General features: G+C 41.5%; 1 protein-coding gene across 6 annotated transcripts; it reads left to right on the top strand.

The window, feature by feature from the left end:
• Nucleotides 1-32,897: 32,897 nt before the first annotated feature.
• LOC105007348 (regulator of G-protein signaling 3) lies at nt 32,898-67,418 on the top strand. 6 transcript variants are annotated; one of them, XM_010866246.5, is made up of 17 exons: nt 32,898-32,977; nt 34,236-34,315; nt 41,668-41,749; nt 43,225-43,330; nt 43,448-43,847; nt 44,733-44,772; nt 45,091-45,359; nt 47,307-47,387; nt 49,493-49,604; nt 50,481-50,524; nt 57,091-57,213; nt 57,732-58,508; nt 59,852-59,919; nt 60,653-60,754; nt 61,157-61,218; nt 64,602-64,768; nt 65,243-67,418. In XM_010866246.5, the coding sequence occupies exons 2-17, from the start codon at nt 34,301-34,303 to the stop codon at nt 65,438-65,440; spliced, it is 2,646 nt and encodes an 881-aa protein (XP_010864548.2). In that variant the 5' UTR covers nt 32,898-32,977; nt 34,236-34,300; the 3' UTR covers nt 65,441-67,418. The 6 variants fall into 6 exon arrangements, with proteins under 6 accessions (XP_010864548.2, XP_019900155.2, XP_019900153.2 ...); XM_020044595.3 differs by lacking the exon at nt 32,898-32,977 and adding an exon at nt 33,848-33,963; XM_020044594.3 differs by lacking the exon at nt 32,898-32,977 and having other exon boundaries at nt 33,846-34,315; nt 57,091-57,201.
• Nucleotides 67,419-72,089: the final 4,671 nt, after the last annotated feature.

Here is a 72,089-nt window from a genome sequence, read left to right as displayed (position 1 = left end):
CATTGAATACACAGAAGCAGAAGATCGCTGTCTTAAAAATCTTTGGATAGCGTAGCCTACGATACCGCGACTACAGAAAGAATACAAACAACCCCATTTCCGTTTCCGGCGGCGGAGTAATACCGTACCTCACAGCACATCCAATACAAGTCAATGGAGTTGGACAAAAACTACGATAAAACCTGTTGGAAAGCATCTTTTGCAGCGATTTTTGTGTGAGCATATCAGTGACCAACCCTGACCACTTGGTGAGTTTCACGTCTTTGTAAACGAAGGTTTAATGCGTTTTAGGAAGGATTGTTTTAGTGCACCTATGCAACCATTGTGGTGGTGTGTGTGTGTGTGTGTGTGGGTGTGTGTGTGTGTGTGTGTGTGTGGTGGTGGTGGTGGTGGGGGGGGGGTTATCCACAGAAACCTAAAATTCTCGGGCCAGCAGCATGTGTCCAAATTTTAATCTTAACCGTTCTATTTCATCAGAAGCGATTTGAAAACAGGGCTTTAAGTGTAAAATACCGAACTTTAACGCACGCTCGGTTCTCTCTAGGACCTTCTCCCTCCACACATTAGCCATTTACAGTGACCATTCCCTATTATTCTCACACTCATTGGCCTGCCATACATTCAGGATTCATTGACGCGTGTTTAACGTGTAAAAAAAAAGAGGGGTATATTTACTAGTTGCAGAAGTGCGACTGTAAAATTCAGTCGCACACTCTCAAATATTTTTTGCTCGCAGTCTGGAGCCCTGATGAGTGATCTGAGAAATGCACTAAAGCATGGTATCACTTACCTTTTCATTACATTTTTCACGCAGTCCTCAAGATCTACACCCCCAATCCTGACTAACCGGGAGACCTGAAAAGATTTTGAAAATTAAAAAATGTTCACCATCAGAAACACCTAAAAAACTGTATTAGTATTGGCCTGGCATAGTTATACTGACCATCACATTCCTCTTTTCTTCATCTGCCAGTTGCCCTTCCAGATTTTTTAGCTCACGCCTGCTGTTCATCTTTTCAAGGTGGAACTGAGACTCTGGGGGCTGATGGTTTTGGCCCAACTCTGACAGCTTTGCACGATATCTGATTGTAGATAGAGAACCCACCTTTGGAATTCTGAAAGTCAAATTGGAATTAAAATTATTTGTCCAATTTGCAAAAAATACCACTTTATGTAAGAATATGAGGTGGTATACTTACTTCCATTATCTAATGGGAATACCTCTCCACCCTCTCTGTGCTGGTAAGAAGAGTCTCTGTGGTGTGGAGTGCGGGACCGCTGGCATGGGGTGCTGTGGGGCGGAGAATGGGATCTCTGGCGTGAAGTGGTCTGGTGTGGAGTGCGGGACCGCTGGCGTGGGGTGCTGTGGGTCGGAGATTGGGACCACTGGCACGAAGTGGTGTGGTGTGGGGCACATTGCATGGAGTGCGGAACCTCTCGCGTGAAGTGCTATGGTGCAGAGTGTGGGACTGTTGGTGTACAGTGCTGTGGCTGGGAGTGTTGGACTGCTGGCGTGGAGAGCGAGAACTTTGGAGAAGAAAATGAGAGTCATGGAGTGGACTCCTGGACCTGGATTTATAATTATTTTCTTCTGATCCTAATGCCTGGCTAGACATTTCTCGAATCCTTGGTGGTTTTGGAAAGGACAGACCTGAGGGATGAAAGACAACCAAATGTAACAATAAGATGAAGTATTGGCAGCAAATATATACAATGTTTTGGATCTGGATATATACACTCACCTAAAGGATTATTAGGAACACCTGTTCAATTTCTCATTAATGCAATTATCTAATCAACTAGGGGTGTAATGATTCATTTTAACAACGATTCGATTCGTATCATGATTCATGGTTGTCGATACGATTCAAGGCCGATATTGGTTCATTTAGAACGATACGATCCGAAACGATTCCGCGACTTGAAATCGATTCAGTAACTTTTTAGCCAAAAATTCAACCAGTGTGACTGAAATAAATACCTGGATACTGGACAGTGCAGGTGAAGTTTCCTAGATTCCTGTTGTTTCTTGTAAGGGAATCAGGTATCAATTAATTATGGATATAAACAAACAAGTAAACAACAATTAATGGCAAATGCATTCACATTTTATTTGAATAAAGTGCAACCAACCGGTGTTGTGTGAAATCCCATGGCGCCTTAGTAGGTGGTTGGAGAGATTTGTTGTGATTTGTACTTTACTTGACCTTTACATATCCTACAAACAGCGAGCGACTTATTTAGAACATCCCCGTCTTTGCAAAAGCCCAAATGTTTCCACAAACTGGAACGCACTGGTGGCTTGATAATTTCTCGCTCGTCGGCTTCTCCTCTGCCATCTGCCATGCTATGTTTTGTTGTCTTTGCGCTGCTGCTGGCGCGGGGCGATGACGTCACGGATAGGCAGACTGAATCGAGTAACGTTTATCGCCTTTATCATTAAAAGTGCTAAGAAAAAACATTCATATAAAGTCTGACGTGCTTAAATCCAATGGGTTATTTCCTAGTATCGATACAATCGATTGATTACATTTTAAAACAATGTTAGATCGATATATGTCGTCCGGAAGGCCAACTTGCTGAGCACATATCGATGTAGTTGGATCATACGAATATAAATCGATACATCGATGTAGTAGATGGATCGTTACACTCCTATAATCAACCAATCACATGGCAGTTGCTTCAATGCATTTAGGGGTGTGGTCCTGGTCAAGACAATCTCCTGAACTCCAAACTGAATGTCAGAATGGGAAAGAAAGGTGATTTAAGCAATTTTGAGCATGGCATGGTTTTTGGTGCCAGTCTGAGTATTTCACAATCTGCTCAGTTACTGGGATTTTCACGCACAACCATTTCTAGGGTTTACAAAGAATGGTGTGAAAAGGGAAAAACATCCAGTATGCGGCAGTCCTGTGGGCGAAAATGCCTTGTTGATGCTAGAGGTCAGAGGAGAATGGGCCGACTGATTCAAGCTGATAGAAGAGCAACTTTGACTGAAATAACCACTCGTTGCAACCGAGGTATGCAGCAAAGCATTTGTGAAGCCACAACACGCACAACCTTGAGGCGGATGGGCTACAACAGCAGAAGACCCCACCGGGTACCACTCATCTCCACTACAAATAGGAAAAAGAGGCAGTGTTTTCAGAGAGGCAAGGAATATCCAGGTATTTTAGTGAAATTAATATTTTAGTGAAATTGGATCTACAGCATTGGTTAATGTTGCATTAATGTTACATACATTAATTACTAACTGTAATTGGTTATCATTAGCTTTAGCAGACTTTAGCAGACAGATTGAATATAGACTATACTGTATTCAGATAATATATTCAGCCCATTGAAACCTATATAAATTACTTTTTTTAATAGAATTGAAAAAATATGCCTCAAACCTGAAATATGTAAGTATGTAATCTGTCATAGGCTGTACATTTTTTATTTTATTTCACCTAGGTGATTGCCCAAGAGCTCTGGATATTCCAAGAAGCTCTCCCCTACATGAAAGTACTTAAACCACTTTTAAATATAAAAAAAGTATTGGTACCGATATCGGCGATTCTGGCCCATGTATTACTTGAAATTGGATCAAACCCACATTTTGAGGTATCGCACACCTCTAGTGAACATTGGTTTGTAGTACATTTATTGTAATATATACATTTGACCAATAGAGGGCAGTATTGACCTTAAATGTCTTTCGTGTGAGTGATATTCAGTATATTCAGTGCTCTTCTCATTTGGGAAAAAATCAGTCCTTCACCCTCATAATTGTATTAATCAAGCATGTCTTGTCTAGTGTAGTGTAGTTCCTTCTAATTTAATCATTAAAGTGGGAATTCACAGTAACAACCAAATGTTTTCTTTTCACCTGTTTTCCATATGTTATTATTTGATAGGTCTAAGAGATGATGTAGCTTTCCAGATGTTCCTCTGTTTTAATTTCTAAATACAGTAGACTTAATTAATTAGTTTATTAATAATTTCACATTGCAATGCTCTAAGGTAGAGCTCAATAACTGACAACATGTTTTAGTCTAAACAAGTTTAGTCTAGCAGTCACAGATTTTCATAGACATTCAGAAATTGAGAGAGTAGAGAGAGTACAGTGTGACCCAATGTTTACAGGCAGAGGAGAGGACAACCACATAAAAATGCATTCTATCTATATTCCCTGGAACTCTGTCTCAAATTACTTCCTCTTTAAGAGCTTTGTTATTTGTTGTGTATGGTATGTTATATTATTCCGCTGGATGTTATTGTCCTGTGCTTTCTCGTTTCCTCTCCTTCCTGATGTCACCTGGTAAAGACCATTGCTCAATTACAAAGGAAAATATAGTGTGCAGTTTTTAATGACAAAGAAATATGAAGTGGCATTATATAAAAAGCTTTTGTTTTGTAAAAAAAAACACACAAAAAACATGACGTTTTAGTGTTTGCATTGCTGTCAGCATTGCGTAGAGCCTTTGTGGTCTTGTTTATTTGTATGATGTCTGTGTATTAATACATCCTGTTGTATTCCTGGTATGTGAGGCCACAGCTGGAAGAATTATTTTATTTGCATTTTGGAAATCTTTGATGGGAAACGAGTCTGTGGGCTACAGACTTAGACACATCCAATAACCCCCCTCCACACTGGAGACCGTGGTTTCATTCCTCACTTTGGACTTTGTCTTCCACTTATCTGTATCCCTTCTTGTCCCTTCTGTCATGTCATAACTTTCTTAATTATTGTTTTTTAATACTTTAAAAATATAGTACACATATAGGCTACAGTTTTTCAAAATATACACCGATCAGCCATAACAGTATGACATCTGTCTGACGGTGAGGTGACGGACAGCTCCGTCATCTCCCGCTCTTCCCTTTCTCCTCTGCTTCCCTCACTTTTCTGTCATTGTTGCATGTCTACGTTTGTTTCGGTACGTGGTGAGTGTACTGTTTTGATTTACACTTTTGGTTTCGTTCAGTGTTTCAGTGATCTGTGTTCATTTATATTAAAAATACAACATGGACTGCCACTCTACCTGCGCCTGGTTCCTTTCCTCTCCACCACTACGCAACTCGTGACACTGACAGGTGAAATGAATAACACTGATAATCATGGCACCATGGCACATGGCACCTTATCATGGCACCTGTCAATGGGTGGGAAATATTAGGCAGTAAGTCAACATTGTCCTCAACATTGATGTTAGAAGCAGGAAAAATGGGCAAGCATAAGGATCTGAGGGACTTTGACAATGGCCAGTTTGTGATGGCTAGGTGACAGGGTCAGAGCATTTCCAAAACTGCAGCTATTGCGGGGTGTTCCTGGTTTGCAGTGGTCATTATCTATCAAACGTGGTTCAAAGAATTGAAAAGCAATGAACCGGCAACAAGGTCATGGGCGGCCAAGGCTCATTGATGCACGTGTGGTCCGATCCAACAGACGAGCTACTGTAGCTCAAATTGCTGAAAAAGTTAATGCTGGTACTGATAGAAAGGTGTCAGAACACACGCGTTGTTGCGTATGGGGCTGCATAGACGCAGACCAGTCAGTGTGCCCATGCTGACCCCTGTCGAAAGAGCCTATAATGGGGACGTGAGCATCAGAATTGGACCACAGAGCAGAGGAACAAGGTGGTCTGGTCTGATGAATCACGTGTCCTTGTACATCACATGGATGGCCGGGTGCGTGTGCATTGCTTACCTAGAAGTAGTTAATGTAGGGTATAATGTGTCAGAATGTTGATTTATGGCCCGGGAGGGCGGCACTTCCATATTGATGTGACAGGTGGGCGGGACATCCGGTTTGTAGGGTGGGACTTCCTGTATGACGTGTGTACAGGCGGGACTTCAGGAGTGACATACGCATGTCCGTTGACTGTTTAATTTATGATAACATTGATGTGTCCGTGTTTGATGTTTTACAACAAAACAGACTAGTGTTATAACAGGTGGGTTGATGATTAACAAATGGCCCTTAGGGTTCCGGAATTTTAAATTCCCAGGCAATAAATAATTTTTGTGTCAGCTGTAAGTTGTTTGATGTTCAACAAATGGTGTTCGTCAGATCTAAAACCCCCAGTGTTTAATCTTCTGACAAGTGGTGCAACAGATGGCCTACAACCAGTGGTTGTTAACCTTTCATGTTTAATGGGTTGATTGGCGTGGTCTGCCGTATTTAAATCACGCAGACATCGGTGATGGTCATTCAGTCTTGCCTGAGCAAACTTACATACACAATACAAAACATGGAGGATTGTGCTGCGATCAATGTTTTGGGTGAAACACCGGTGAAAGCTAATATCTTAAACTCCGCTCAGCGATTTGGTAAGAAATTACAGATGGACCGCAGAGATGCAATCAACATGCCAGCCCCGAAGAAACCTACACCAGGATATGTTGGCACAGGAATGGGGAATGGATGTTGGTCGGATCGGTGGATACATTTTCAACCCAGAGCTACCGGAGGTGGCATTTTATGAATTACCCGAAGGCCATGTATTTAAGCCTGGTGTGACCGATCAAATGGTTTTTAATGCCGGATTATGGGACACCTTTCGAAAACGGTTTTATTTGGGGCCAAAACAAGGCCCACATAATACAGTAGATGTACTGTTTAAAGTTGAAAGAGTATGACTCTGTTAGATTGGAGCTATTTCCGGAAAATGTCAGCGGGGTAGATTGACTGCGGGCGGATCGACTGACGTAAGACCCTGAAGCCCCGCCTTAAGCTAACATCGACCTCAACACAGCATAAAAACAGACAGACCGCCTGAGACTATCAAGCAGTCGGAAGAATTTACGAAACATGTCTCAAGAATACAACCAAGCGGTGATTGAAGAACCCAAGGCCGAGGACTGGCTGTGTGACACCTGGGATGACAATGCTGAAGCCTTCTACGGAACCCCTGACCCAGACAGCTCGATTCCACCGGCATACCCAGCAAGAAACTACCACTGGATTGACCAGACTGGTGATCAGCTAGGTCCTCTTAATCTGTCATACATTTCAAATGCTAACAAAATGGACGAAAACCTTGTACCAAAAGTTTTAAAGATCATCAAAGCAACAATGGGTATGATTCTGGAAAACGTTGTTGGGGTTATTCTACACAAAGCATGCATCGTATGGTAAGTGGACCACCCGAGCCAGACAAGACATTCATGTCTCGAACCGCCTGAGTATTTTAGGCCCATTATGATGACATTGTGGCGACAGTTTTAACACCGCGACTGAAACATGTGTTGGTCAAGGCTTTGAACGCATCGGGTTTTCACACACCGATGACTGATGTTCACAAGGCCGCTGAGAACTTTCTGCATGAGTTCAAGTTGGAGCTGAACATCACACAGAGACTGAGTGAGAACAGGGATGAATACATGGACAAATTTAATGAGGATGCTGTATGCGACGCAGCGGCGTCATGGTGTGATGAAAGCAAAGAGTCTGTTGTCTAAGGCCAGGGTAGCTTCAGTTCTCATGTTAACATTTATATAAACAAAGACTATGAGAAATCTGAATGTTTGCGTAACTTTTCTGAATATCTCGGGTGTGTAATTTCGAAAACTTAAATAAAACATTGTTAAACATGTATTAATTATCATTATTGCTCGAACACTCTACGATGTCTGAACAAGTTATGAAAAGTATTTACTACGACCTGGCAAACCCTGGTGCTTATGTAGGTAGAGAGGGTTTGAAAAGAGCATACTTGGAAAAAACCAGGGAGATCCTAAAAAATTGTGAGGCCGATGACTGGCTGCTCCCCAGGATGCGTACACGCTACACAGGCCTGTAGCTATACATTTGAAAAGAAATAGAGGTTATTGTTCATGATATAAATTCACAATTTCAGCTGGATTTGGTTGACATGAGTGCTTACAGTGTGGAAAACGATAACATGAAATGTAACATGCATAGATGTATTAAGCAAATACGCATGGATTCGCATGCTGAGAAATAAAAGTGCTATTGAGGTAAAGCGAGCATTTGAAGACATTAAAAGAAGGAAGAACGCCGCAAAATGTCCAAACGGACAAGGGGAAGGAGTTTTTTAATTCACATTTTGAAATGTTGATGAAGAAGTACAACATAAAACATTTTGCTACAGAAAATGATGTCAAAGCGAGTATCGTTGAGAGATTTAATAAAACAATTAAATCACGAATGTGGAGGTATCTCACAGCTGCCAACACTCATCCCTATGTTGAAGTTATTCAAGATTTAGTTAATGGATACAACCATAGCTACCATCGGTCTATTAAGATGAAGCCTGCTGAAGTTTTTGAAGAAAATGTTAGATTAGTTCTCAAGAACCTGTATGGTACAACATTAATGAGAAATGGTAATTAAAACTACAAGTTCCAGGTTGGGGATACTGTGAGACTCTCAAAGCTGAGAGGTGCGTTTTCAAAAGGCTATGAAAAAGGGTACACAGATTAATTTTTACAATAACCGAATGTATTCCTCGGGTACCTCCTGTATATAGAATAAAAGATTATGATGGTGATGTGATAGTTGGGACCTTTTATGAACAGGAATTGCTGAAAATAATCGTGGCTAAGGATAAAACTTTAAAGTACAGAAAGGGAAGAAAATGTGTCTCGTGAAATGGCTTGGTTGACCTAGAAACTGGATAAAACTCCAGGATTTTCAGGATCACGTCATTTACATTGACTGCGATCAGCATGGGTGACGGTGGCTTCTACATAACGCTGCCCAGTAACTCATCGAGACATGTCTATCCAAGCAATACGAGTTCGTGCTATACCACAAAATCTGCCAAAGATATAGATTTGAAAGGTGACTGGGAAGTATCTTTGATAGAATTCCAATACCCGCATACGTGGTAGACTTTTACATGGGGTGAAAACGCATTTGAACTACATGACTCGAATAACGACAAAACTTGGAAATATGAACTCGACAGCGGTTATTACAGCAGCATATTAAAACTAGTGACAGAGATCAACAGTTATATAAAACCACATGGTGTATGGGCGGGGTACGATGAATATAAAAATAGAATGTTTTAAAAGGTGAGCCCCAGTTTAGTTTGAAATTTAGTGCAAAACTGGAACAGATATTGGGCTTTAAACCAGGCGAGCGGTGGTACGCCCCATGGTACGGGACATTCCCCACAGATATTCTGGCTGGGTTTAACACCCTATACATCTCCACAGATATAATTGATTATCAATGTGTTGGTGACAGTCATGTACCACTGCTGCAAACAGTACATATTGCTGGGAAAAAGAACAAAGTTGTCACAGTGACGTACGACAAGCCACACTACGTACCTCTTAGTAAGAGCCTGTTTGATGAGATCTGTATTGAAGTAAAATCTGGTCAAAACCAGCTGGTTTCATTTGTAGTGGGTAAGGGAATTGCAAAATTACACTTCAGACCCGTCAAACATTCGTTTAGAATTTAACAGTTTACCGGGGTATCATGGTAGCGCTGCATGTATGGCGCTGGTCTAGGGGGCCTTTTCCGAGGGCTTTTCCGGATGGCAATACCTTTGTTGAAATGAGGGTTCTCAATAGCAAAACCACATCTGAAGAATGCGGCTAGGAATATAGTTGGCGATGTTGTCAACAGTGTTATGTCACGACAAACAAAACAGCCGGATGGTTCTGGATTGATGGTTATGACTCGAGGTGTTAGAAAGAGACCACCTGGTAGGCGGAGCCTACCCAAGAGTAAAAAACGCAAGAATGAGACAAAAACAAGAGCCAAGGTTAAAAGAGGACATACACCCCAGAGGACACTCAAAGGGAACATGGCAAAGCTGCTTAAGAATATATTTTAGAAAGATGGCACTCCTACACCGTATGTCTGGCGAATGTATGAAGACAGAGTTGGATTTATTCACAATTCCATTTACACAGACATCTATCGAGAAAAATAAGTTGAAATACCGACCCTATCAGCAATATCAGACGCAGCCCCTCTGGAGTTTTTTATTGCTGGGAATGGCGAAGACTACGTTGATCTAAACAATACTTTGTTGTACCTACGTGTAAAAGTCACTAAACCGGACGGAACTAACATTGATGCCGGAACACGTGTTGGGGTTATCAACTATCCAATAGCCACCCTATTTTCACTTGTGGATGTCTCCTTGGGTGATAGTTTAATTAGTCAGAGTAGCAACACATACCCCTACAGAGCCGTTATAGAGAGCATTCTGAATTGTGGAAATCCAACACTACTGTTGTTTGCTCCTTGGGGTTTAAGGCCGGGTGTCTCTGTAAAGCACTTTGTGACAACTGCTGTTGTAAAAAGGGCTTCATAAATACATTTGATTTGATTGATTGATTATGGATGTGATACATTAAAGACACAGTTTTCAGCTGGTTTGTTTTACAAGGATGCCGCAGGTCACATGGATGTTACGGACCCTGCAGGCGAGAACGATGGACTTACAAAAAGGGCTGCCTATTCAGCGGATAGTACAACATTTGAAATGATTGGCCATGTTCATAGCGATATTTTCTTTCAAGAGAAACTTATGTTAAACGGCGTTGATATAAAGGTTAGGATGGTACGAGATAAAGATGAGTTCTGCCTTATGGGGCCCGGGGATATGCGTTATCGTTTGCATATATTATCAGCGTCACTATTTGTCAAGAAAGTGTCTGTTTCGCCAGCCATGAAACTTGGACACGCTCAAGTGTTACTCTCAACCAATGCCAAGTACCCAATTGAAAGAGTGTGTATGAAGACATTTAGTTTACCGGCTGGGGGTCGCATTTGCAACCAGGAAAACCTATTTTTAGGACCTCTACCAAAATGTATTGTAATCGGATTGGTGGACAATGACAGTTTTACAGGAAGTTACACAAAAAATCCATTTCATTTCAAACATTATTATTTGGAGTTTATGTCTATGTATGTAGATGGTCAGCAATTTCCTAGGAAACCATTCCAACCAAATTACACAACAGGGTCAGCAGTGCGTGAATTTTACCAATTGGCCTTAGCTTCAGGAAAACACCTAAAGGACCAAGCCTTGGCGATTGACAGGTTGGACTTACACGGCTATGCCTTTATGCATTCAACTGCGCACCCGACGAGGAGTGTGGTCAGCACCTATCCTTGATCAAGTCAGGGAATGTACGACTTGAGATGAGGTTCAGACAACCACTACCCCACACAATTAATGTAGTTGTTTATTCAATCTTTGACACCATTATCGAAGTGTCAAACTGGCGACAAGTCATGGTTGACTACTATTAGGAAAACGGTGTGGAAATGAATACCGGGGTTGACTAGTGTGGTGAACCAATTTTCATCTAGGACCCATTTCTATGGTGTGCTGGCAAGCGACCAACTACCTAGGGGGCCAGTCCGAGGTGTTGCATCAATGATGATTGTTAATACACACCCAAGCATTCAACCTGGGGAGCACTGGCTGGCTATTTACATAACGGACGATGGCATTGGAAGGTTTTATGACAGTTTTGCAAACCCCCTGGATTTTACATATTTTCCCAAGTCAATCAATGCCTTTCTGAAAACCTGTGAGAATGTGGAATACAGTTCGAAACAAGTACAGGACCTGGTTTCAACCATGTGTGGACAACATTGTGTGTTCTTTCTCTATCTAATGACAAAAGTTATAAAAATGTTATGTCTTTTTATGTTGATGATTTACAAGAAAATTATGCCCTAGCCACAAGGTTTGGAGCTAAGATAAGCAAAATGTGATAAGCAAACGTTTAATTGCATACAACATGCTCAATCCTGTGAATCGTTTAATTTGTGCCATGGTTGTTGAAGAAATAGAAAAGCAAATCACGTGTTTGTCAACTTTATTATTCAAAAATAAAACCATTTGTAAAACCACATCAATGTTTACATAGAATGTTTCATTCAACATTTATTCAAGATAAAACATACACTTTGACAATGGATCACAAATAATAAAAACACATTAAAAAGGATGCCATTCAAAGAAAGCTTTGGTTGGTTGAAAAACAGTTGCTGGGGGTGTGACTAAACCATCCATTGTGTCGCCAGACATTTGTTTATACAAATAGATTTTACGTCTTACAAGCGCATTTGGAATAGTCGTAAAAGGCATATTGAGACATGCCATGGCCTCTAAAAACACCCCCCACCCCAACGGTCTTCTATCGTCAGCAATTGGTTGCTGTCACAATGGTTGCTGTCACACTTTTAACAAGATCCAACAGGTGGGAGCCCCTGATTATCTCTCCTTCGAAAATGAATTCACCATTTGAATTCCATGAAGTCAAATCTTTAGACCTGTGCATTCTATTAAGAATATATTCAACATTCTTTCTACACCACGCAGGCACATTATCCAAAATTTCATCAACAAGGTTAACATTTCGGTCAACAGTTTGCTTAGTCTCAGTCACGTTTAATACATCAGACCCAGTCTCAGACCCGGGTAGACTTAAAGTCAGTGTGTTTGTATCAAGCTCCCCTGTCGCACAACAGTCAAAAATCTTGGTAAAATGGCAGAGTATCTTTTAGCTTTCTCATGTAAATCTAAATCAGGCTTCGGTATATTGCGAATCGATGAGTCCAAATCATTCTCAACAGATTGTCTTACATCGGTGCTAGTCGTTTTGGATTCTCGCAGTTTTTCTAACTGATGTTGTGGCACCAGAAAAATTTTCTGAGCATGCTCCATGTTTAACCCTGTCTCGATGCAATTAGGTTAAGAAGGGAACTGAGACGCTTAGTAGCGGCAGTCGAAAACCTCCAGATTGGTTGATGGTTTTTCTTTTCCTTGCGACTGAAGTGTTCTTTCTAGACATGTATATCATTTTGTCTTTTTGTCTCTTTACTTTTCAGAGCTGCGGTTCTGTTAAGGGTATAGTTCCGTGCCTTAGATTAAGTGCTATTTCACAAAGTGATAGAATGAGGTCGGTGGATGCTGATTCTAAAATAACATTTAGTTGACTTGCCGAAGCCTTAAATATCATCTTCAAAAGTGGTACATTTCTACAAATGCATTTAGACATGATCAAACATTCTTAGGAACGTACACGACAGGCCAATCCCCTGAAAATAACCCTGTTCTCAGACGGTAGTCTTCTGGTGTTGTAGCTTTAAAGTCAATAAGTAAATAACCAAAGGGCGGATGTGTTGCATCTTTAAAACTCTCCATGAAGAATCGAGAAAGACTGGGGTATATCTGTCTGCCTAAAATGCTAATCTGCTGATTGTCGCGGGGGTTTTAAACAAGATGAGGTAGTTTGTGTTCAAGTTAATAGTTCTACTAGATTTGCCTTTAACAAACATGTTTTGGACAAGGTAAATTGCACTCAGGTTACAGTGGTGTGAATATTGTGTGAAAACTCTCTCCATCTCCAAACTCTCTGATGCACTTTTCATTAAATCGTCAATAATTAAAAGGTTGTTTTTTCTGAAGACTACCGGTAGCAGATTGTCATCACACTTCAACATTTCGTCATACAGCGGTTGCCAACATGAATAAACCCAGACGATATTTTGAATTTCTTTGGAGAAAACAACGTCTGCATTATCCAGCAACATCTTCACAAAATGTTTTACCAGAGCTACTGGGGCCACTAATGACACAGCTGAACGGGTGTTGTAGTCGTGGGTCAAAACCGCTATCCATTCTAGACTGTGGTTTAGATACCCGTAAGGCCTTGTGCTGTAATCAGGGAGCAGTACACGCTTGTTGTACACAACTCTGAAACGCTTAGACACTAATCGGTTTTTCAACGTGAATGTTCTTTTATCTCTAGCAATTGTGTATGCATAAGCAAGGACATGATCATCGTCACCGCCCTCACCCTGTACAAAGTTATCAACCAGTCGTGTCAGCGTCTCCAAATTAACAATGGTTGTGTTGTAGCTGTTAAGCGTAATGCCTTTTGCTTTGAGACAGGTCAGACCTTTAACGGTTTTGTAATCGTATGTCTTTGGCCCACCACTAACAAATTGAGCTATGCTGTCACCATCCGGTAACTCAATCAATCAATCAATCAAATTGATTTATAAAGCCCTTTTTACAACAGCAGTTGTCACAAAGTGCTTTACAGAGACACCCGGCCTTAAACCCCAAGGAGCAAACAACAGTAGTGTTGAATTTCATTGGCTAGGAAAAACTCCCTAAGGGTCGAATTTTAGGAAGAAACCTAGAGAGGACCCAGGCTCAGAGGGGTGACCAGTCCTCTTCTGGCTGTGCCGGGTGAGATATTAAGAGTCCAATTGGAATAATAAATACATTTCTCTGGGCTAAATCCAGAGTCTATTTGAATTTAGACTAGGTCAGAAGTATGACCAGGTGGACAAGGACAGGGACAGCAACGGGCCCCCCAAACCAGGTAATCCGCAGGTGTGGACCAGGACCTCATCTCCTTCTAAAATGTAAAACTGGAGGAAACTGAGAAAAGTTAGTAGTACATCCCTCATATCCCCCAGCACAATAATATAGCAGAGTAACACCTTGGAACTGAGACGGGTGGGTCCGGTGACACTATGGCCCTACCCGGGGGAGGCCCCGGACAGGGCCCAACAGGCAGGAAATCAATCCAACCACATTGCCAGGCATCAACCAAAGGGACACCCACCAACCGCAACCCCCCTGAATGAGGGCCGAGTATTGCTAGCGGCGTACAGCCCAATTGCACAAGTGCGCAACAGAGAGTCAACAACAAGCCAGTGACTCTTCCCCCGAAAGGCATTGGAGGGAGGGCATCCCAGTGGAGTTTGCATTTCTAACCTTAACAGGCAGCCAATGTAAGGACGCCAGGACAGGAGTAATGTGTTCAAATGTTTTTGTTCTAGTTAGGATTCTAGCAGCCGTGTGCAGCACTAATTGAAGTTTATTTATTAATTTGTCTGGATAACCAGAGAGAAGAGCATTGCAGTAATCTAATCTAGAAGTAACGAAAGCGTGGATTGATTTTTCTGCATCAGTTTTTGATAGAAAGTTTCTAATTTTTGCGATGTTTCGAAGATGAAAATAAGCAACTTTTGAGACATATTTTCTATGTTCTTCAAAGGAGAGGTCAGGGTCAAGGGTAACGCCAAGGTTTTTTACAGTTTTTTGGGATACGACCGTGCAGCCGTCGAGGTTCACAGTGAGATCTGCTAGCAACGCTCTTTGTTTTTTGGGTCCTAAAAGGAGCATTTCTGTTTTATTTGAGTTTAAGAGCAAGAAATTCTCTGTCATCCACTTCCTAATATCTGAAATGCATGCTTCCAAAATAGCTAATTTAGGGGCTTCTCCATGCTTCATTGAAATATATAACTGTGTGTCATCAGCATAACAGTGAAAGTTAATATTGTGAACTCATCGGTCAAGTCACCCAAGAATGGCCCCATTGGGGGCACCCAATCCCCAAGGCGTGTGACAAAGATCACGGAATCAGTGTCTGTGTAGAGTACATGTCTATCCAACTTTTCCAAGAGTGAATATAAGTCTAGCATAAGCGGTTGTGAACGTGGCAATAAAAATGTTGCCGTTACGTGGTTTGATTGGTGTCTGTTTTGTGTAACGCCACTGTACCATCGCAACAATGTCTGAGATGAACAAGAAATAACCAACATTTATTTCACTGGAAAAAAGGTAGTGGCTAAACTACCATCTTACCCCAAAGACTATTCTTTGCCAATTTAGCTAAAGATCGCCTAGCACTGTTTACAACAATGTTTTCCTTGTCAAGCTGCACACCCTCCTTTTCACGATATTCACAGATATACTGGTCTTTAGCCTCATCGTCAACCACAGATGGCGGGAAGCCGCTAGCTTCCTGCTTGTGCTTCAAGAATGTTCTCATGTAATCTGCAAAAAGATCATCTGATGTCCTAGTGAAATCCCAGACTTCAAATATTTCCACAATGCGGAATAGAAACCCAGGTACCGGTTAAAGATTTCTGAATCAGTATGTGAACAATCAGTTACCTGGTTTTCAGACTCTGCACATAATCTACACAAGGGAAAGAACAGCTTACCGCCAACCCTGTGTGGTAAAACGGGGTGATAAAGGCCTTTCGGTGGACACACTGTAGCCTCAACAATACCAAAGTAAGTGTCTAGTGGTTTGAAATCTCGAAAGATTATGTCTGGCTGCCCAATCGGATAAGTCTTTTTGCAGAATGGGTAAAGACTACAGACATCATTATACTGAATAGTCTCCCCTTCTCGAGCCGTAAACTTAAGATGAATCGCATTAGTACGACCTCCAAAAAGAGCATCCCGAGGGTCAAGGCACTCTGGAGCATCGAAGGTCTTCAAGAAAGCATCTATGTCAGTCCAACTGACATAAATACAGATAGGATTAACAAAGGTATACAGGTAATTAAAGCTGATTAACAATAATGTCAAAAGTCTACTTACCAAGATTTGAAGGCCCAAAAATGTGTTTACCAAACACGGCTGGTGTTTAATTCCACTCAACCTAAACCGGACGTTTAAACAGGCAATATGAAAGACAGCTAAAAATGCATGGATTGCGCAATCGTAAAATTGATTTACACATAAAAAGTTCAAATGTCTCGTTTGTTAGTGTTTGTAATTGCAGCACAATTCAAATAAATTACTTCAAATATAATAACTTGTACTTACAACAGAAACGATATACTCCGTGCTTGAAACAACAGCTGACTTCTGTGGATGTTGCGGGTTTAATTATTGTCTTTACATCGCAGCCGGCACCTCCAGTAAGTCTTAACTTTGTCATTGGTTACATGTCATTGTTCTTCACGTAAGATAAGAATTGTGTTAGAACTATACAGGCTGCAATGATTAAAATTCAGGATAAAACGTAACTATTTAGTTCTGTTGATTGTTGACGTTTGACAACCAAATATATTGATACTTCCTATCTGGTAGAAACGACCATTCTCGCTAATTTTCGTGGCTCGATCAGCCGTGACATCGCGTCATATAAATATATAAATTAATGATAATCGCCAGCGTTTATATATATATAAGCAGATTAGTTTGTCACCATATCGCCATTAATCTGTTCAACATTTAACAAACACAAGACTGTAATACAGCAATCAAAAATCAGATTTCAAGAGTTGGTCATTACGAGAATGCAGATACTACAGTATATTTTTTTATACTTTTAACGTTGCCAATTATTAAACATTTCTACCAATGTGTGGAAAACAATCTCGCATTGATCACCGTTGTACAATTTCAAAAGACGCCTTTATGAATGTTTTAATTACCTGAAATAACATATCCTGACCTGTCAACGATTCGCCGTTGTTCATGCAAATTTATACGCTACCTGGCGGGTAACTTTGCCCTATAATGCAACTTAAAAGTTCATGCTTACTTAAAACAACCATTTTTATTACAAAACTCAGCATTGCTCATACATACACGTGCCTAAATCCATGTTTTTATTTTTAACAATATTTGAAAATCCAAACCGCGACACAATCCACCTTTGCGTAGTGTGTGGTTGGCCCTGGCCATGATTATTCCTTTCAAAATTATAGCATTGCTCATGTGATGTATTCTGTCCTGGCAGATACGTCATTGTATTGTTAGACAGATAGCGAACATCAACAATAAGACTCAGTAGGCTTAACTCCAGGTTGAGTGTTTTCTTTACTGAAATCTTGATTGTTTTCTTTTTTGTAAAACTGCAATACAATATAAAATAAAATGTTACAGTCAAATATGTGCAATATCAACATAAATATAATAACCACAGCACATATTACCATATGATTCACTCAAAGAACAATTATAAATTGGCTAAATAAAAACACAAGCAAATGAATAATGATAAAGGAGGCTTAACAGCCTGCTAACTCTGTATGTAAAGCCCAGCTAAATCTATGCTAGCGGTTAGCATCGCGATTAGCATTAACCCGATTTTCACTAAATATAAATGCTTTTAAACAACAGTAGTAGAACGTCTACACATATTTTAAATACTTAAACAACTGAGCGATCATACTCACTGATGGATCTATTCCAAGGATAGACAAATAACACTTGAGGTGGAGCATTCAGTTTTACATGTACACCTGTTGATGATCTCTTTACAAGCGCAATGACTCCAAAAACCACCAGATGTCGCTATTTAACATTATCAAAGCACTGACACTGATAAGAGTCAGAACATGATGTTTGTTTGCTGTAGTGCTGTGTTGGACTGCAAACCGTGAAACACATATAAAACAGTTTGGAATAGTGGTTATTAAGGGGCCATTACTACAGGGCAGATATCATAAAATGAGAAGTGGGCTGAGTCCCTACACCCCTTCTTTATATCTTACACAGAAAGCATGTCTCTCACATGTAACTCTGGGCTTGTGGAAAAACACCATGTTACATGCACATTGTAAAACATGGAAGTTTACACCTGGCACCCTTTTGTTGAACACCAAACAACTTACCGCTGACACAACACTTATTTATTGCCTGGGAATTTAATGCAATTAACATTCTGGAACCCTAAGCCCCATTTGTTAATCATCAAACATAACCCACCTGTTATAACACTAGTCTGTTTTACTCATCATACATTTTTTACTCATCATACTGTTTTAAAACATCAAACACGGACACATCAATGTAATCATAAATCACAAAGTCACCAGACATGCGTACGTCACTCCTGAAGCCCCGCCCTTACACACGTCTTACAGGAAGTCCCACCCAAACATACGTCATACAGGAAGTCCCACCCTACAAACCGGATGTCCCGCCCACCTGTCACATCAATATGGAAGCCCCGCCCTCCAGGGCCATAAATCACCATTCTGACACATTATACCCTACATTAACTACTCCTAGAGTACACATGGCACCAGGATACACTATGGGAAGAAGGCACGGCCAGCGGAGGCAGAATGATGCTTTGGGCAACGTTCTGCTGGGAAACCTTGGGTCCTGCCATTCATGTGGGTGTTACTTTGACATGTACCACCTACTTAAGCATTGTTGCAGACCATGTGTACCCTTTCATGGCAGTATTCCCTGATGGCATTGGTCTCTTTCACAGGCAATTGCCCCCTGCCACAAAGCAAAAATATTTCAGGAATGGTTTGAGAAACACAACAAGTACATGGTGTTGCCTTGCCCTCCAAATTCCCCAGATCTTAATCCAATCGAGCATCTGTGGGATGTGCTGGACAAACAAGTCAGATCCTCGGAGGCCCCACCTCGCAACTTACAGGACTTAAAGGATCTGCTGCTAATGTTATAGTTGCAGATACCACTTCACACCTTCAGAGGTCTAGTGGAGTCCATGCTTTGACAGGTCAGGGCTAATTTGGTAGCAAAATATAAGCCAGGTGGTCATAATGCAACCTGGGCTCAGAATGATTACGCAGATTATCTTATGTAAATGTTAGCCAGACGATGTCTTAAGAGTCTGAAGCGAGAAAAAATCATAATTTTAAACCGTGTTTCAAACCAGAGGCCTTCTGGTTCTCAGGCAGGTGAGTTACCCACTGCTCCAGACAGGAACCTGTGGCCAATGAAGGCGAGTGGTGTCACAAAAATGTTTGAAGTGATTTTCTTTGTAATCCAAATCTTAACCCTAACCTTAACTCCCGTGCTGGGATACCTAACCTTTACCCAAACCCTAATCTGAACCCTAGAGCTGTAAGACCTAACCCTAACCAAATCTTAACCTTACCATTTTTGTTTCCTAACTGTAGCCTTTAACCCTAACCTTAACCCCAGTGCTGTGATATCTATCCCTAACCTTAACCCCAGTGTTGTGAAACCTAACTTTAACCTAACTTTAATGTAAAAATGCATTCATTACATATTCTAGCGACCTTGGTGTTGCTGTTACTCATCCTTAGTCTACATATACAGTGAGGGGCAATGGGTAGGATGACTGCCTTCTGATCCAAATGTCGCCTGTTCGAAACACAGGCTAAACATTTTGTTCAAATGCGTAATTATATATACGTTTTCATAGTGTTTGTAAATATCATACATTTGTCTGGCGTTTATAGGTTATTGAACGTTTTAATAGCGGTCGTAACATTTTATACGTTGTAATAGCGTTCGTAAGATATGTTAACGCTTTAGGCATTTTTTTATGTATCATACGTTTTGGTGGTGGATTGTAATGTAACCTAAAGTAAGGTCACATATCATACGAAATCGGGTGCCATGGATTTTCATAAAATAGTCTGCGTAGTTTCCTGAGACCATCTGCATAATGTTATAGCTGATCAGTGTTTTTCAGGCGTTTAAGCAATTTTATTGATTGAGGCAGTGGGGCAGTTTTTGCTATAAGACCTGTGGGCTGGAATTGAATCAATGCATACAGTAATACATGTGCATTGAACGCAGAGTCATAAAAAGCTGGACCACCCTCGGAGAGTATTTATTTATTTCAAAGGCAGCAGCAACTCTTCCCGAGGTCCAAACAACATCCAGACAAAAATTAACTAAACATTAACATGTAGTTGTGTTTTTGGACTGATGTTGTGATTATGTATGGATTTCTGAGCTGTATGTTATTTGACCAAATACGGAGTTTGGAATCTTGAAATCAAAACATATTACTCATAAAAACAAGAAATGATACAATTCAGCTCTCCTTAACCTTTTTGACAGGTTTTGCTTTTCTGTTTTGTATCAGCTATAGACAACTGTGCTAGATTTTTCTTACTGTCTGGTCATATTGTTGAACAGTAGTCAAGATGGTGGATGAATAACTAATAAAGTTGACCTTTCTGCCCCAGAATGCATACAACAAATAAAAAAATCTCAGGATCTTTACCACAACGTTAGGTAAAATCTGGAATCTATTTAATGGGCTTTTAGTTTCAGCTGTATTTAGAACCAGTATGTTGTTTGTCATTCATTCTTATACTGATTGTAATGCCTTGATTACACTCTGTGATTTCGCTGGATTTGGGTGTTGTAGCGTGTGTAATACTGGGTATGCATATTCATTAGCTTATTGTACCACAACTGGCAATTTAAATAAGTAACATCAAGTAACGTCCTAAGGGAATCACACTGAGCGACACCGCAAATTTAACATTCAATAATCTTCCATTCTATAGCATTCTGTCAGTTCTTTTGGAAAAGTTACTCTTCCACTATTTTAAGCAGAACATTCCATTTAGAGCTTTAGGATATTAGCTAACCAGCTTCTCCTTTGTGTTATGAAGTGACTGGCTTAGGCTAGACAGGATCTAATCAACAAGCCACTCCAATTGATTTAACACCTTTTCTCCATTTTGATTAGCCAAAATCAAAAGATTACAAACACATTACTCTGTAATTTCACCCCTATTGAATGATACGGCCACAGCCAAACGGACAAATTTAAATAGTTGTTCTGCCAGGCTCATATACAGTGAGGTAAAAAAGTATTTGATCCCCTGCTGATTTTGTATGTTTACAGTAGCTAGGGGTAGCAGTGGAAACATATAAACATTTGCATCTCCAATGTATGTTCTGTAAATGTAATGTATGAACGTGTGCGTGCATGCGTGCGTGCATGCGGGCAGAGTCTTTTAGTTTGTTCCTCACCATCTGTTGCAGTGTTGCTTTAAGGTTCTGCTTGGTTGGTGAGAATGAGTGACTCATAAAGTTTAGAGTCCATCAGAAGATGAACACTTGGATGGCAGGCCTCTGAGAGCTCACCTGAACTGAGGAACAGTGAAACATGCTGATCTTGAGTCAGTCTTGCATTTCTGTGACTTAAGGATAGGATTGGAAGAGGGCACACTGATCCTAGATTGGTGCCTAGGGTAAAACCACATCAAAGCTGGATTCAAAGTGTTTGCAAGTGTTTTGGGAAGACCTCAGATGGTCCCTCAAAGCATGCCAGGGGACAGTGTGGATCCGGTCCATGTTTTGAAGGTGGCTGGCTCTAGGGAAATCCCTCAATGTTTCAGTGTGAAAGAGGGCAATCTGGAGCAAGGGATGTAACAGAGAATCGTCACTCAATTCTTTCTAGCTATAGCAGCAGGTGGAATGGCCCCTCCCTCTCCCCATTCAAGAGAGCTTCCTTTCCACTCTGTTCAAAACCCAAAAGCGGTTAAGAATAATAAGCACGCTGTTGTTTTTTTCTGTCTCTGACTGGCGACATGTTCACTGATGAAGTGATTACTTGAGTGATTACACTGAGGGTTACTTCAGAGCATGCATTGAGTAAAGTACCATGAAGGAGTGTTTGATTCAGGCCAGCGGTCCTAAGCCTTTGTTTACTGTTGAGCATCATTACCATATGGAGGTCAGTGGAGTTGCAGTGATAGGTTCAGGCAAAGTCAAGCTGCAGATGTCCTCACTCCTTTTACAAACCTTTGGTGAGTTCTTCTGCTTCAACTTTCTCTTTGGGTTTTGTGTGTTTCTGTATTCAGACACGTGTTTATGTCTTTGTAGCATAATGACCAAATATACAGGTCTGGAAAAAATTAAGAGACCACTGCAACATTCTCTTTCCTTTCCAAAAAAGTTGAAAAGGAAGGTTTGAGTAAGGAACAGAAGGGTTAAAATCCAGAGACCACTGCAAATTGAACGCTTCTGTTCCTCACTCAAAACTTTCCTTTTCAACTTCTTTGGAAAGGAAAGAAAAAGGTGTAGTGGTCTCTTAATTTTTTCCGGTCCTGTATTGTCTTAGATTATTTTTTTTTACATAGTAATGTCACATTTTTAGGCTAGTTTGTGTGCAAAAATTTGTTCTTTTAGCGGTTTAGTTATAATGGAATTGGAAAACCCCCATGTAATCAATAATGTTTGATGAGAGAGGTGGAGAGGGATAGATAAATACAGAGTGGGAGAGAGGGGAAAGAAGGCTGAAGCATGACAGGGAAGTGGCCGACATGCAGGTTTGAACAACTGTCCCCAGAAAACTGAGTGTAGCCTGGCTATTAAATAATAATTTGCATAGAGTACATAACGCAAAGTACACAATGAAATATTACAAATATGAATTGGGGTGGGTGAGTTTGTGTGCCCTGTTGGTCAGAGTCTGTTGGTAGTCAAACCAGGGCAGGTTCCCACATGACTACGGCATCATATCCTTCATGATGCTGCAGATTTCTGTCAAGCATGATTTTGGAAAAATCCTGGATGGATGGGAACATGAGCCTGGTGATATGCTGGGCCTTCTTCATCAACCCCTGGAGGACTGTAAAGGTTGTGTGAAGAGACGGTTTGAAATCAAGCATTAATGCTGCGTGGCGATAGTGTTGAAATGGTCACATGGTGGCATGCTAAACTGCCATTTTTGCCACAGGGAATATAGACACTGTTGCGTCCTTAATAACCTTTTTGGCATTGATGGGCCATGACAAGTCCTTGGCTATGTGAACACTGAGTACTTAAAGCTACTGATTCTCTGTACAACAACCCCTGTTGATGCGGATGGAGGCGTGTTTTGTCCTCTCCTTTCCTAAGTTAGATGGTCATTTCCTTTTCTAATTTTTCCCCTTCCATGTAGACTGATTCTTTGCTGTTGGTTGTCCGGCATACAACCACAATGTCAATCTTCAAATTTGAGGATGTGTTTGGTGTCTTGCAGAGCCAACCAATCATGGGTGAATAAGGACTTGGGCAGATGGCCTGTCTTAAGGCTCTGGTCAAACACGGTGCACTATATAGGGAATATGGTTTTATGTAGTTTTAAAAATGAAAGTTTTAATTGTGGAGTTGAATTAATATAATCCTTTGGAGTAGTAATTGGTATGTCCCACTGTCAGTCTTTTTTGTGACCCGGAATGCCTAATCATCCATAATGTGGCCATAAAAGGTCTGATTAATAGGTCATTCATGTAGCAAAGTGTCACATATAATAACAATGTCATGATATTGTCCAGAAGCACTACTGAATGCTCTGCTGAATGCTTATTTCTTTCACATGTAGGTCAGCTGAGCATGTCAATAACACCACAGAATGGATGCCTTGACATTCAGAGTAAGTATGTTTTGGAGCGTTACTATATAGAAGCATGGTGCCCCTAATTGTAGAGTCTCAGAATAGGAGTGATGATTTAGGATCAGTTTATGAATACGTTTTAGTTTAGATGTATATGATTTAGATGTTGAGTCATCTAAATTACTGTACAAGTTAGTTAAGTTGACATTAAGCGTAACTCACCTGTATTTCAAGACATTTTGCTGTATTTCAAGAAGTTAATGGTCCGATGTGTAACCGTGTGTCCTGTGACTCATCCAAAGTAATCGAAGCCTGAGGACTCCTGCGGAGAGAACATAGAACATGTGATAATTATGTCAAGGTGTACTCTTACTTTCTATATTTTTTTTATTTTTAATTAGAAACTAAGTACTCTAGTGATATTAGGTCATTACGATTGAACAAGCATTCCACGTTTACCGTTTTCCAGACATTGTTTTTAAAATGCCCAACATTATATCCCGAATTTTGGGGATGAACAAGAATATAAACTCTGTCAAGTTCTAAAAAAGTAAACTACCCAGAGACAGTTCTTCAGTTCTGTTGAGAAATTACTTTCAGATTGTAGCTATAAACGTCTTGTCTACCGGTCTGTATTAAATTCAAAGTAGTCCCGTTAAGCTGATTTGGTAGAGTTCGTCTCTTGCAAAGCCAAGATTGTGGGTTTGATTCCCACGAGGGGCCTGTATGAAAATGTATACACTTTCACAGCATTGGGTAAGTGCTACAGTAGGTGACCTATAAAATGTGAAATACTTCCATTTCAGCTAGCAATTATCCCTGATCTGGATCACAGTACTCGTCGGAAAACACAAACTGTACTAGACTGCAAGAATCTTGTCTTCAATGTTGTGAGTTTTATTTAAATTTTTTATTGGAATATAATTGTATTACATTTGTGCAATCCTAAAGTTTCCAATGCTTTAGAACAGACCTGGTCAAGATAAGGATCTGGCCCGTTGAGTTATTCTATCCAGCCCGCAGATTACTTTACTTTATTTACTGTTGCATATTTATTTATTTTCAAATTAAAAGTCCCGTGGCACTCCCAGTAATAAGTATAGCAGTATCATACTGTCTGTTTAAAATACCTTTAAGCATTGCTATGATACGTAGGGACCAGCACAACAATTCACGCACAGAAGTTATCTTTTGTACGTACTATACGCAATTGATGGCTAACGATCTCTGGAAATGAGCCTAAGAAAAGTTTATAACAAAAGCAGGGTATTGAAAAAACTATTGACAGGAAAATATTTCTTTACAGATGTCGCAGGTAAAGCAACTTGCTTAATATGTTAAGCTATTTAAAGAGTACAATTTGCAGAGGCACTTCCAGAGCAAGCATGCAGCAAAATACAAAAAGATGCAGCCTCACTGATGAACATCTTGCAGCAGTACCGCACACTTCTTCAACAGAACCGCACACTTCTTCAACAGAACCGCACACTGCTTCAACAGAACCTCACACTGCTTCAACAGAACCGCACACTGCTTCAACAGAAATGACTCCTGACTTCACCTCACTCGTCAACGCCCATACGAGGCTCTCCTGTTCATATTGAGTGAGTAGCCCTAAAAATGTATTTCTTGGGGCTGCTGGAATCGCTGTTGTTAAAAGCACGTTGTGCTAAAAATATACTGTATAAAGTTATGACGACAATTATACCACCATTTGCTTTGAGTGAAAATCTTCAGAAGTGATTTCATAGACTTATGTCTACCTTAATAACTATTAAACCTATATAACTGTTAAACACTATACCTTATGTAATGTAGCTCACTCTGTTAAGTTTAAGGCAAATATGTGTTGTAACATTTCTGTTGAGTAATAACCCTAAAAAGGGATTTTTTTAAGCCTTTGCCTGTCATAATAACAGTTGTTAACAACAACAAAAAAAACATTGTTAAAGTAAATTAAGTTAAATTATGAAAATGGTGTTGCATGGAAAATAAATACAGTGTGGAGAACAAGTATTTGATACAATGCTGATTTTGCAGGTTTTCCTACTTATAAAGCATGTAGAGGTCTGTCATTTTTATCATAGGTACACTTCAACTGTGAGAGACGGAATCTAAAACAAAAATCCAGAAAATTATATTGTATGATTTTTCAATAATAAATTTGCATTTTATTGCATGACATAAGTATTTGCTCACATACCAACCAGTAAGAATTCCGTCTCTCACACACCTGTTTTTCTTTAAGAAGCCCTCCTGTTCTCCACTCATTACCTGTATTAACTGCACCTGTTTGAACTCGTTACCTGTATAAAAGGCCACAATGGCCAAGACCAGAGAGCTGTGTTAGGACTTCAGGGATAAAATTGTAGACCTGCACAAGGCTGGGATGGGCTACAGGACAATAGGCAAGCAGATTGGTGAGAAGGCAACAACTGTTGGCACAATTATTAGAAAATGGAAGAAGTTCAAGATGACGGTCAATCTCCCTCGGTCTGGGGCTCCATGCAAGATCTCACCTCATGGGGCATCACTGATCATGAGGAAGGTGAGGGATCAGCCCAGAACTACATGGCAGGACCTGGTCAATGACCTGAAGAGAGTTGGGACCACAGTCTCAAAGACAACCATTAGTAACACACTACGCTGTCATGGATTAAAAACCTGCAGCACACGCAAGGTCCCCCTGCTCAAGCCAGCGCATGTCCAGGCCCGTCTGAAGTTTGCCAATGACCATCTGGATGATCCAGAGGAGGAATGGGAGAAGGTCATGTGGTCTGATGAGACAAAAATAGAGCTTCTTGGTCTAAACTCCACTCACTGTGTTTGGAGGAAGAAGAAGGATGAGTACAACCCCAAGAACACCATCCCAACCATGAAGCATGGAGGTGGAAACATCATTCTTTGGGGATGCTCTTCTGCAAAGGGGACAGGACGAGTGCACCGTATTGAGGGGAGGATGGATGGGGCCATGTATCGCGAGATCTTGGCCAACAACCTCCTTCTCTCAGTAAGAGCATTCAAGATGGGTCGTGGCTGGGTCTTCCAGCATGACAACGACCCGGAACACACAGCCAAGGCAACTAAGGAGTGATTCCGTAAGAAGCATCTCAAGGTCCTGGAGTGGCCTAGCCAGTCTCCAGACCTGAACCCAATAGAAAATCTTTAGAGGGAGCAGAAATTCTGTATTGCCCTGTGACAGCCCCGAAACCTGAAGGCTCTGGAGAAGGTCTGTATGGAGGAGTGGGCCAAAATCCCTGATGCAGTGTGTGCAAATTTGGTCAAGAACTACAGGAAACGTATGATCTCTGTAATTGCAAACAAAGGTTTCTGTACCAAATATTAAGTTCTGCTTTTCTGATGTATCAAATACTTATGTCATGCAATAAAATGCAAATTAATTACTTAAAAATCATACAATGGGATTTTTGTTTTAGATTCCATCACTCACAGTTGAAGAGTACCTATGATAAAAATTACGGACTTCTACATGCTTTGTAAGAGGGAAAACCTGCAAAATCGGCAGTGTATCAAATACTTTTTCTCCCCACTGTATACATAAATATAATATGCAAGTTAACGGAGTTAGCTATGTTGTGTGTTTTTTAGGCATGTTGGTTAAAAAAGTAATCTGGCCCACGATGCTCTCTGGCATTTTCAGTGCGGCCCCCCAGTGAAAAATATTGCCCACCTCTGCTTTAGAACAAGGGTTTTTTGGAGGAGGAAGAGGGCTCATAGTTATAAAGCATTATGCCTGCAGATTTGTCAGGGTTATTACTGCAGAGGATCATCAGAAGCGACTGCTGTTCACTGTGTGGAGTCATAATCCATCCTTCAGGTCTTTTGTCTTTCATGTTTATGTTACTTTCATAATATTTTTTATGATTGTGCTTACTATCACTTCATTTTGTTCATTAAATATATTGTTTTATTCATAGACATAATAAAGAATAGACGCCGCATCGACCGCTACTGCCTACTGGCGCTGATGAGCCGTGGGACCGCCATCTTGGACCGGTCAGCTGCTCCACTCAATGTAATGTTTTGGCAGGTGAAACGACCTGTCAGCGCATTTAATTAATCATACCTCAGTGAATACCTTACTGATTTTCACGCAGGTTTTTTTGCTGCAAAGGTCATACATGTAGCTATGATACAGGACACATGATTCGGCGTATTTTAATATTCATAGTTTTATATTCATCAAAACTGTGAACATAATCCCCAAAAAGGGAGAAAAACAGGAACATTTCCAGTTTGACTATCATTCTGATTGAAACACCTAATGTGTAAATAGTGGCAGTAAAGTCAGAAATATATATTTCTCTCTCATTTCACAGCCCCCATCCCAACATACTCACATGGGTCCCAGTCTAAAATAGCAGGATGAAATGAAAAGTGACTGTTTTTATTTAAACTACACATTTACTTTGTTGAAACTCCCTTGAAAAGTCTGCAAACTTAATTAATGTAGCAATTTTCAAAACACAGTTACAAGTGCTTTTCAGAACCCAGAGGGAAAGGGATCAGGGCTAAGACAATAACAAGGACATAATGTAAAGATAAACTTCATTATACACAAGCTCACAAACTTAGTGTAAGGCAAAGGAGACCAACATTTGGATTCCTGGAGACACACACCATGAGGCTAGAGTTCATGAAACACAAACAAACAGAGGTATTTACAGACCCAACAACACTTACAGCAGTATTCACATAAAATGTGACAGACCACTGTTTTCCGGCAGTTTTAAGCCATTGCTTTCAGATTCAGTGTTAATCTTGTCAGAATGATGACAGATATGACATAAAGATACTATGTGTGATGAGTAAGGTTAAAGTACAGATAAAGCTTAGAATTAGTTTTGGGATGCTGGAATTTAGGATTAAAGTCTTGAATTGTCGTGGAACCACACACATGCACACGCTCTAAAACCCCTGAAAGAGGACAGTTCTTCCTCGTGCTCCCTTTCTGCAGTTCAAGAGAGGTGAGTTTGGTAATGTGGTGCAGCCTTATTTTGAGAAACACAGACACAACCAATGACAACAAGTCAGAATGATGGTTGTCGATGCCAAACTGAGTCTCCTCAATGTGTTCCCCAAGCAGAAAAACATCCTCCGTTCCAATCTCCTCCCGGACGATGTCTGTGACTGTCGACACCTTAGGAGCTGGCATTGGTGAAGCTTGGCGGATCACCCTCTCTGCAGCACTCAGCACCTTATTAAAATAATAATTTAAAAAAATACATTATAATTTATATAGTGCTTTACACAGGTGAGACACCACACCGAAACCATCAGGCGGCGGAAGATGGCCTGGAAGTGCCGATGGATTGTTATTCCAGCCTCCTTATATGGAAAACAGGCACACAATACATACATTACTCACAAGACATAAAGATATTCATTAGGTATATTTTCAAAATTGTAATTAAAAGAACACCAACCCTACCTGACGCTCTGATTGAATTAAATAGGAGCTCCAAGTGATCTTGGCTGAACCTGTAGGTGAGCACATACCGCTGAACTAAATAATAAGCTTGTTTGAAAACCATTCTACTATCAGATGTTCTGTTGCCTTTATTTTAAGTGTGGTGGGTATGAGACATGAGAGGTAACTTACTTTTGTTAGGGTGAATTACATGTGAATAATACACAGTGTTGGGCAAGTTACTTGGAAATTGCAGTGAGCTAAGCTATTAGTTACTCTGTCATGAATAAAGCTTCACTACACAAAAGCTACCACCCAGTCAAATGTAGTAAGCTAAGTAACACAAAACAAAAATATATATAAAAAAAAAAGTTACACAAACACATCAGTAGGCTAGTTCATTACATAGGAAGCTACTTTAAGTTGTGCTAATTTCACATGACAAGAAAAGTAGCTTGTGTGGCCAAGCTACTTGGTAAATAAAGGAGTTACTACTACTGAAAAAAGTTACTTGATTCTGAAAATAGTGAAGCTACCACCAAAATACTAAGTTACTAGCTAAGCTAGTACTGCACAACAATGATAATACCGTCTTTTATTTATATGAATATATAATTAGCTGGCCAATGTTATACCAGTAATATTTGCTTTATTTCTACAATAGCATTCTTGAGTCAGTTGTAATCTAAGTCAGTGTTATAGAATATGACTTATCAAGTCTCAGTTCGCTGGGTGAACACCGGCTGGTGCAGTAAACATAGCCTAGCTAGCTGGATACGATTTCAGTACAGTGATATCAAAGATCCTTGCTCCTTCTCAACTCTCTGGTAATATTCTAGTCACAAAATACAACCAATAATACGGTAATGTTAAATCTAACTTGTGAAAAGTAATCCCACGAGCCCTGCTTTCGATGGTCCGCCGATATGAGCAGGAGTATGCTCCACAGTGCTCTGGCATCGTTGCTTCTGCTGCTACGCAAATAGGAGTATGACCGGTCAAACATGGCGGCCGTATTTCTCGCGCCCCAGCAGCCAATGCGGCGTCTATTCTTTATTATGTCTATGGTTTTATTATATTAATATTTTATAATATTTTAAAATTAAGAGACCCCTGCAAAATTATCAGTTCTCTGGTTTTACTATAAACTCCTGACAACATCACTCCTAAATTCCAAATAAAAATATTGTCATTTGAGTATTTATTTGTAGAAAATAACCGCTGGTCAAAAAAACCAAAAAAGGTGCATTGTTTTCACACTCGAATAATGCAAAGAAAACAAATTCATATTCATTTTTTAACAGCAAAATACTAATGTTTTAAGAATTCAGAAATCAATATTTGGTGGAATAACCCAGATTTTTCATCACAGCTTACATGTGTGTTGGCACGCTCTCCCCACCAGTCTGGCTGTTGGGTGTCTTTATGCCACTCATGGCACAAAAATTCAAGAAGCTTGGATTTGTTTGATGGCTTGTTCCAGAAGTTCCAGAAGTTTTCAATGGGGTTCAGGTCTGGAGATTGGGCTGGCCATGACAGGGTCTTGATCTGGGGGTCTCTATCCACACCTTGATTGACCTGGCTGTGTGGCATGGAGCATTGTCCTGCTGGAAAAACAAATTCTCAGAGTTGGGGAACATTGTCAGAGCAGAAGGAAGCAGGTGTTCTTCCAGGTTAACCTTGTACATGGCTTGATTCATGTGTCCTTCACAAAGACAAATCTGCCCGATTCCAGCCTTGCTGAAGCGTCCCCAGATCATCACCGATCCTCCACCAAATTTCACAGTGGGTGCGAGACACTGGGGCTTGTAGGCCTCTCCAGGTCTCCGTCTAACCATTAAACGACCAGGTTTTGGGCAAAGCTGAAAGTGTGGCTTCTCAGAGAAGATGACTTTACTTCATTCCTCTACGGTTGAATCCTTATGGTATTTTGCAAACTTCAGCCTGGCTCTTCTTTGCTTCTAATTGATGGTCTTTTTTCTATCTTTGCATGATTTTAGCCCTGCCCCTAGGAGCCTGTTTCGAACCGTCCTTGCTGTGCACTTCACCCCAGCTGCTGATTGCCATTCTTTTTGTAGGTCACTTGATGTCATCCTACCATTGTTGAGTGACATTCAAATTAGTTGACAGTCATCTCGGTCAGTGGATAGTCGTTTTCACCCTCTGCCAGTCTGTAGCTTGTCTGTTACTTGACCTTGTTCTTATGAACCGCCCTTTTTGAAATTTTCAGGATGGAAGCAACCTGAGGCTCACTGTATCCCTCTGCCAGTAATGCCACAATTGAACCTTTTCTTTTGCTCACTCAAAGCTGTTCTTTTCACCAATTTTGTCATGCTGAATAGTAATTTTTTAATTAAAGTTACCTTTGAGTTGCACTGTTTTTGCCATCCAGCTGGTCCTATTACAAGAGGATAGTGATGACCACAGCAGTGGTTTTTATACTTTTCCTCGTTAAATTAGATTTGGTTCAGGTAATCACCTAATCAGTACCTCATTAAATAAAATGAGGTGTGCCTGTGTTGGAATTTAACAGACACTGGAATGGAATGGCTGCCATACATCTAGAGATACTGATTTAAGTAAAATTAGGAGTGGTCTCTTAATTTTCTTCATAGCTGTAAATGTTTTGTGTGCCTTGAGGTATTTTCTCTCTTTTTGGGCATTAGAATAATGCTGTGTGGTCCATACCATGGTTAGAAGTTACTCCATTAATCAGTATTTTCTAGTTGTGATGTAAGTGGCATCCTTAAGAGTTAAAAACAAGATATAGCTTGTAACTCTCTGGTCTCAAACCTGACGGTACAGGACAAAGCCAACAACTGTGGTCACTGTGGTCTAGATTTCACATTTTCCAGCAAGCATACACCTCAGAGCCCTCAACTGTCAGCTATGAGGTTTGTCAGCTATTTCACTATTGGGCAGATATTTTCAGTAGCAATTCCCGCTGGAATCATGGGTGAAGGGAAGGTGTATTCAACTGTTTCGTTTAGAATTGTGAAAGGGGAAGCTGATCCTAGGTTTGTTCCTAAGAGAAGTCCTGAGCTGTTGTGTCTGCAGGAGAAGCAAATTCCTGGGCTGTGTGAGTTTTGGAATATGCTCACTCATCACTTCACCAAAGGTAACTATAATCCACGAGGGTTAGCGTACTTCAGTGCTACAGGTTAGGAGTGTTTCTTTTTTTTGTGGTGTGTTTAAGAAAAAAACATGATTGTTCTGTAGGCATTTCTTTACAGCACACACATAAATACATACCTCTGCGGGCTCTGGGCTGGTCTTCATTTGGGCATCAGCTGCTGGAGCGCAGTGAACCTCACATTCACCATGAATGAGACCCTGATGGAGGATTGCGACGGTGGGGAGGGAGACAGAACCAAACGGGGCATTGATTCAGCTGCCCATCATCTACAGAAATGCAACCAGATGTAGCGAATAGTAGTCTTCTTAATATCAACCGTCCTGCTTTCACCGTATTTTATTCTCTGTCTCTATTTTCCCACACAATCACACAAAGGTTGACACTAGTGTGACTAATCTTCTGACTTTTATTTTGTTCATCTTTCCCCTCCCCGCAAAGCTTTAGAGACTTTTGCACTTCCTACTGTGTCTACTAGGTGATCCATGGCTGGTATTATCTCCGGAGTGAGGAGCTGGGACGAAGCAAGCATCTCAAAGTGGCTTCACGACACCTCACAAACAGAGACGACTCTGCTGGTGAGTAGAGACTGGGAACATTGGGGCCCTGGGAACTTAGGGTTTTGGGCCGGGTGCCTCTGCGGTCTTAGCCTCGGTGTGGGTGGGATTCACCAGATAATGAGGGGCCTGGAAAATGAGTCCAGTTGGACAGATTCCCAAATATCATAATTTATTTTGCTTGCCACTGTGGAAAAAGAAAGTGCTGCACTGCTACAGTGCTACGCATCCAATAACATCTCATTAGTATTTCTTACTTTGCCTATGTGGAATTGATATGTTGCTTGAACAATACATAATTTGTCACAAGGGATTCCATCTCAGGGTGAGCATGTTGATGTGGATGGCGTGCTGCAAGCTCAAAAGCCTGATATTTACAGGAGTTAATTTTTTGTTTTATTTTGCTGATGCTCTCATCCAGAGCGACTTCCAACAGTATGAGCCCAAATGTTCATTCTTTCCACTTTTGGTCCCTGGTGGGATTCGATCCTGCCTCCCTGATGTTACAAGCAATACATTCCTCTGACTGTGCAACATGGCACCAAATGCTCATTTTGTCAACCATTTTTCTCATCTACCTTGACGTGACGGCCTTCCACAAAGTTTGCATAATTGACACCGGGGCTTTGTTAAGGATAATTAATACCTCTAGGGATGGGAATCTTAACCACGGCTGACAATTCAAAGGAGGGCTCAGCCCTCCTCGTTTATACATGAAAGAGCATAGAAGGATGTCGCGTGTGCCTCAACGGCTCATCCGGAACTATTACGTTTGATCTCCTGTGAGTGGAGGGAAAGCAAGGTGGGAAAGGAGGAGTAAGCTCTCTCTGACATGAAGCTGTGTAGAATATGTGAGCGCGGCCAATGGTATTGTGTGTCCCCCGTTGAATGGCTCTCTTTCATCAAGGATATTTCAGGAGACATTTTTACTTGGGAGAGTTCTAATCACCATGGTTACACCAAGGGAGCCTTTAGTGAACGGGATGGGGGTAGGAGTCACTCTTGAGGTAAGAGACCCTGTATCCCTATGAACTGCCGTCTATGTAACCGCGCTCCAGAGCAATCTTCACTGCCTAGAGCGCTCAACACACTACAGCCTCCAACTTGAACTCCGCAACATTACCGACCCGCTGTGGAAAAGCATAGCTGTGCTCATTGAGAAAGTGCATAGACATCTAGTCCGGCTGCTGTTTTCCATCATTGCAACACTGCTGCTTCTTGTGAGCGGAGATGTTTTGGAAGAACCGTGCTTCATGGGACTCTTCGGAATATGTTTCAGAAGCTGCCTTGTCAAAGGATGGTGCTCCGGTCTGCGGAACAGTGCTGCCTACTAGCCCAGAGAATATGCAATGTCTAACAGTGAGTACTTGTCCATATATATCATCTTTTGAGTCAGTTTGAAACAGTGTAGATTACATTGTGAAAAAGTCACATTGATGAATGGAAGTATATAGAATATTAGAATATATAAATGTTTTCAGGTTTGGCAAGTTGGATAAGTTGTAGATGTGAATATAACAGCAACATTCACGCATAACAGTTGTAAAATATTGTACAACGTGCAAGATAAACATACGTAAGTCACACTGTTCTCATGAATTAAAATCAGGTCAAAATATAGGGTTGTCCTGTTCATAAATGTTGAACTACATGAACTTACCTTTGTTTCCCTATTACAATCATAAATATAAAAACAAATCTCTTGGATGTCTGTCTGTGCCAGTGCTAGCCTTTGGGGTCCTTGGGGGCATTTGGTCAGGGGTTCCTACATTACGCAGCAAAAAATAATAAAAACAATACTAGAAATGCAGCACATTTTTTTACATGTGTGGTAGAGAAATTGTCATTTTTGAAGCAAGTTATTTGCAATAATACACATTTCAGCATAGCATGAATAATAAATATTACGATGAAAAGGTATTAATTTTGCCAGAGGCAGATATGTTTTGGAATAATTTCGGTCAATTCTACCCATTTTGCCATGAAGTGAAACACGCATACAGTTTATAGTTTCCAAAAATGTTTTGTTACACAACTAAAAACAGAAAGGAAATTGTACAGAAGTCATGTCTGTACTTATTTAACACATTTTGTTTTTACAAAATACCTTACCCAGACCATTCTCCACACTACTTGAGTGATAGACCAATACACTTAACCAGAGCCAAAGCATTAGAATGGAAGCTCATACGTTGGTTATTATTTACAATTAATTACGTTCCCAATATTGTCCAAGTAAGAGAGGAAGGGTTGCCAGACAGTTTCTAATGATGATAATATTTCACTCAGAATATACAGAATTCTATCTAAATGTAGAGTATTTACTGAGCTATTTATTTGAAGGAACTTAAGTCTTGCCATGACTTATGCCATGTTTATATGATATGAGTGAGAATGACTAACAAAGTCAATGCAAGCTCCCTGGAGGTCAGGCCCCCTGGTAATGTGCAGTGCATTTCTGATTGGTGTTGGGCCATGATAACAACCGGTTTAGACAGCTGGCTAGACTGGGTGCCTTAGGTTGCCACCTATTCAGCCTAAGTCCAATGTCATGGATGATCATCCCTTTCATTAATAGCTGCATCTATGAATTTTTGTGTGGTTTAATTTACCCTGCCCCATTCCTCAACTTTCTCTCAGTTATATTGGTTTGTCATTGGGAACATACTGAGAATTCCCGCTTTTACTCAAGTGAATTTTATATGCGGCAGCTGAGTTAATTTTTTTTAGTAATCAAACATTCATACATGTTTAATTATTAATTGATATGAACTCGCATAATTGAATTAGCCATTTTCATGTCAGTGACACTTGTGCTCAATGTTTATCTCAGTTATGACTAATGGTTTCATTTCTCTCAGGCAGTCGAACGTGATGTGTTTGCTTACTTCTCTTTTTTAGCTTAGAAAAAAAGAAGGGGGATGAGTGGAAATACGGGACACAGGGAGATGTGTGATCGTTTGACCAAACACAGTTTGACAACTTAACAAAACAACAATCCTCCTCTGTTGAAGCACAACCCCCCACCCACCCCCCTTGAAAATAACAAGTTTTAAGCTATTCATGCATAAATGGTGACAGTGCAAATGCTGTGGAAGTGGAAGTCTTCTGTATATTACCCTTAATGTGTTTTCTGTAGCCTGTGGTGACTGTTCAGAAATGCTCAGTGGGTCAATAGTCCCCTCTAGTGATCCCAGTCTGTTTTCAGAGACAACATTTTAAAAGGACAAACTGTGCCCCCTTGTAATCCTGCCAGCAGGTTTTATTGTAAATGTTTTAAAAAAATGTTTTTGCCGGACCAAGAAGAGCAAATGTCTCTTACTGAGTGACTGCCTACCCCTTGTTAAATAGTGTAGCGCGTAGAGAAGCGGCCCTGCAAACTCTAGGTCTCGTGTTCAAATCTCCTCACAGTCAAAACAAATGATGCATTAGGATTTGTTTCCGGATTGACATAAACTTTGCTGGCAATAACCTTCAGGATCTACAATATAGTAAGCCTAATATATAACTGTTTATGGTTATTTTGCAACGGTTTCTGGTGGATTTTCGAAGTACCCATCCGTGCATGCTTTTGGGGGTAATATAGGCTAGATCAAAACCCCTTAGGCAGTAAAAGAGTAGGGGTTTTCACTCTTTAACTTTTTCACATATGAAAGAAAACTGTGTTTTTGTACCATAAATGAAATAGCTTTGGCAGGGACAAGTTCATCTTCAGTCTCGCTTGCAATTGGTACATTTTTATGACTATTCCAAGTAGTAAGTTAGTAGATACTAGTAAGTCTGTTACTGGCTAATAAGCTGTTAAAACAACCAGAGTGGCAAAAGCCAAACAGTTCATAGATGCTATTTGTGGTGGAGGTAAACTTAATAAGAAACGTCAGTTTAACACAATGATTTATGGTGTAAAGATTAAAACTAAATATTCAAACTTGTCATGATGTTAATGTGTGACAAAATGATCTAATGTCAAAAAAAATTCTGATGAGGTAGTATGTCCCAGTTGGTCCCAATACTGACATACTAGCTTACTATTTAAACAAGAAACCAGGCAAGCTTAGTTCAGCCGGCCCACAGTAGAAAGTGTTTTCATCTCGAGATTCAAATTCGGGTTGCCCACATGAAAGGCTGTACATTTACCAGGTGTCAGTATAGCCTCTTGTCTCTATCCTGAACAAATCCTCTTTTGCCACTGGCCGTTTTAATTGTTTATTGGCTATTGGTGAATGACATTGATACAGTTCAACTGAATAACGTTTCTTACGAAGTTCACCTCCCCCACAAATAGCATCTATGTATGGCATTTGCCACTGGCCGTTTAACAGCGTATTAGCCAGTAATAAGCTTTACCGGTATCTACTAACTGACTGGAATAGTCATAAGAATTGAGCAATTGCTAGCGAGTCTGACAAAGCTATTTCATTTCATGGCATGGTTTTATCTTTCATTTGTGAATGACATTTATACAATATCTATCAATAAAGGCGACAATAACTAACTTTTTCATCAAGTGAAAAGACGAGAGAATCATGGAATCTACCAGAATTAATTAATAAATGTTGTTGCTCTCAATAGATTCGAATAGTGCCACGAGAGGCACTGTCTTAACACCACGGCATTACACGTTTCAGCAGTCGCTAGACTCCATTGAGGATTGTGTTAAACTGACTAACTTTTTTAATTAAGTTTACCTCCACCATATTGCTTTTGCCACTGGCCGTTTTAACAGCTTATTAGCCAGTAATAGGCTTACTAGTATCTACTAACTTCCTAGGAATAATCATAAGAATTTAGCAATTGCTAGCAAAACAGATGAACTTTTCCATGCCAGAAACAGTCACAATATAACTATACAGTTTCAGATAAGGCTTACTATAACATAACTACTGTATGTTACGCCAGCAAATGTGTTTGTCTATCCTGACCCAAAACGCATGTACGGATGTGTACCTCAAAAATCCACCAGAAACAGTCGCAATATAACAGTAAACTGTTTTATTTCAGGCTTACTATAATGTAGATATTAACGGTTTTAGCCAGCAAAGTTATCATTTATACGAAATAATTAATAAAGTGTACTTTGCTTTGCCTGATAGGCAATACGAACTCGGGACCTATAGAGTGAGTGAGTCAGTGAGTCAGCCAGTCACATCCGCTTACGCGGTCCGGCAAAAACAGTACATACTTCACCACCATCTGCCAAGTATGTATAGCACCGTGGCATAGTGGTTAAAGATGCTGCCGCTTACACACTGGGGTTTGAATCCAGAGAAGGCAACAACATTTATCACTTTTAATTCCCGGCCAGCTGAACTAGGCTTGCCTGGTTCCTTTTCTGGTTAGTTTCTGAAGACAGATTGGTATAAAATATCTGGTCCATTTTTGGCTCTTGACATGATGTTGGGCAATCACCAGATGGGACTATTTTCCCATTGAACAATTCTGAAGTCATCCTAGGGTACCGAAACCCACTGTTATTCAGGCCACTGCAGTAACATTTTAATTGCACTTCCTCCATCTCTAACTCCACCTCCCCCCTGTCCGGTCGCCAGCCACTATTCTTCCCAAGACTTCAGGCAGTATGAGGGTTTCTCCCAGTCTCAGAGACAAAGATGGGAAGTAGCAAAAGCCAACAATAGTGGCTGTAATAGGAAGCCAGGGCCATGGAGAGTTTATGATATATATGTTATTTGATTCCACTTACAAGAACTGTGGGTTTTTTCAATATGGCATCATCCCGTATAGAGGCCTTGTCAGCCCACAGTGGAAGCTGGTCAAACTTCTGTTATCCGTTCCTTCCCTTCGATTCAGGGATTCACAAATTCTCACTTCTTTCTATTCATTGTTTTCTCTTTGTTATATTGTCTGTTGTTCAAAGTATTATCATTGTACTTTATAAAGTAGAGTAATTTAAACCTCACATGAACCAACAATTACAGAAAGGTGTGTATATCAGAAAATCGTCTCTAGTACAAAGCTTCCTAGTCCTGCCTTCCTTTTCCAACCCTGATTCCTAGGAAGGTGACGAAGAGTACAGTAATTGGAAGTGTGTGTGTGTGTTGACCTGGTTCACACCAGACTATGGCAAATGTGCCTTCAGTGGAGGGACACCCGTGTGCGAATTTTGTTCAGGAAGTGTGTTGGCTTATCAAGCACAGACATATTGCCTGGCCATAGGTTGGGGGGGTTGGAAGGTGGTTTCCTGCTATTCTTCTGCCTTGCTGGCTTCCCATGAGTAGATATGCTTGGTTCACAGCATAGTCCAGTAAAGTTGGCTACTGGACCCGCTTCACAATCTAGTGATTGCACTGTCTGAGAGCATACCGACTAACATGCTGTCTGCAGTGTGTATACAATAATTCAGCTGAAGCTATGCATACCATCCATGGGCTGTGCAGGATCTGCATCGGACGGAATCTCCCTAAGGTTTGTGACAGCTACCATTTTTAGGCCTGTCATAATGGCAGAGTTAGAGGAGATTTGGGGAATTTCAGGGCAAAGTGGCAGTGTGTATGGAGGGAATGACAGCTATGTTGATGTATCACATTTAATTTAGCAGTGCTCGCTCTGGAATGCTGCGTATATGACACTGATTCTGGGCCGGTTATACGTTTACCCCCGCTAATGTTTAAGGTTAGGATTGGGGAGGGGAGGCTGATCCTAGTTCTGTATGGGAAACTTGACTCTGGAACATGCTGTGTAAGGTTTACTATGTTTTAATTAGATTGTATTTATAGCTAGTTACACTTATGCAGGATGCCGTCAGGAATCCAAGGGCCCGGGATGGAATGCATCGTTTAGGACCCAAACTGCAGGCCAAAATGTTTTATAGTCATGATATTCCTGTCAAAAAATATATTTTAATTCATTAAAACATTCCATGTTTTTGACACAGGTAATTTATTACGTCACATCTTTTCAATTCATAACCTACTCAGTCACAATCAGCCATTACTTAACTACTACCCATATTTAGACATTCTCTTTTAGATTTCTCCTTCCATTTCCATGCTCCTAGTTTTGGTTGCATGTTGGCAATGTATTAGCCAGATAGCTACTGTAGTTAAACAAATGTATGTTGTTTAAATTAGTTTTTTTTTTGCACTAGGTAGCATTATTTCAGTAAAAAAAAACAATGACAACCTTTTTGCAATTACCAGTCAGAAAACAGTCGCTCTATCCTACCTAGTGCAGCTTTAACAAAGTTGCGTTGACGCCGGTGTTAGGGTATCACTCTTATTGTCTGTAAGTGTTAGTGTCTCTGATTGGCTGTTGGTTGAACAAACCATTTTTACAGAAAATGGTTGAATCATAATGAAAAAAAACAAACAAACATAAAAACGTATAAAAAAACAGCAAAGAGAAAAAACTTGAATACCTTCATTAAAGCAGTTATTTTGTTACATAACTGTAACTTTCTCGATAGTACTGAATATTAACATTGACTGACTAATTAATAATTATATTTAAGCCAAACAAATGGGCCCCCTGGGCCCGGGACAACATTCACAGTTGTCCCCCCTTGTCAGCTTCACTGACTTACGTCATTATTCTGGATGGTGCTGTAGAGTGTTCAAGAAGTCACGCAAAGACTGCTTAGAGGAATGTTGTTGATTCAAAATTCAGGAATATTATCTAAGCTGTTGAGTTCTTATGTATCTCTGAGATTTTCAATAATTAAACAAGAAATTCTAATTTAATATGTACGCATACATAAGCAGGAGCAAGCAATTTGTGATTTATATTTCAAAAGATAACCAAAGAGGAATTTGTATGTTTACAGCAAAACAGGGGAAGCTTTTCTGAAGTCTGTCGACATCTTTGATAGGCATTGAGTTGCATTTTGAAGACCTTTCCCCAACCAGGACTGCTTTCTTGGCACTAAGCCAATCTAAGCTATGGGAATTCATTGCAATGCTACTGTATTTAAATCATGTCAAAGATGCTTGACTATCATGGACCTGAGTCTACACAACCGGCGCAATAAGGCTTTAATTTTGCATTTTAAATTGAACTAGTGCTTCTGGACTATCCAAATAATGTCCACTGTCTGTACTGATTGTCCAGGCTGTGTTTAGTAAGTAAAAAAAAAATCTGGACAGTTCCCATGTGGCCTTTGCAAAGGCCTTGCTAGTCAGATCTCCCGGCAACCGTGGGCTGTTTCTCTGGCTTCTCCACTCTTCAGAGTTTTTAATATCTCTTGACTGCTTGAGGCCATGGTATTAAAGCTTTTGTCCTGGGAAAGCTCCCAGGGAGTCCACTTTTTTTTTTCCTGTTTCCATAACAAAGAATTCTGCATGGTTGCTGCTGCCTCTGCTAGTGGCTGTAAAGAGGTCCAATGTTAGACTTAATGTGTGTAAGGTTTCTGTTAGGCCTTGTGATTTTTATAAGAAGCTGATTTTCATACTGGGCTGTTATATCCCTGTTGACACTTCACTCAGCCAGCTATAAGCCTTGATAGATATGGACTAAGATTTTATTCCAGGCTAGGGACATTGTAATGAAAACAGCTCAGAATTAGTTATGAAATGTATGATTCAGGGCCCGTATTCCTTAAGGATCAAATATTGATATTTAGATAATAATAAATAGAATTAACTGGTACTAGATGTTCACTTCAGAAGTCTAAGACACTTTATGAATGGGCATCTTGAGATACTTTTGTTACACTTTCTTAATGCTTAAGAATTGCCTAACTTTTCTGGCTTTGCCAGGTGACTATCCTTCGGGGTAAAGATGGCTTTGGCTTCACCATCTTCTCAGACTCACCTGTGCGTGTTCAGGCTGTTGATCCAGGTAAGTCTGAAAGATTTATTGCTATGTGTGGAAACATTACTTCCAGTGTAACTCCCTTACTTGGCAAGGTATATACCGTCATAACAAAGGAAAGTTGGAGAGGTTTGGCTATTGCACTCAGCCTTTATTGAGCCCTGTAAATTCCTTCAATGTGTGAATCTCCACTGTATAATTTGATTAGTGAGAGACTTTGGTAGTGAGAGACTGAATGCATACGCTACTCTGATTTGGTTTTAGTTTGGCTGGTGGTTATAGCTTGGTAGAGTGACCAAATGGTGGTTTGTTCGATCCCAAGCAGTCAAGCATGAAGAAACTACAGATGTTTCCATAAGCAAAGCACAAAAAGGTACATGTATACCCTAATCATGACACCTTTCTGAAGGTATCTCAGATTGAAGAAGGGGGGGGGGATGAAAAATACAACCTAAAGGTAGCCACTTTCAACAGCATTGCAAGTTTGCAAAATGTAATGCTGTTGAGCAAACTCAATCGCGTTGTAGCCTAACAATTAGTATTTTGATATTAACCACAGCCAAAGCAATGGCTACTCTTCCTGAAGTCCAAAAATATATATACAAAGACAAACGAATACACATTTTCTATATACTATAAGGATAAATAAATAGCTAACAACATCATATAAACCCAATAAAAATACACAGTCACACCGTTACTGTCTTCATTGAGCTACAAGGTGTTGTCACAGAATTCACTAATTATTTCTAGTTTATAGTGCATGAAAAGGTGAGATATGCACTGCATATGTTTCCAATTCACTAATAAAACACATTCGTACATGAAATGGAACAAATCACTGCTTTTTTTCAGTGGAATGTGTATCCCACCCCCTTTTGGGCTTTTTCACATTGTTGAACAAATTGGGAGATTAGGTTTAGGTATATAATTGTGCTTATGACTTTACCTCGAGAACAAACCGATTGGGACTACTGCAATTGCTGAATTTGCCTGAACTTGTTCCACAAGTCTATAAGCCTTAAGTGCCCCCCCTCCCCCAAATTTTAAAACATGCCTTGTGCAGGTAACTTGTGATTTGTCCTATTATAACAACCACTACTTCCAGGTAAGAGTCATTTCTGCTTCTTCGCATCTATGGTCTAGTGGCAATTGTTATGATACCAGGAACGGAAATGTTGCAAGATTAAATTAGTAATTCAGTTCTTGTGGCTGTGACCTTTATCCTTTCTGGATGAAGGTGTTTATTTGGTTTATTTGGTTTAGACGATTGGCCAAATGTATCTCAAAGAGGGGGTACGGATTTGTCTCCTATCCCTGGTTCTGCCAGTTCTGAAGTAAGAATCAAATCTGGCTTGGTTGAGAGGATACATCATTAGTTTGTAGCTACAGGATGAGCATTATATTGAAATATTGTTGGTATTTTTATTGATACCTCTTGTTTATATGTCATTGGGTTCATAATATTATGTTGAGCTGTTCTTCTTGTTTGTGTGTCTCAGGTGGTCCAGCTCACCAGGCTGGGTTACAACTAATGGATACTCTTCTGCAGCTCAACGGCCTACCAGTGGAGCAATGGAAATGCGTGGACCTAGCTCATGCCATCAGGTAGTCTATACGCCTAAGGTTTAAATCTGCCTTAGCTGAACAAACTGCACATAAAGCAAAATATGTCTCCTGTCAAATGTGTTTACAATGAATCAAACTGTCCATCTGAATTCACAGAAACTGCCAAGGCGAGATAACCTTAGTGGTATGGAGGACCGTCCCTTTAATGAAGCCTTATTTTGAGGGACTGATCCACAGGCCGTCGTATAAGATGCCTATCAGCGATGCCATGGTGGCTCCGGTAGGGAAGAAACAAGACAAGACCCCCCCTCTGTTGACCCACCCAGCCTGCGGCAGACGTAGCGAATGCAAGCAAGGGCCTGGATCGGAGGTCAAGGGTGGCCTCGGATCCTTGTGGAGGGATAAGAGAATGGACAAAAGGGAAGAGGGCTATAAGGGACAAGAGCCTGACTATGGGACTGCAAAGACCAGGACTCGGACCCTCAAAGGCACCCGGGTGACCTCATCAAACGGCGACAACTACATTATCCTCTCCCCTGTGGACGCAGGAAGCCAGGTGATTGTATTGACTCATGGCAAACATGGTATACTGTGAAGATGGGTTGAAAGCACAATATTTGTTGTTACGTTGCACAAAAGGACATTATTAGGTCTAATGATTGTGTCGCGCTGAACTGCACGTCCCAAGACATTTGCTCCAATTCAGGTTTTGCATTCAGATTTCAACATATTTACTACTACAACATCTGGACTAAAACATAATTACTACTAAAACACTACGTGGGACTACAGATGGAAATTAGCCCTTGGCTATAATCCGGCATTTTTACATGCATGTACTCCATGTCTTGTTCATTAACATGCACTGTCCCAATCAAATAAAAAAATAAAAAAATAAATAAGGAAACACGTGAAAGCCCAAACCAGTCTGACCAGTCAGTTCTGCTTTGGTAGCCTACTGAAAAGTCTTGATGTTCTGCCTCTGGCTTAAAAAACCTCTTAGCTCATGGTCAAGAGTATTGCTACAAGTTTTCCTCTAAGATAGAAATATAGTGAAACAGCTCTCTTCAGCAAGATAATTAATATATACAGTGTATATACTGTATACAGATATACTGTTGATTGCTTCCGAGATGGATGTTTGGAGACACAGCTCTTAAGGGCTCTTACACAGCACCTCATGCATATTTTGTGGAAACAAATTGTCTAGTCTCTTCCTATCTAAATCAGGGCCTTTGTCCTGAAATGGCACCCTATATACTGAGATTTGACCAAATCCTTTCTGGTTCTCTATGCATCTCTTCATTCATATAAAAAATACATTTACACAATGACAGTCAAATCAGATGTTTTTTGATTCACACTAGCGTCCTGAAGGACAAGAGGCCTGTGAATTGTTGACATGTATTCCCTTGTTAACTAATGATTTTCTCGTTCTTAGATCTTGCAATCCGTTTATCAAGACAGGAATGGTACTCTTGGTAAGCAACTATTTTAACTATCATTTCAGCACCTTGGCTGTGTGATAAGCGTTTTCCAATATAATTAAGTTACTTTAATAAGGGGAAACAACTTAGTAAACAATTGAAAACCAATTTAAAACTAATAAACAATTTAAAACCTTACGCTAGCAGGTATAATGCCTTATAACATGTTTCGAACATGTTAAACATTTAACAAGGTTGAATACTTTATAACACTTCAAACACTATATTGTCATTATAATGCTTTTTATGTGATGTCTTCCTATTTAGATTATTTTGAGATGTTATTGTTGCAACAATGTTTCACCAATATAGGAAGGATCTATCAAACCCACCCCAGCAGAGGGCTACAACAGGCTGATGGTTTTCTCCAAGAACCTGTTGCTGGTCTACAGTCCAGAGCCTTATCTTCTCAACACTCCATCAATGGCCAGACTGCCACTATGCCGCCCCCATCGAGCTACCAACCCAGCTATGGCAATTACCAAAACTGCACTATTGTCCAATCTCATTTGCCCTACTCCAATTACGGCACCTACGTCACGCTGGCACCCAAAACCCTCATCTTCCCTGTCTTTGTTCAGGTCGGCACTTTTGTTTTGTTTTCATTGTGTTTCTGAATGTTTGGTTGTTTTGTTGTTCCTGACAGTCATATTTGTCCCCTGGCTGACCTGCTTAGCTGCCTGATTGAAGTGTCAATTTAAGGAGTTGAAGACTGACAGCAATCAGTCATTTTGGCAATAATTAGCAACATTTAATTGTCATGCATTTCAAATTATTGTGCATTGCAAAGCAAATATCTCTTATTTATTAGTTTTATTATTTATTTTTTAGACATTGTATTTATCCATATTTTTTTGTGTGGTCACACATGGAGATATTGATGATTTATATGAAAATTCCAAAGCTTTTTGACAAACTCCTATGAGATTTGATTTCAAAGAGAATGTGAAAAATAATACCCCATGTTGCTAAGCTGGTAGTGCGTTGTGCTTGCAACATTAATGAAATTGGATAGATTTCCATTGGGTCAAACCATACGAGAAATGTATGCATGCATGCATATGTGACAGTAATTTGCCTTGGATAAAAGTGTGTACAAGTGTTAATTTTGAAAAACTTAATATACAGTGTATGCATGGATTTGCTTGTAAAAGCACTACAGCCCTGTTTCAAAATAGTTGGGACGCTATGTAAAATGCAAATAAAAACAGAATGCTATTATGCGCAAATCATTGAAGTACAAAGACAACATATCAAATGTTGAAACTGAGATTTTATTTTTTGCCAACAACACGTTTGAAAATATTTGGGACAGGAGCATGTTTACCACTGTGTTGCATCACCTATTCTTCTAACAACACTCTGTAACCATTTGTGAGCTTAGAAGACCAATTGCTGTGGTTTTGATTTGGGATTTCAGCTGCTCAAGTTCAGTTCAGGGTCTCCCTTGTTGTATTTTTCATTTCATAATGCCCCAAATTTTTTCTGTGGGTGACAGGTCTGGACAGCAGGCAGTCCAGTGCGCAATAACTTTGAAAGTGAAAAATGACAAAAGTAGCCAAAGTCAAAAGAATTGTCATGGTAAATTTTTCAAGAAACTTTGAAGAATTTCCCATAGGACTCCAAAAAAACACGATGGACCTGTTTGAAAAGCATAAAGTAAATGTTTATTTTTATGGTGCATTGTGTATAATTTTATAATATCAGAAAATGCCCATTATGTCTGAGGCAATAGTGGAATAATCTCTTAAGTCTTTCACTAAATGTATTCACCAGAAATTATTTTGGGTGCATACAATACTGCATCCTAAAATGCAAAACTGTTCTTGGTCAACAGATAGCACACTGTCAAATGGAAAAGCTGCACCCTGCTACTTAACACTACTTATCGCTCTTAAAGAATGGCATAGGGCAGTGGGTCCCAACTAAGGTCCTCAAGTACCCCCTACAATTATCAGGCTCTCATTGAGTTGAATTGGGTGTGCTTGTTCAGGGCTACAACAAAAATGTGTACTGTTGGTGGTACCCGAGGACCGGAGTTGGGAACCACCGGTGTAGGGGACAAGCGAAATCCCTCTGTCATTCCCTGGAAGCAAAAATTCTCAACTGTTCACTCAATTTCTGTTCAAGTGACAAGCACTTACTAGTATAGGGAATCATTGTGTGTTCTTAATTGCTTTTTTAAATATTTTTTTAAATATCCGAAAATAGGTCTATGGCATATGTAAGCTGGTTGAACAAAAGTGAAAGCAAGTGGGGAGAACAGTTTGAATGGAAACAGCTGTTGCTGTAATGTAGCTGATGTCCACAAAGTGACAGGAAATTAGGGATGTCTCCCTTAATGTTTCTTTGTGTTTTTTTCATTTTATTGTGTTTTGTTTTCAGGACAAATAAAAACATAATGCTCAGATGAATGTCTTGAACATTTTTCTCAGGTAGCCTTAGACTTTGGCACAGCCCTGTATATTTATGAATATAAATGCATCATTAACACATTTTGACTGGTTTTGACATGTTTTCTCTTACAGCCTCTCGACTTGTGTAGCGAGCGAACACTCCTTCTCTCAGAGGAGATGATGCTGCATGAAAGCCAGTACATGTCTATCAAGGTACAACAGTCCATCTCTTCTGCTCAGTTATTTCTGTACCCTCTTTCATTCTTGCGCTTAAGCCTGGGTGATTACACTGTTTGGCATAGCTACCTGTTATCACAGCAGTAATTACATAATAGCAAAAGCTTTATAATTGCCCAGAAAATTAGTTGAGTGGTTTGTGCTTTTAGCCCTAGTAGAATAAGGACCTATTTTTCTTGTTTAATTACAGCAAAAAGCTCAACATTTACATTTAAACTATAGCAAGCAAGTTAATTTATATAGCATAATTCATACATAGAAGCAGTTCAATGAGCTTTACAAAGAAAATAACAAATATTAAAATACAAAAGCATAAAAACAAATACTCAAATGAAAACATCAAAACAACATCATCATAATAAGACAGAATAAGAAAATAGAAATAGAGTAAAAACAGGATACAAACATAGGAAGCTATAAAAGCAGTAAGGCTAAATAGAACGTCTAAGATCTTCTGTTAGTTTATTCCAGTTGTGCAGTGTAATTTAGTTTGGACTCTGGGCTCTACTAGCTGCCTGTGTTCATGGATTTGAAGAAATATAAACCTGCTCTGTTTATATTCTTCAAACATGTCAGAAATGTATTTGGGGCCTTAACCTTTCAGTGATTTATAAACTAAAAGCACCACTTTAAAATCTAATCTGTAACTGACTGGAAGCAAGTGCAAAAATGTAAGAACCGGAGTGATGTGCTCTGTTCTCTTGGTCCTGGTTAACATTCTAGCAGCAGCATTCTGAATGAGCTGCAGCTGTTTTACAGTTTTTATGGGAGTCCAGTTAAGAGGCCATTAATAATAGCATGGAGGAGCTTCTCTTAGTCTTTTTGGGACACCAAGCCTATAGCACAATTTACAGATTCATTGTAATAACATCACATAATTATATGCAATAATTATCATCAGCATTTCTGACCAAGATTACTTTATTCTTTGGTTTTTGGAATTTGTCAAGTACTTACTTTTTGCCCTAAAGGTCACCTCTGTGCCTATTGCACCAGTGTCCATTTTCAACCAAAATTGACATTCTCTCTGTCAGGTTTCTAGTTTATACCAGTGACACCCCCTTAGAGAGAGAATATTCTCGGATGAAACATTACCTGGTAAAAGCCAGATCCATATCTCTGAACTGCGACAAGAAATTGATTATTATGGCATTATCCCAAATGATATTCTGTTCACTACATTTTGACCCGGGCATTATTATCAATAGAATGCAGATTATAGTGCGTATGGTGTCATTTAGGGTGGAATGCTATAGATTTAACAGTCATGTAGTATACACAGAACTTGATATAGTTAATTTTCAGATAAAAACATTCTGAGTTTTCATGATTTAGAGAGTTGGTTGAATTTGATATGGGTTATATTGCAGTTTATGTTCCTTATTTACAGTATTTCGTTTTTAATATATTTCTATTTCATTTATTTCCACTGAGTAACTCTTTTGTGGTTCAGGAACAGTGTTGTATGTTGGGCATATAGACAGGCTTCTTGTCAACTATTCAGAAATATACCTGTTTGTTAACTATTTTTGTTTATATTTTGTTTCTATTATATTTCTGACTAGGCTTAAAGAAGTTATAAATGATGTAAATGCAACAGAGAGATTGGAAGCAAGAGATTGGGAGAGAACCATACAGCTTTGCTGTGGGGATGCCATTTTTCAATTTGATCATCTAGTTGCAGGATTATTTAACTTTTTTGCTAGCTGCTCAGTATTTCTAAAGGCTTCTTAGGTTTAGTTCCCACTTCAATTTGTCAAACCTCATTTAAATAACAAATGCATCAACCCAAATAAATAAAATCCATAATAAAATAAAATCCATAATAAGTCACATTTCCTGTGGATACATGATAATTTCCTCCAGTGACAAATTGGGTAAATTAAGATAAGGTGTCTGTTGTAGAAAACAGCACAAATAATAGCACAAAATAGCATTCAAACTTTTGTCATCCCCCATTTGTCAGAGTAATCATCAGCGTATTACTTCACTGAAGTGAAGAAAAATTGCACAAACGGAGCAGTATGTTTTTTGTACTAAGGTTCTTAGCTCATTCCCTGGCCCTCTGTCTCCCCCTGCAGGTGACGGTGCTCATCTACACAGACCTGATGCTGCTGACCAGAGAGGATGATGCAGGCCACTGTAATGTTCTGCAGAGCCCATTGTACCTTCACCATCTCCGCCTGCGTGATGGTGAGCACTCACACACAGAGAGAAAGAGAGAAACATATCTATAGGTAGCCATTTTCCTGGACTGGCTGAAAACCTTATGGGGACTACATTGTCAGGTTTTTACTGCATTTGTGAATCATACACATACACAATCCAGGACCACATTTCACCCATCCATCACTTATATTACACAAGCATAGCTGCTAAGAAAATGTGAAATATGACTGCATGTGGCAAATACACTGATGAAGAAAATAAAAGAAATGATAGCATTCAGTGGGTAGAATGCAACAGGCCCAGGATCAGCACATATTGGTAAATGTAACTGTTCCAAAGTGGAAGGGTACATCATTCTAATTGGCCTGTTGTGGGAAACAGCCAGCAGAGGATCAAAACATGCTGCTGTTATTGTTATTAGGCCCAGGGTTATTTATGATGGGTTAGATAGAGGCGCCAGGCGCTGACACACAATCACACAAGCCTCTTGTTTTTGGTCAGCTGACAGGGCTTTTTTGTGCTAGAGAGAGGGGGTTGTGTGGGACTGTGGAGGCCTCGGTCATTCAGGAGCTCCACTGATGCCCCATTGATGCTATGCCTGGCCCTAACAATGGTCTTGTCTCTGGCTTAGACTAGTACGGGGGGGGGGGGGGGTGTATGCTTATCAGCTGGTTGAGCTAAGTGGGAATCTCCTTAAAGACTGAGTTTTTCTAAGGACATTTCTGAGGATGGCGTTGACAGAATGATGAATATTTGGACACTGCGCTCAAAGGAAGAACAATGACTGTTTGAGGATGGGGAATTTGGGGTCTGTTTCTCTGTACTCAGTGAGACTGATGAATGCCTTTTATGCAAACAATACCTTAAGATAACATTTTCTCTTCCTCTGTTTCTGCACAGTCCTGGCTGATGTTTTGAGGTTATACATAATCCACTGGACAGAGGTAAACATGAAGTAGCTTTTGAATTGATACAAACCCAACATTACAATGACTGTCTAGGGGTATTAGAAATCAGAATTATAATTTCCAAACAGATGATGTACTTGTATTATACTGTTACTCCATTTATGGTATCTCTTTTTGTGTTTCTTTGCAGCAAGATGTTTACAGTCACCTCTAAAGTTGGCACTCTTGATAAAGTATGAGCAAATTAAATGAGAAATTTCAGAGAAGGCACTTTGTTTAAAAATATTACCTAAAAGTGTATAAACATGTTTAATTAAACTCTGATTAATTGATTGTATTCTGGCCTTCCATGACATCTTTGTTCCAGGAGGTAACAATTAGGCACTATCCATGTACAGTTAGGTCTGAACAGGTCCGACAAATTTGACAGACGTAACGTCCGTTTTTTGCTGACCATAACCAATGGCCATACTCAGGAACACGTTAGCAATTTTCTATACATATTTGTATGTACATGTATACGTGTGTGTGTGTGGTTGGGTGTATATATGTATTTATGTGTGTGTGTATGGGTGTATATATGTATTTATGTGTGTGTGTGTGTGTGTGTGTGTGTGTGTGTGTGTGTGTGTGTGTGTGTGTGTGTGTGTATATGAATATATGTATATACAGTTAAGTCCAAATATTTGGACACTGACACAATTTTCATAATTTTGGCTCTGTACCCCACAACAATGGATTCGAAATGAAACAACTGAGATGCAATTGAAGTGAGACTTTCAGCTTAAATTCAAGGGGTTGAACAAAAATGTTGTATGAAACGTGTAAGAATTGCAACCATTTTCATATACAGTCCCCGTATTTCAGGGGCTCATATGTAATTGGACAAATCATCAATGAACACTAGTGACTGTGGTTAGAAATTCACCCATTAGAACTCTTTCCAAGGCAGGTAAGACAGAGATCAAAATGCTCTTAAACACAAATAACAGTTTATTGCAAATAGAGACAGAAAGACACTAACAAGTAGCAATTCTCTAATCGCCTAGACATCTGTAAAAGTCATCAATACATTAGTTCAAAAAATGTGTATATCATGACCCAGTGCCATTGGAAGCCATGTGTGCCCATGCTATCACCTTGCCTCCAACGTGTTTTACAGATGATATGGTATGCTTTGGATAATTTTCCATACTTTTTTCTTCACATCTTACTGGTACAGGTTGATCTTAGTTTCATCTAAGATGCTGTTGCAGAACTGGGCTGTTTTTTTTAAATGTTCTTTGGCAAAGTCTAATCTGGCCTTTCTATTCTAGAGGCTTACAAATGGTTTGCACCTTGTGGTGAACCCTCTGTATTTGCTCTCATTAAATCTTCTTTCTATGGTGGATTTGGATAATGATATGCCTACCTCCTGGAGAGTCCTTCACTTGGCTGGATGTTGTGAAGGGGTTTTTCTTTACCATGGAAAGGATCCTACGATCATCCACCATTGTTGTTTCCATGGACGTCCAGGCCTTCTTGTATTGCGGCGCTCACCTGTGTGTTTTTTTCTTTCTCAGAATGTACCAAACGGTACATTCTGAGAAACGGTTCCTGCTATCTCTCTAATGGATTTTTTTGCATCCTAAGGAATGGCCTGTTTCATTTGCATTGAGAGCTCCTTTGACTGCATGTTGGAGGTTCACAACAACAGCTTCCAAATGCGAATGCCACACCTGGAATCCATTCCAGACCTTTAACCTGCTTAATTGATGAAGAAATAATGAAGGAATAGCCCACGACTGTCCATGAAACAGCTTTTGAGTCCATCCATCCATCCATCCATCTTCTTCCGCTTATCCGGGGCCGGGTCGCGGGGGCAGCAGTCTAAGCAGGGATGCCCAGACTTCCCTCTCCCCAGACACTTCCTCTAGCTCTTCCGGGGGGACACCGAGGCGTTCCCAGGCCAGCCGGGAGACATAGTCCCTCCAGCGTGTCCTAGGTCTTCCCCGGGGTCTCCTCCCGGTGGGACGGGACCGGAACACCTTCCCAGGAAGGCGTTCCGGAGGCATCCGAAAAAGATGCCCAAGCCACCTCAGCTGACCCCTCTCGATGTGGAGGAGCAGTGGCTCTACTCTGAGCTCCTCCCGGGTGACCGAGCTTCTCACCCTATCTCTAAGGGATCGCCAAGCCACCCTGCGGAGAAAACTCATTTCGGCCGCCTGTATCCGGGATCTTGTCCTTTCGGTCATGACCCAAAGCTCATGACCATAGGTGAGAGTAGGAACGTAGATTGACTGGTAAATCGAGAGCTTCGCCTTGCGGCTCAGCTCTTTCTTCACCACGACAGACCGATACATCGACTGCATTACTGCAGAAGCTGCACCGATCCGTCTGTCAATCTCCTGTTCCATCCTTCCCTCACTCGTGAACAAGACCCCTAGATACTTAAACTCCTCCACTTGAGGCAGGCACTCTCCACCAACCTGAAGTGGGCAAGCCACCCTTTTCCGACTGAGGACCATGGCCTCGGATTTGGAGGTACTGATTTTCATCCCCACCGCTTCACACTCGGCTGCAAACCGTCCCAGTGCATGCTGAAGGTCCTGGTTAGAAGGGGCCAACACGACAACATCATCTGCAAAGAGCAGAGACGAAATCGTGTGGTCCCCAAACCTGACACCCTCCGGCCCCTGGCTGCGCCTAGAAATTCTGTCCATAAAAATTACAAACAGAACCGGTGACAAAGGGCAGCCCTGCCGGAGTCCAACATGCACTGGGAACAAGTCTGACTTACTGCCGGCAATGCGGACCAAGCTCCTGCTTCGGTTGTATAGGGACCTGACAGCCCTTAGCAAAGGACCCAGGACCCCATATTCCCCAAGCACCCTCCACAAGATGCCGCGAGGTACACAGTCGAATGCCTTCTCCAAATCCACAAAACACATGTGGATTGGTTGGGCAAACTCCCATGAACCCTCCAACACCCCGTAGAGGGTATAGAGCTGGTCCAGTGTTCCACGGCCCGGACGAAAACCACACTGTTCCTCCTGAATCCGAGGTTCTACTATCGGCCGTATTCTCCTCTCCAGAACCCTGGCATAGACTTTCCCGGGCAGGCTGAGAAGTGTGATCCCCCTATAGTTGGAACACACCCTCCGGTCCCCCTTCTTAAAAAGAGGGACCACCACCCCGGTCTGCCATCCCAGAGGCACTGTCCCCGACCGCCACGCGATGTTGCACAGGCGTGTCAACCAAGACAGCCCCACAACATCCAGAGACTTGAGGTACTCAGGGCGGATCTCATCCACCCCCGGTGCCTTGCCACCGAGGAGTTTCTTGACCACCTCAGTGACTTCAGCCCGGGTGATGGACGAGTCCACCTCTGAGCCCTCATCCTCTGCTTCCTCAATGGAAGAAGTGACAGCGGGATTGAGGAGATCCTCGAAGTACTCCTTCCACCGCCCAACGACATCCTCAGTTGAGGTCAACAGCTGCCCACCTCTACTGTAAACAGCGTTGGTAGGGCACTGTTTCCCTCTCCTGAGGCGCCGGATGGTTTGCCAGAATCTCTTCGAGGCCAGCCGATAGTCCTTCTCCATGGCCTCACCGAACTCCTCCCAGGCCCGAGTTTTTGCCTCCACAACCACCCGGGCTGCAGCCCGCTTGGCCTGTCGGTACCCGTCAGCTGCCTCAGGAGTCCCACAAGCCAACCAGGCCTGATAGGACTCCTTCTTCAGCTTGACGGCATCCCTTACTTCCGGTGTCCACCACCGGGTTCGGGGATTGCCGTCTCGACAGGCACCGGAGACCTTACGGCCCCAGCTCCGAGCGGCCGCTTCGACAATGGCGGTGGAGAACATGGTCCACTCGGACTCAATATCTCCAACCTCCCTCGGGATCCAGTCTAAGCTCTGCCGGAGGTGGGAGTTAAAGATCTCTCTGACAGGAGACTCGGCCAGACGTTCCCAGCAGACCCTTACAGTACGCTTGGGCCTGCCGAGTCTGTCCAGCTTCCTCCCCCGCCATCGGATCCAACTCACCACCAGGTGGTGATCAGTTGACAGCTCCGCCCCTCTCTTCACCCGAGTGTCCAAGACATACGGCCGCAGGTCAGATGAGACGACAACAAAGTCAATCATCGACCTGCGGCCTAGGGTGTCCTGGTGCCACGTGCACTGATGGACACCCTTATGCTTGAACATGGTGTTCGTTATGGACAAACTGTGACTAGCACAGAAGTCCAATAACTGAACACCACTCGGGTTCAGATCAGGGGGGCCGTTCCTCCCAATCACGCCCCTCCAGGTGTCACTGTCGTTGCCCACGTGGGCGTTGAAGTCCCCCAGTAGAACAATAGAGTCCCCAGTCGGAGCACTTTCCAGCACCCCTCCCAGAGACTCCAAGAAGGTCGGGTACTCTGCACTGCCGTTCGGCCCGTAGGCACAAACAACAGTGAGAGACCTATCCCCGACCCGTAGGCGCAGGGAAACGACCCTCTCGTTCACCGGGGTAAACTCCAACACATGGCGGCAGAGCTGGGGAGCTATGAGCAAACCCACACCAGCCCGCCGCCTCTCACCATGGGCAACTCCAGAGTGGTGAAGAGTCCATCCTCTCTCAAGGAGTGTGGTTCCAGAGCCCAAGCCGTGCGTAGAGGTGATCCCGACTACCTCTAATCGGAACCTCTCAACCTCACGCACTAACTCAGGCTCCTTCCCCGCCAGCGAGGTGACATTCCACGTCCCTAGAGCCAGTTTCCGTGTCCAGAGATCGGGTTGTCTAGGCCCCTGCCTTCGACTGCCGCCCGATCCTCTTTGCACCGGCCCCTTATGGTCCCTCCTGTGGGTGGTGAGCCCACGGGAGGGCGGCCCCACGTCACCCGTTCGGGCTGAGCCCGGCCGGGCCCCATGGGGGAAGGCCCGGCCACCAGGCGCTCGCATTCGAGCCCCAACCCCGGGCCTGGCTCCGGGGTGGGGCCCCGGCTGCGCCATACCGGGCGACGTCACGGTACTCAAAATTTTATTCTTCATTAAGGGGTTTTGAACCGCTCTTAGTCTGACCCGTCGCCTAAGACCTGTTTGCCTTGGGAGACCCTACCAGGGGCATATAGCCCCAGACAACATAGCTCCTAGGGTCACTCGGGTACTCAAACCCCTCCACCACGTTAAGGTGGCAGTTCTTGGAGGGGAGCTTTTGAGTCAATTGTCCAATTACTTTTGGTCCCTTGAAAAAGAGGGGTCTACATATTAAAGAGCTGTAATTCCTAAACCCTTCCTCCAATTTGGATGTGAATACCCTCAAATTTAAGCTGAGACTCTATTTAACTCTACATTGAATATATTTTGGTAAACAGCCAAAATAAAAAAAATTGTGTCAGTGTTCTGTCACGGTTGAGGGAGGCAGGACACGAAGCACAGAGCAAGGGTATCATCCTTTTAATTATAAGAACAAAGCATCAAAAGGAGAGTCACAACCACGAACTGAAGGGCAGCAAACACAAAGCCATCTCCAAACAATGATCAACAAAGTAAAGCTTCAAAAGGGCAACATAAATAGGGTCCCCAATCAGAGCCAACAAGGTATAGCTGCCTCTGATTGGATAGAACAGAAACATTAGTGCATAGATGCCTAGAGACACCCCAGCCAGGACCTGACATGTCCAATTATTTTCGGACCCTTTTCTTTCCTTCAACGTAGGGAAAGGCAGGCAAACAACTCTCAAATGAATAGGGACATATGGTTGTTTAATTGGATTGTGCAATGTGTACAAAATTATAAGAATTTAGAAGTTTAAAACAGCTACTTCAACATCCTGGTAAATGACACCACCATATCTTGTCTCCACACAGATTGAGGAAAATGGTTCGGAAGGCAACGAGTTTGGTGTTAAAAAAAAGAAGTGCATGCAGAAAAGAACCTCATAAATGTACTGTACATTATAGAGATGGATTAATGTTATGGAGCTGTTTTGGTTCCATTGGTCCTGGGGCCCATTCTTAAAGGCATCCTGAACTCTTTCAAATATAAGGACATTTTAGTAAAAATCATGGTTACCTCAGCCATAGGCTATCATGTGGCGACAAGCTGATCTTCCAGCAATACAATGACCCCAAGCACACATCAGCATCTACACATAAATTATTAACTGCCCTTTGCAATAGCCATCATCGTTGAAAAAAAACAGTGGTTCAAAATGATGAGTGCAGACCAAAAAAAAAAGGATATAAAAGTTTAGGGGGAAAAAATCTCTGAGGAGTCTATGATCTTTCTCAATGTTTTCTCCACCTAAATAATACTTTTATAGAAATTTACATTTTCTACAAACTGTTTCTCTTTCAGTAAACGCATTATTTAAATTGTATCATATACAATATAGCTCAGTATTTGTATTATTTTATTAATTTCTTTGCTAATCAATATCAAGGATGTTGGTTTTGTATGTGACTGTGTACATACTGTATAACAATTTTTTTATTGCATTTACACCTTCAATACCACTTGATTCAGCACCAGCTGTTTTCAACAGACCGCCATCAATTTCATGCCCCGAACCATGCCAAAGCTTTAAAAACAGAGTGTATTAATAAATTCAAGCCCAATTTCAATTTGTGTTTTAGAGCAGTGAGTGCCTTTTCAGTTTGGAGGCGTACACAGTGGAGCAGAAGAGGCGTGTACATCAGTGTCTGCTGGAGAATATTGACAAGCAGCAGGGGCAGAGAGAGACACAGGTACTTGATCAGGTATGCTGTGATCTAATGTTAAATTCCCCTCTCCATTTCTTTCTGGCTTTGCCAAAATCTCTAGAAATTCAAGATTTCTTGATAAACTGGATTCAGTTAATTTGTTAATCAGGTTGTTTGGAAAAACTTTACACTGCCTGAACGTTACCGTAATTTAGCAATCCTACAGTCCATCGTAAACCTGACTTATGACATAGGCTTGTGAATGTATTGGTTTCTTATCAAGTCCACTTAAACTTAAGCCAGTGCACACACAGATAAGGCTAGAATTAAAGCTACATTTGGTATCTTTGAGAATATTCATTTGCGCAATACAAGGTTTCTTTTGAAATGCACAAATGTGTGCTAATTAGACCATCTGATATTCTGCACCATCCCACTGCAATCCAGTTGCTCTCGTTAGCACATTCCCAGTTTTATGTCTCACCAGGGAAGTGAAAAGGCAATGGACCAAAGACTGAATGACTGTCCGAATGACTGACTGAATAACTGAGTATTGCCCCGCTGTGTGTCAACAGATGTTGGAGCCCATGGCTGATATACAGTGCCAGCTAAGTGTCTTAAACCTGGGCCGCCAGTCCGCGAATGAGCTGTCCTCCTGTGGTCATTCCCCTGAACCATACAGCGTGAGCAGCCCGTCCGACGACACTCGGAACCTAACCCCTCTGGTGGTGTGCAACACAGAGGACCTCGGGCAGATGTTGCCCCTAACACCACCACCGTGTACTGTGGGAAAGACCCGGAAAAGCATGAGACTGGAGAGGACAGAAATCTGGAAGGAGACAGAGAAGACAAGAGAGGAGGTCGATGGGGAGAGGCAGGAGGGTGAAGGGGAGAGTGCCTCAGAGACGTCTGAGACAGCGGGTTTAATGGCCATCGTAGCTTCATCCCCCTCACCGTCCTCCCCCTTTATTGACCTGGATGTGAGCATCTTCAGTCGCCCGTTCAGCACAGATGCTACATTCTCTCCGGTGGAGGTGGGAGAAGAGGAGGAAGAAGATAGCGATGAAGACCTAGAATACAGGAACATTGGTGTGTGCTCCTCCTTTAGGAAAATGGTATCGGGCAACGAGGAGCTGATGACCCTCCACAGACGCACCCTTAGTGAAGGCAGCCTGCTGCTGGAGCCTCGCTCGCCACGCTTCATATCCGACAGCACTATCCACTGCCTGGACAGAGACCACACCCTCACACCTGGTGGTTGGACGTGTCCCTCCCCCCAGACACTAAGGAAGGAGCTGACTAGGGACGGAGGCTCAGTGCACCAGCTCTACATGCTCCTTTCAGGGAGGAAGGCAAGTGTTGTGTTAATGAAACAATCTGCTTGTGTTATGCATTAAATAAGTAGTTCCCAACCTTCTGTTTACTGTACCACACTAGGTTTGGTTGTGTAAATTATGTTGTGTCTGGAGTACCTCGGAAGTACCACCTTTTATTAATTTTACCAGTATGCCTGAGATATAATTTTTCTCAAATACCCTGTGTAGATAGGCAGGGTGCCCCAAGGGGTCCTAGGGTCCAGGGACCACCACAGTACTGGACTACACCTCTATAGCTGGGTTCCAACTTGTCCTAATTTACTTTCACTACTGTTCTTTGAATTTGTCTGAGAGACCAGAAGTAGTCCTAAAAGTGAAATCCCTACTACACATCTGTCATTTCAGGCATGCTCAAACAACTTAGATAATTGAAAGTAAATTAATGAAATCAGATCTGATAATATCTTGTTTTTGTAGCTAAGCATCGATTGAATTGTACTCCCTCCTAAATTGTCATACAGTCCGGAGCAAAACACTTGATTCAATGGTGACAAAAAAGGAACGTACACTGAACAAAATTATAAACGCAACACTTTTGTTTTTGCCCCCATTTATCATGAGCTGAACTCAAAGATCTAATACTTTCTCTATGTACACAAAAGGCCTATTTCTCTCAAATATTGTTCACAAATCTGTCTAAATCTGTGTTAGTGAGCACTTCTCCTTTGCTGAGATAATCCATCCACCTCACAGGTGTGGCATATCAAGATGCTGATTTGACAGCATGATTATTGCACAGGTGTGCCTTAGGCTGGCCACAATAAAAGGCCACTCTAAAATGTGCAGATTCTGACTAATTGTGGGTCAGAAAAGATGGTTAAAAAGGTAATCATGAAGATAATGGAGATATTTTTTTTATTGTGTATAAATGTAAGCAAGGTCTGAAATTGCAAATTTCAGTATACAATTCCCCAAAGTGAAATCAAAGGGATTTTTGTCTGTCTGCTTGTGCATCCATTATGTCACATTATCTCAGATGCCACTGACCTGATTTGGACTAAACATTCATCTTTCCATAGAGAACTGGCATTTACAAAATTACATTGTTTGGCCCAAGCAATCAACTGTAATAATCAACTGAAATATGTGAATCACATGCACTCTCAATTGGCCAAAAGTTCTGTTTGGTGTTGGGCAGTATGTTTGCTTGTCTGTAGTTATGTGCCTGCTCCCTGAACATCCACTTGTGAAAAACATTGGCCAGTGGCAAAATCTAGTTGCTGATCCTTAAAATTGGATGTAGTTAATCAATGCACAATTACTCTGTTCTTTACTATTTTTTACTCTTCATGCTCTCTCTCTCTTTTTACCGACCCCAGGTATGCAGACAATCTGACTGTAACTGTGAGTTTGCGCATTGCCATGCAAAAAAGAAGTCCATGAACCTGTAAGTCCTTACACATTTGACAGTTGGCTCAGTAGTAGTATTGACAGGAAGCTGGGAATGCATGGAGGAGATCACAAACTGGGCTACATTGAATTATATCAGTTTTCACTATTGGGACATCCCCAGTGCATATGAAACACACCACAGTTCGAAACTAGATGTCAGAGGCTCAACTGATTCACAGGCACAATAGGGTAGCCACCTAATCTTGTCTTTGGTAGCTGATGTGTGTTACAGCCCGAAGCAGTTGTGGCTTTGTAACTGTCTTACTTATATTGATGTCGTTAGTTGTGTTGTAAATGCTGTCTATTCTCTTTTTAGCACACTACTTCAGTACAAAGTACCCCAAAGTAGATGTAGTTCATTTTGACAAGTTTTGCAATCCCCCAGCTGCAATTGGCAGCTGTAATACAGCAACAGGGGATGACATGTATTCAGGGTGCTGTGATATTGGACCTTTTTCTGGTTTCTTCTCTGTTGAATCAGCAGACGGAGACTTTGGCGCTGTCATCAACGTATTGCATCACTAGAAGAATTACTGAAACTACTCATATTTTCCCACCCAAAAGAATATGGAGACAAAAGAAACTCCAATATTTTTTTTTATTTACCAAGGGTGCTCCTTTTCATGACATACTTTTGTTTTGAGAGCAAATCCAGTAGACTGTATCTATAAACAGATAACATTGGTTCTAGTCTGGTTGTGACATTTTTCTATTAATCTTTTTCACAGGGCCAAGGACTTAAAAAATCATCTAACTTTCTTAAGGAAGAAGAACAATTTCCATTCCGGCAACTCAGTGAATGGTCTGGAGAAAGTAATGAAATCTTTCAAGTAAGAGACTCCTTGTAAAGAAGGCTCCAGGAATTATGTTTTCCCTTGGTACAGTATAGATCTGCTCCCCCTCATCCAGTGCTAACCTTAATTATACGTTGGGAAAATGATAATCTGACCCAAGATCAGTGTCCAGGGGTCCCGGTCCATTACCAGAGGATGCTATACCTTAAACCAACTTTATACACTAGATTTACACTAGAAGTTTATACACTAAAAGGGTTACAACAGCAAAGCTATATAAAAAAAACTGTTTTCCTATAGTCATGCATGAAGGAAGCCTAATAAGTGTAATGATAAATACGTAGAGGTACAGAACAAAACTGTGTCTTGGAAAGGCTCACAAAAAAGTATAAGAAATGAGATGTAGTTGTAATTTGTTTTTCTCTGCTTTATTTGAAGGCCTACACCAGAAGAGGCTTTGAAATGGGCAAAATCCTTTGATACGCTGCTGGCTCACAAATGTATGTTTTTTATAGCACTAAGATCATAATATATTTTTTCACAAACAAATTATAAATGGAATTGAACGTTAAATATGATATCCATTTAAACACAGTCAACACATTGTGGTCATGTTGGTTCACATGAATACAGTGCATAGCAAAATTATTCAGACCCCTGAACAATTTTACTAAATTAGAAATGATACCTTGATGTTTTTTCTGCTTGATATTTTTCTTTTCATTCAGACATTTTACATTTTGTAAAATCACATTGGTTTTATGTAAGGAAATATTTGTAAGAAGATAATATATATACAGTGCTTTTGGAAAGTGTTAAGAATCCTTCACTTTCACATTTTGTTCCTTCAATTTTATTTTCTATTTTATGCCATCAATCTACTCACAATTGGTCTTAATGAAAAAGCAAACACGTTTTTAGAATTTTATACACATTTATTTATAATAAAAAGTGAAATACACTATATAGCCAAATGTATGCAGACAGCCGACCATCACACCTATATGAGCCAGTTGGACATCCCATTTCAGAATCATTGGCGTTAATATGGAGTTGCCCCTCCTTTGCAGCTATAACATCCGTCACTTTTCTGCGAAGGCTTTCCACAAGGTATTGGAATGTCTGTGGGAATTTGTGCTCATTCAGCCAAAAGAGCATTTATGCAGTCAGGCGCTGATTTTGGAGGAGAAGGCCAGGCTCTCAATAGCAGTTCCAATTCATCCCAAAGGTGTTCGACACGATTGAGGTCAGGGCTCTGTGCAGGCCACTCGGGTTCCTCCACATCAAACTTGTTGAACCATATCTTTATTGACCCTGCTTTGTACACAGGGGCACCGTCATGCTGGAACAGTTTCCCCAAACTGTTGCCACAAAGTTGGAAGCACCCAATTGTCTAAAATGTATTAGTATCCTGTAGCATAAAGATGACCCTTCACTGGATCTAAGCGGCCTAGCCCAAACCCTGAAACACAGCCCCAGACCATTATCCCTCCTCCAAGTTTACAGTAGGCAGTATGCATTCCAGTAGGTGACATTGTCCTGTCATCCTCCACATCCAGATTTGTCCATCAGACTTTCAGATAGTGAAGAGTGATTCTTCACTCCAGAGAACACGTTTCCACTGCTACAGTGGTGGCATGCTTTACACCACTCCAGCCGACGCCTGGCGCTGTGCATGCTGATGTGAGGCTTACGTATAACTGCTTGGCCATGTTTACCCATTTCGTGAAGCTCCCGACACACAGTTCTTGTGCTGAAGCTGCTTCCAGAGGCAGTTTGGAATTCTGTGGTGAGTGATGCAACAGATTATAGGAAATCTGCACATGCTTCGGCACTCTGCAGTCTACCACTTTGTGGCTGAGCTGTTGTTGCTCCTAGATGTTTCACTTCACAATTATAGCACTTAAAGTTGACCTAGGCAGATCTATTAGCGCAGACATTTCACTAACTAGTTTGTGGCAAAGATGGCATCCTATGACAGTGCCATGTTTAAAGTCACTGAGCTCTACATTACAAATGATTGTACTGCCAATGTTTGTTTATGGCGATTTCATGGCTCTGTGCGGGATTTTATGCACCTATGAGCAATGGGTGTGGCTGAAACACTTGAACTTGGAAATAACTAGGTGTCTCCACATACTTTTGGCCATATAGTGTATCTCAAATTCTTCAAACCCTTTACTGTGACACTCCAAATTAAGCTCAGGTGCATCCTGTGTCCTTTGATCATCTTTGATCTTTCTAGACCTGAAGTCTACTGGCAGTCTGTTTGTAGAAATTGATTGGACATGATTTAGAAAGGCGCACACATGTCTTTAGAAAGTCCCTAAATGTATGTGTAGGAACTCTCCATAGAACGTTGTGATGGTAATTCCATCGATAGGAACTCTTAAAGGAGTAAGTACAGAGACAAAATTATCTTAATTTGCAGTTTATTTGCAAATAGAGAGACCTGTCGAAAGCTTACAAAATAAACCTGTGAGGAATCTCTGAGGAAAATACATGAACAGTCAATATTTATTTAAGTTAAAATGGGTGTGGTCAGATACTGCCCAGCGGTCTTATGTCAACAATAGATAGGTTTTACCCGAAAGGGCGGGCTGTCCCCCCACCATATCCCAGGAACTAAGGACACTGTAGGTGACCAATTAAACTCAGAAAGGACACACACCATCTGGACAAAGAACATATTAACAGATTGACGGAGGACACGATGATCTACTGATACCATTCAATGATGACCATTAACATACCAGATTCCCCTCTCCCACATTCCTTTCATGGGGACACAGTACTTTGACATAGTAACTCATTTATATATTCAGTCAGTTCAAGAATTTCCACCTCCAAGTTTATAAAATTATAAAAAGTTTCTAAAGCATTGAAAGTTTCTTGGAGCACAGTGGCCTTCATCATTGTGAAATGGAACAACTTTGGAACCTTCAACATTCTTTCCTAGAGCTGACTGTCCGGCCAATCTAAGTAAGCAGGCAAGAAGGGCCTTGGTCAGGGAGGTGACCAAGAACCCAATGACCACTAACAGAGTTTCTCTCCAAAGATAGGAGGACCTGCCACAAGGACAATCATATATTCAGCATATCTTTGTGGTAGAGTGGGTAGACGGCTCCACCCCTGAGTCAAAGGCATTAGATAAGCATAAAACAAATAGGATCTGATGAAACCAAAATCAAACTATAAGCCCTAATTCTAAGTCTGGCGTAAACAAAGCACTGCTTATCACCTGGCTAATACCATCCCTGGTGCATGGTGGTGGGAGCATCATGCGGTGGGAATGCTTCTCAGCAGCAGGGATTGGGAGACTGTTCAAAGTTGAGGGAATGATGAATGGAGCAAAATACAGAGAGGTCCTTGAAGAAAACCTGATCCTGTGCTCACAGGACCTCAGACTTGGGCAAAGATGAATCTTTCAACATTAAAATGACCGGAAGCACAGAGCCAAGACAACGCTGGAGTGGAGGCCGGTTAAGTCTATGTAGTGACATTCCAACCTGGCAGAAATTGAGGATCTGCTGGAAGAATGTGAGAAAATGCAGGTGTGCAAAGCTGTTAGAGACATAGGCAAGAAGACTTTAACCTGTGATAGCTACTGAAGGTGCTTCTACCAAGAGCTAAGTAAAGGGTCTAAATACTTCAGTACAAAAAAAAGTATCTGGAAAAAAATGTTTGCATTATCATTATGGGTTACTGTGTCAAGATTAAGGGATTTGATCAATTATATATGAAGTCTGACGTAACAAATGTTTAGATAGTAAAGGGGTCTGAATACCTTCCAAAGGCACTATATATTATTTAAATAACTACTATTTAAGTCCACAATGTTTGCTGATGTCATGACACGATATGACATCACCATCCTGTACAGACGGAGTGGCAGTCTTCCGAGGGTTCTTACAGACAGAATTTAGCGAGGAGAACTTGGACTTCTGGTTGGCCTGTGAGAAGTACCGGAACATCAAATCCCAGTCCAAAATGGATTCTCAAGCAAAGCAAATCTTCACAGAGTACATATCCATACAGTCCTGTAAAGAGGTAAAAGATAATACACAAGCATGCACAACGATTCATCTTACCAGTCATACTTTAGTGATGCTGCTATTATTCAAGCACTTCACAATAAGATGTATTGTTGTTATTTATACATACATATGTAGATATGGAGGTCCTGTGAAGTGACACCTAGACAATTATCTTGGGTCAGGTTTGTATTTCTTTCACTAATAGTCTTTCACTAGTAGGTTAGTGGAAGGGAAGCTGATCCTAGATCTAAGGGAAACTTCATCCTGGATGGCAGGGTTGCCTTGTGGTTAGAGCATCTGACCAGTAACTGGAAGTTTGCTAGATGGCATAGTGAGCTTCTGTCCCTGAGCAAGGCAGTTAACTTAAATATCTGTTGGAAATTACAATGTTTCATAAATCATGCTTACCTGGTATGATGTGTTAAAAAAAAAAAGAAAGAAGAGAAATTAGAGGGTGTGATATTTAAGAACTTCAGTCTAATTACAGGTGAATCTGGACTCCTATACCCGAGAGGTCACCAAGGAGAACCTGCAGAGCACCTCTTCCTCTACCTTTGACCTGGCCCAGAACAGGATCTACGGCCTCATGGAGAAAGACCCATACCCTCGCTTTCTGCGCTCTGACATCTACAGGGCCTTGACCAACCAAAAGAGGCTCAGTGACATGACAGCAGACTTTCCCTAAGTTGGAGGAGCGATTGAGGACATTTGATGAGTTGGAGCCATGGGCCGTGTTCATTAAAGTTTAAACTGGATGAGTCCAGGTAGCTCTTCAATGTTAAAATACATGTTCTTCCAGTTAGTGCCTAATGAACATGACCATGATGTTGTTTTTAAGATTGTACTCACTCCATGCTGCCCCCTGCTCCTCAGCAGGAGCAGGGAACTTTGTAAGGACTTTTCACTCCACCAGAGCAGTGGACATTGGACAACTGTGGCCAGATGCCATACACATTGTGTTGTCTGAATTGAATAAGCAAATGGTTTGGTACTTTTTTGTCTTTGTTACATTTACCTCATCTTATTCTACATTACACGCCATGGCCTCTTTCCCAACCCAGTTCTGTGATCATTGATACAACCAACTTTTCCTCCTGGCTATATATATTATTAAGCCTAGAGATTTTTTGACAAATTCATTCTAATGGGTCTTCCTGTTTGTGTTAGAGACCAAACCCAAATTGCCTTCTATTCCTGTATATTACAAAGGCTTGTTTCTAGCAATTCTCTGTTCCAAAGACTCAAACATACTACACATTAGGTCTAGATGTTAAACATTGCTGAGTGGCCATCCAGTCTATTCAAACATTTTGTGAAATTCCTAACCATTAAACTATAACTTGCTAGATTATCTCTAATATTTCAGAATTGGAAACTGTAATACGCAGTGGAAGCCCGTGCTTACAGAAAACCATACGTTTTTAAGTGCAATATGAATGTTTTATGTATAAAGGAGAAATAGTATAATACACTGTTTGGTTTTTTATTGTTTATGGTGTCTTCTACAGTTGTTAAACATCACATAACATGAAAAAGCAATGTATCATTAATAAATATTAACGCATGACATCAGCAACACAATTGGCTTTCAGAGTTTTCTAGGGAGACAAGTGTATGTCCTCGGGGAAGAGAAAATATGTTAATCCAAGGAAAGGGATCATATGAAAAAGAACAAACTGAGTTATAAAATAACTGTTTTACCTATGCTGCCAATGTAAAATGGCGATTTGCTTATAAATAGTACATTTTGTTCTATTCACTATGTGCAATTTAGAATATTTATGCATTTTAATGAATAGATATTGTAATAAAATGACTGAGAATCTGGCAGTTGTAGATTCTGACATTTTGTCACTTTGTCAGTTATTCAGTGGAAACCAATAGATACTGATCATCTTACAATTAATGTTTTGTCAACGTTAATTTCTACACTGTATGACTACAATTTTACACATATATTTACCAATAGGCAAAATAAATCACTATTGGTCAAATTAATGTTTATTTGCATGCTCCTTCATTTTTTTTTCACAATATTGTATCGACATTCTGATGTTTATTTATTTATTATCCTGTCGACTGCGGTCTTTTAAATTACTGTAGCGGTCGCTGGACAGGTGTGTTTCTTTAACAATTATAGTTGTGTATATATCACAAAATCTACCTGATAAAAGCCTTTTACTGTATTCCCATGGATGTCGTCATTCATAAGAAACCAGAAAAGTATATGCCTTCATTTGACTATATATACGCGCCTTACTCAAAATGCTAGCGCCAATAAGTGGCAAAAGCTTTTTAACGTTAGAACAGATTGTTTCTGTGTTTTTTGGTGATATGGTTAGAAACGTCCTTGCAGAATGTGATAAAGATGCTGAGTTGAGTAAAAAATAAACTGTGACTATAAGTTTTGTGTTGTCCATATTTTATGCTGTAAAATGTCGGTAATATCTTTTAGATCACAATAGCAACCCGGTCGTGATAACTTGATAGACAAGCACATCAGCTGTGGAGCTCGAATGGTTGCTTGCTCAGTCTAGTAATGGAAAGCGTTGCAGTAGCTGTGTACGGTCCGTGTAGTGGGTCAATCGTTATTTTACCCTAAACAGTGTAGATGTATTGATTGTATAAGTTAGTGAACTGTTGTAAGCTGTTGTAACCAATGAAACAAAATATTAATTGTTTGTAATATGAGCTAAAATGGAAGGTGCAAGTAGGAGAATAGGACACCATGTTCAAGCGGATGCCGGGGAGAGAAAGATTTAGTATGTCTGTTTTGTGAGAAACAGGTCACAGGTCAGAGAAACACACAGTCGGACAGACAAGACAGAAACCAGAAGGGGGGCAAGGGTATACTTGCAGTTATCCTATAAGGAATAGAACTGGGATTGGGCCAATGGCACACACTAATGATGTTTTGACTGTTGATCCTTAGACATTGTGCGGCGACACCTTGTCTCCAAAAGCTTTTGTAATAAACGGAATATACGGTATGATAGTTGACCTGACTCCTGGTCTTTTATTCTCCTTTCCAACAAACCAACTCGGGGAAGTGTTAGACTTCAACAATTTTGGGGGCTCGGTCCGGGATTGGAAAAAGGGAGAAGGAATTTCGACTCCCTGGGCCACTAACCCAGCTGAACATGAACCTTTAGTATTTCCACAATAAGTATTTCGAGGTGCCCCTAAGTCCTCGGGACTCTAACCCGACTGGTTGCCAAGACTCTATCTCGCAACTCTCCACCGTCCCCGTCGGGAAGTGGCGTAGGGTAGTCAACCCCAGAACGATTAACGGGCCTCTAACCCAACTTACAGTGAGACTCTAACTCACACACCATTAACGGGCCTCTAACCCGACTTACAGTGAGACTTTAACTCACACACCATTAACGGGCCTCTAACCCGACTTACAGTGAGACTCTAACTCACAGACCGTTCCTCTGACCTCCTGAATTTAAACCAGTCTTTCACAGGTCCACAATTTAGTTCATAGCTAATATGCAGATTTAGATATAACAGGCTCTGCTTACCTTTTTTATGATGCACCGGTGCTGGAACCTGTGAGTCCCGTATAGGTCAACTGGACCGAGTCGAATTCCTTCTCCCTTTTTCCAATCCCGGACCGAGCCCCCAAAATTGTTGAAGTCTAACACTTCCCCGAGTTGGTTTGTTGGAAAGGAGATCGAATTCCTTCTCCTCTTTCCAATCCCGGACGAGCCCCCAAAATTAATGAAGTCTAACACTTCCCCGAGTTGGTTTGTTGGGTCAGGGACCCGTTAATCATTTGTTAAGCATTCTGGGACTCACAGTAACATAAGTCAGGGAGAAATGGACGGGGAGTTTGAGAGAGAAGTTGATGACGAGGGGTCCAGGTACGGGAAAGTGGAAACAATTGGGGATACTGGTGGCAAATGTAATGACTGTTGCAGGCAGGATGGACCCAATTAAGAAAGAAAAAGAAGGGATAGAAGAGAAATTGCGATAAGTGGTGAGTGAGGCAGGATTAAGGATGGAGGAAAGGAGACCATTACATGTTATTTTGTAGAATAAGGAGAAGGATTGTTCCAAAAATCGAGATAGAGTTAGAAACAAGAAGGAAACAGCAAATTTGGTCAAGAGAGGGAGATATAGAGAAAAGGAGAAGGAATGGGAAAAGCACAGAAAAGAATGGTGTAAATTAGCAGTGTGGTGTCAGGGCGTAGACCATTTGAACAAAGAGAAAAAGGAACAGAAAATTAAGGAGGAGAAAAAGGGAGGAGAGATAGAACCCCCAGCATATGAAGATGACCTGGTGGTGCATGGTACCGTGTACCATTATATCCAGCGTTACGTTTAGAGAGTGGGATATTGTCTTTAGACACACAGAACAGCAAGCCCATAACTCAATTCACAGGAAAGCAAGATAAGAGAAAGTTGAGTAGGAAGGCAGAGTCAGAGAGCGAGACAGACACTGAGGGGGAGGTGAAACCGTTCAAGGCAAGGGCAGAGAAAGAGGAGCGAGAAGGGGAGACGACTAGGAGAGAATAAACAGGATGAGATTACAGGGGCCAGAAAGAAAAGGTCAGGCCGTACTAAAGGTAGGTTAGGTGAGGACTCAAAGTCGGGGTCGGGGTCAGACGATAGTGACACAGTGAGAAGGACCAGAACTAGGCAGAACAAAGGAAATTCACATAGAGGACAGGTGGTACTCACGGGCAATGCAGTAGGGAGATGAACTGACTCAGACAAAGACCCTGACACAGACATTAGCGGAGATGGGAGTAAGGGAGATGCAGATGTATACCCTCTGCCGTGTACGACCCCACCAGAACATAAACTACACCATGATGCAGTAGAATCAATTCAAAAGACTCAAAATAAAATGTATACGCGGTCACAAGCAGGGGAAGCTGGTTGTGCTGGGTTTCAGCTGCCTCTCTTTAGAGTGGGAGGCGGCGAACCGCGATATAAACCATTGGGGCTGGGAGACGTACAGGCACTGGTAGATAAATGACCCCCGATGGGAGAGGGAGGTGGACTATGGTTGTCACAATTTAATAAACTCACAGCTGGTCAAATGTTGGCACTGGGGGACTGGAGGGCAGTAGCTATCCGCCCAGGCTATGACTGAGATAGAAAAAGGGGCCGCCATTAGGCGGAGCCCTGATAACACCCCTTTCAGTCAGGTGGTTGGGCGCATAGCCACGGCCCTGAGGGAACGATTTCCCTTGCCCGCTGGGGCCCCGATGCCCAAGTTACCTTGGGAAAAAGAGCAACACCCTAGACAGTATCTAGAAGCATGTAAAGACACATGGGCCAAACACACAGGGCACCACCCGGGGAAGGGGGGTCTGCAGCAGGAATGGTTTAGAAGGGCGGTCTTAGAGGGACTTCCAGAGAAAATAAAAGAGGCAATGATGGCAAATCCTGACTTGCCGGGTAGTGAATCACATGTATGGGAAAGACACATAGTGCATTATTTACAGAGGGCTTAAGATGAGGAGACAGAGAAAGACAAACAGATACAGGAACTGAGGGAGAACCTGTTGCGCTTACAGCTGGGTGAAGCCAAAGTGAGGTTCAATGAAGGGAAAAAGAAACACAGACAGACGGCAGCCCTAGGCTCAGGAGAACCTGACACACCCGATTTATACCCTGTTCCCACATGGGCACCATAACCTCACAGTGGCCAGAGGGCATTCACCGCGCCCTATCGACCAGGGACTCCGAGGGGAGGTTATGGTAGGGGGAGGGGGCGGGGAAGAGGCAGAGGGGCTCCAGGAGCCCAAGTCCCATACGGAACCTGCTTTGCGTGTGGTGACCCGAACCACTGGTCCAGAGAGTGCCCACAGAACACTGCAAGGGGCAGAGGAGACCCAAACCAAGTGGCAGCTCCAGCTCCAACCCACACTCCGTCCCACCACCTAGTGCACCTGGACAATACCCACTCTCTTATGAGGGAGGGTGGGACCAGGCATGACGGTCTACAGGGAGGGGAAGGGACAGCGGGGGAAAGGCAGACCCTATGCTGTCCCTGAATGTCAAGGACTTCCCCTTTCTGGTTGACACAGGTGCCACTTTTTCCACCATCACCGCCCCTCCCGTCACAGGACTACTATCCTCCAAGAAAGTGGAAGTTGTGGGGTTTGAAGGAGTGGGACAGACTTTGCCAGTGACATTTCCTCTTAAAACGATACTGGGTAAACAGGCCCTCAGCCATCCGTATGTGGTGTCGACAAACACACTAGCGAACTTATTGGGGAGAGACTTGTTGATAAAACTGGGGGCTAATATCTTATGTTCTCCAGATGGACTAATTGTCACGTTACCAGACGGGACATCGACTTCAAGTGGAGGCCGTGGGTCTCCCTCCTCGATCCGTACTTTCCTCCGCCAGACCCCCCAAATGTAACCCTATTTTATGATCGGCAGGGCGATGAGGTGTATAGAGAGGGGTTTGGGGATGTAGTGTGTGGGGACACGTGGCAGGTCGGGTCTAAATTCATATATGTAGGCCCTGAAGGGGTAGCGGCAGATGTACAGTTGACAGAGGAGCAGGATCAGTGGTACATGATGGCGGAGGAGTCCGTCCCGCATGTGTCACTGGCCCTGCATCCTAAACACCAAGCAAAAGACCTGGGGCCCATGGTTAAAAGGGCGGTCGAATGTACTGATTGGACACTCACTCAGGCGCCAAACGTATTGTACTCACACAGCTGTAAGACGTAAAACTGGTTCACCTGCATTGACCTGGCTAACGCTTTTTTCTGTCTCCCACTAGCAGAGGAACTTCATGATATTTTTTCTTTCACATAAAGGGGTCGGCAATGGCGGTACACGAGACTACCACAGGGGTTCGCGCTTTCCCCTGGTATATTCAACCAGGTACTGAGAGAAGCGCTGCAGGGATGCTGCCTGCCGACAGGGGTAACTTTGGTCCAGTACGTAGATGACCTGCTGCTGGCGGCCCCGACGGTAGGAGAACCGGGAAGGAGGAGCTTTCCCCAGTGTGGACGGAAGGAGGACCAGCACCAGCCGGACCGGTGCCAGGAGCGGACCCCAGGACACGGCGGGACTACGAGCGAGTGAAGGAGACAAAGGACGGCGCCAGGGGAATAGACTCTTAGGGGAAAGAACTGAAGAATACTGTAACAAAAGGTGGGTATAGGACACCGAGTGGCTACCACTCGTACCAAGATGAAAGGGTTACAGAGAAAGGTCTGAGGAGATGAGAATAGAATGAAGTGGTACATGGACATTGGTGGAATAATGATGTGTGTTGTGTGTTGTTACAGGTTTCCCAGGTTGGCATCGGGTCTTCATTCCCCCAGCGAAGAGGTTTGTGACCCCACCTGAGG

The sequence above is a fragment of the Esox lucius genome, chromosome 13, assembly GCF_011004845.1.
Source record: "Esox lucius isolate fEsoLuc1 chromosome 13, fEsoLuc1.pri, whole genome shotgun sequence".
In the NCBI taxonomy this organism is placed as follows: Eukaryota; Metazoa; Chordata; class Actinopteri; order Esociformes; family Esocidae; genus Esox; species Esox lucius.
This window is presented reverse-complemented; position numbering and strand designations above follow the sequence as displayed.

Coding starts and splice junctions, on each gene's coding strand:
- LOC105007348 (XM_020044593.3), top strand. CDS start 34,187: ATGTTTTGGAAGAACCGTGCTTCATGGGACTCTTCGGAATATGTTTCA. Junction 34,316..41,667: donor AGAATATGCAATGTCTAACA/GTGAGTACTTGT, acceptor TGGCTTTGCCAG/GTGACTATCCTTCGGGGTAA. Junction 58,509..59,851: donor TGCTCCTTTCAGGGAGGAAG/GCAAGTGTTGTG, acceptor TACCGACCCCAG/GTATGCAGACAATCTGACTG.